Here is a 72,089-nt window from a genome sequence, read left to right on the forward strand (position 1 = left end):
CCTAATTTTAGGACGCATGCAATGAATGCGATAGTGTCTATAGAGTTTCTAAGTCTCTACTTCTTGCCTATGTGATGATGCAAGATGCACACAAGGACAAGGTGACCGCATACAATTATAACCTATCTCTAGGATGCATGCGATGCGTTAATAGCAAACAGAGCTTATTTCTAAGCTTCTATCTCTTGATTATGTGTTTCTAATCTAACTCTCCCGAGCCTAAATTCAAACCTGACTTTTCCAAGCCTAGATTCTATCCTTAGACTACCCTCCCGAGTATCTTTAATGGACGAATGATGCATACATAATACAAGATAATCTCATAAAATGAAGATTCCAGGTTATGCTAGCTAAGTGCTTCTCAACCCATTCGACAGATTTAGCTACTCATACGTATTGTACAGAGAGTGAACATATATAAAGATGCAATTTCCATTTATATAAATAAGTTTAGAGTACAAAATGACAATGGAGATAAAGGTAGAGAGCCTAATAGCAATTCCTTGCATCCCAAGGCTTTTACACTATTATCTCTATTCTACTCAAAAGATGTTCTTGCTTCCGCAAGGGTTGGCTCTCTCTCTGGTTTCGATGCTTCTGACACTTTTCCAAGTTCACGGGAATGATCTCTCGATATAATCTCCCTTCGCTTGCTTCTGCCTTCTAACTAAAAGAAAACTAAGAACAAGGCTACTTCTATCTATATGGGAAATTATCTAACTGAACGAACTCCTTCACTGAAGGTGGCCTTTGGTATTTATAGAGCTTCGAGGTGAAAGGCTTATTCTCTCTTATGATTGCACTGATAGGATGGCATTAATTCTCTATCTGATGCGCCAAATATTTGTCACCGAAAAGTTGAGTGTACTTGCTACAGTAGATCATTAACAACTTGTCAACTTAATTCGGAATCGACCGTCATCAGCTTTCTGTTCCATCGTGATTTATTATGCTTTTCACCCAGATGTGTCGGCTTTATGCGGCAATCTTCCTGAGCAGATATTCGCGAGCGCAAATGATCGCATAGCCTTACGCCAACGCAATCTCTTAATGTGCTCAGATGTTAATTTCTTTGGATCGCATTTCCACCTTGCGTCAATGCATTTTTTGCACAAAAATACATATGTTAGTTGTTTTAATGCGATGGACGCATGCAATCACAATATTGTGAACTTAATGCTTTTGGACACAATATTTTATATTTTTATCATCGTAATCCTACATTGTTTTATAACTTTACGCTATAATAACGTGCATTTCTGCCCATTGCTCCGCATATGGAAAACCATACCTGTTGTTATTTCCTGCCATAAAAGAACAAATAGACACAAAAAAGGAAATATATATATATATATATATATATAATGGTAAAGGACTCGTTTAGTTCTCAGATAAAGTGCTTATTCGATGTAAATTAAGTCATTGTTATATGCCAATTAACTAATATTTGGATTATGCATGCATAGTTACTTAATTTGATAAGAACTAATCAATCTCTACAAAGGTCGAAAATCAATTAATCCAAACCAAATCGAGCTTCTTAATCCATAGTTGAGGCTAGAAAGACCATGCCCTAACTAGCCTACATGCTCCTAGATGCAATTGGGTACTTAGCAGCTATAAAGAATGAGAAACACATGCATGAAAATCAAGGATTCACCTATATTGATTAAGTGTCAGTAAAGTCATGTTCAAATAATCAAAGTATTTCTTTAATTCTAGATTAAATGTACGATGCAAAGATTCAAGGTTAGTCTATACTCTCAAGGTTAGCCTATACTCCTAAGCTTGCTCATCTAATATGTGCTACAAGGGTAAATTCAAAGCATGGACAATTACAAGGATACCTGCGAGCCTAAAATTAACTAGCAAAGACATGCAATCGTGATAGGGTCGTCAATCCAACACACAAAAGCAAGTCTAATTCATGTGAGATTAAAGAAAAACACAATTCTTAATTGAAGCACAAAATTGAACATATAACTCATTAAATTACAAAGAACACTTAGTCCAATAACTAATCGAAAATTACCTCATTGATTCATAGACAAAGCAATGGGATACAAATCGTACACAACCATAATCCGGAAAAATAAATCTAACCTATGATATTGAATGCATGGAGGAAAAAGAAGAAATCAAGGCCTCTCCTCGGCCTCCATGAAGATTTCAGCGTTTTTAGGGCCTTTTTCTATACAATCCAACATATTTTTTACTTAGAAAATTGAGATATTTGTAGAAAAATTCAAGGCAACTTGCAACGCTATAACCGAGCATTGCAACGCTCACTCGTGCGCACACTTCTTATCCTTCCGTCAAATGTCGTAGTGTCGCGATGCTTCAACGCTACGCTATTGTCTTACAATGTGTGGCTGGAGTGTTGCACGACATTGTGACGCTAATGCTGGGGGTATTTTGGTCATTTAATGTCCCTTGAAGCTTGGATACTTCAAATCTACTCCAAATCGCTTCAAATTAGTCCCAATCAGCTTCAAATCCCTAATTCTACCTCTTGGTTGCTCGTTACCTACAAAATAGAGAAATAAACACATAAAATCCATTAATGAGATCGAATTAAGCTAGGAATAATAGCTCTTTTTTAGAGTTATCACATAGCGTTGTTGATCCGTTTACAAAGGCCCTCATGGCTACAGTGTTTGAAGGCACCTATAGAGTATGGGTCTATGGGACAGACCACGGTTGGACTAGGGCAAGTGGGAGATCTTGTACTGGGCATTTGTGCCTTAGTTTATTATTTTGTGTACTTGTAATATGATTATCTTGTACACCCTACTAACTTTAGGATAAGTGGGAGATTGTTGGGGTTGATCCCCTAAATCTCATAGGGTCCTGTAGTTTGTAAATACTTGTATGAACAAACATTTTTTGATTTATAATATATGATATATCACTTTAGTCTATGAAATTTTTTATATTTTAGTTGCATTAACCACAAACCAATAAACTAAGATCCATGGTTATCGTTGTAACTTAAACATGTATATGGAGACATATAAGTGGATCGTGTTTTAAGTGATAACCTAAATGGTTTGTAGTATATGGATAAGGAGGGATACCTTCTCCTTGTGACACTACGAGTATGGCCCGCTTTATAGGTGTTACAAATGTTGTAAAGTGCTACAAATGATCTGATCGTTATCATTCGTGTATTAGACATGCGAGCGGGGATATTCTATACAAAGGAGTTTGTATAAGACCGAACTATGAAATGTTTAGTCTTGTTATATAACGCCATTCATATTGATACTTTCATTTCACTAGGATGACTATAGGTAGCATGACCTTAATCCTGAGTGAGTTGTGAACACCTACCTATGAGGGCGGTCATTTGATTTGTATGGGTGAGAGTGGCCAGAGCGCCAATGCAACAAGCCTACCATTTTGGGGATTCGTCTGATTGAGGAGCTGGGAACTCAATTACACAAGATGAAATTCACTCCTTCCCCGAAGCAAGGGTAAGTAGATAAATTTCTCCCTTAAGGGCTGATTTCGAGGCTTGAACAATGTGGCGTCACACCCTTTCTTGGCCCGATAAGGGTTTAGTCATAGTGGGACTATGATCTATTGTTCATTAGAGGAATCAGTGGTACTTGAGGAGTTAGATATAACTACAGGGGAAAAACGATAATTTGGCCCAACTGTACTTACGAGTGATTTTTGAAGGATCATCGTACTGTTGATTGGTTATATCCAATGGACACATAAATACATATGTAGTGCAAAAAGTGTAGTTGTCGGTCTTTAGTGAAGTGTCTGAGAGTTTACGGATGGTGGATAATGTAATTAAAGAGTTTAGTCAGTTATTCACGCACCGTTGAAGTTTCAAGCTGTAGGTTCATAAGGTCCCTTTGGTAGCTCAATGGATTCAAGTTGAGAATAAGTTTTTGGGTTAGTTTTAAATGTTCAAATTAACAAGAGGAATTTGATTATATATGATATAATTCAATTAATTCAATTGTATATGCTATAATTGATATAATGTATTTGATATATTATTATTTGATTGGAGGAACTAATATTTGAATATGATTCAAAAAAATTTCTATGAATTAGATTCATAGTTATTAAATTCAATATAAATATGATTTATATTAAATGCCATAAAATAGAAAAAGAACTATGGTTTATATATTTTATGTAATGCAATATTAAAACTATAGGTTATAAATATAATATGATAAGTTGGTTATTGTATTTATTTATAATTTATTAATTATTTGATAATTAAATTTATTTTTCTCCATATTCGTTCTTAATGGGTAGTTATACGATTTAATGGCTAAGTAGGATAAAATGAAAATAGTTTTATAATGTTTCTACGAGTTATCAGATTAAATATCGAGTTACTACACGATAGCTTTAGAGAGACTATACGATAGCCTTGATATCTAAACGATCGAGTATCTAGTCTATGTGATAAGACTTTATCTTCTATACAATAGTACTGCCCATTACTCGATTGTCTCCTCCTCCATTCTAAATCTTCCCTCGATCTAAAATAAGCCAAAGCCCACAACTTTTGGATTCTCATATCGAGAATACCAAGGTAATCTTGTGGTAGTGTCCGATTGTTCGAGGATCGAGTTGTTGCTCATTGCTGTTTGAGGGAGATCGAGTTTTTGCTCATTGCGTTCGTGTGTGATCGAGGGATATACTTGAAGAAGTGTTCTTCAAAGGTATTGTCTCTTTATCCTTTGTATTTAATTCAAAGCATGCTGTAATTTATGATTTAATGCATAATCTGTTTAGTATGACTGTAAATGTATAAGTTTTTTCATAATGGAGTTTGGACGATCCGCTTCCGCTCAAAGGTCCTCTGTATTTAGAGTTCCTTCATTTATTTCCTTATTTTGTAGGTATCGAGCAATCAAAAGGTAGAATTAATCATTTGATGAACAATGGGGTTAATTTGAAGCAATATAAAGTTAATTTGAACATCTGGTCTTCGAAAGAGTTGAAAAGACCAAATTTCCATCGAGTTTCACCAAGTATGAAGCACCATCGAGTACCATCAAGTAGAAGGTTGTAGAGTAATCAAGAAAATGCTACCGAGTGACCAAGGATCTAGTATCGAGTTATCGAGCATTGAGTAGCGAGTATTTGGCAGAAGCAACAACATTGCAATGCTCTCCAACAACATTGTGACGGTACGACATTTGACGGACGAGCTTAAGGCGCATGCGCGTTGAGGCCAACATTGGACTTCTTACTTGATGCATCCCTTCTGCCGTAACAATGTTGCAGTGCTATTCCAAGCATTGCGATGCTACCTTATTTATTTATTTATTTTTTTGTATAAATTCACCTTTTCGTTTAGGGTAAAAAAGGCTGAATTTTGGGGGTATAGGCTGATTCTTGGAGCTGAATGCATGGAGGCTAAAGTCAGGCTTCCTTCTTCATCTATTCCCTTCAATTTTTAGTGTCTTAAGGTTAGATTTATTTTATTTTCGGATTATGAATTTGTATTGGATTGTATCCTGTCGGTTTGTTTATGAATCAATGAGGTGATCTTTCGTTTAGTTCTTGAATCAACGCTCTTTGTATTTTGATGAGTTTCCAGTTCAATTTTTATGCCTTAATCCATAATTATGTTTTCTTTAAATCTTGTTTACAAAGGCTTTCTTTTATGTGTTGGATTGACACCCCTATCATGATTGCATGCCTTAGTTAAATTCAAGCTCACACGCATCCTCGTAATCGTCCATGCTTTGAATTTACCCTTGTAGCACCGATTAGATGAGCATGCTTAGGTTTATAAGCTAGTCTTAATTATTTGCATCACATGTTTAATCTAGATTTAGGGAACAATTTGGTTATTTGAACATGACTTTCCTGACACTTTATTAACATAGTTGAATCCTGAATCTTAATGCATGTGTTTCTAGTTCTTTATGGTTGCTGAGGATCCAATTGCATCTAGGAGCATGTAGGTTAGCTAGGGCACAACTTTCCAGCCTTAATTACGAATTAGGATGCTCGATTGGTTCAGATCAATTGAATTTCGGGCTTATAGAGAATTCGCATCGATTGAGTAGTTATGCATGCATAATTCGAATATATGATATTCTAGCTGAAAACAATGATTTAATTTATATTGAATGGCTACTTGATCCGAGAACCACACGAATCCATTACCGTTTCATATATCCATTGCACTTTACTTTTTCTTGCATGTTTTCAATTTAAAACCAAAAACCAAATCCCCGTTTTTACTGTTTTTCCACGGTCAAATCTAACTCAAAAAGAAATTAATTCTTCACTTCTCTATGGTTCAACCCCACACTTACCACTGTTGCTACGTTTTAGTAATAATAGGAGTAGTTTGGGTATTTTATAAACTTTCTTTTAATTAGACTCGAAGCTTATTAATGACGTGAGTTTTGGCCCTGAATAAAGATAATCGTTTGAGAACATATCGACCATTGATAGCATGGATGAGCCTTTCTCAAAGATATCTGCTAGAGGCGTGTCGAACTCGACAATACTTCGAGAGGAAGCAAGAGAAAGAAGAATACATTCCAATCTCAATTTCTTTGGTCCAAACAATGATGGACATCCAAGAAACTCAAATGGAAAAGCTTGTATCATGGAAAAAAGAGAAATATGACCTAGAGGTTGGATACGAAAAGACGTCGTTGAGCAAATCTACCAGGTTAAGGGTCTGGAGGAAGATGATCGAGCTTGTATTTGCTTTTTGAGCAATAAGTACAATGACCATCAATAGGGGCATCCTATTATATATGCATTTTGATGATATTTCACGTAATATATATGCTTATTCTTTTTCTTTATCAATGGTTCTAAATAGGTGTCTAAACTTCACAAATCAACCAATAGAAATCAAATTTGTAAAATAATTGCTTTTGTTTAAAAGAAAGTTTTGGAAAAAAAGATCTAAAACTAAAACGTAGATCATAATCCTAGATTATAAAAAATATGCCTACTTAATAAAAATTCAATCAATATTTTATTCAAACAAACCATGGATAGAATTATTTAAGTAAAAAGTTTCAAAACAAAAATGTAAATCATTTGAACAGATTATTTTAGAGTTAGAAAAGCTGCACTAGATACCCGACATCCTATATCAACTCTACACTCTCAAACACAAATATATGAACTCTATAGACATATAAACTCTCTAGACATATGAGCTCTTCAGATGTATGAACTCCAGACATCTTATGTCAACTCATCACCCCTAAACAACCTATAAAATGATTATCGAAAGTCATCAATTTAAAATTATGTAAATTAAACTTTTAACTTTCGAATTTGTCATTTAACTCTTTGATAATATGCCATCGATTTCACGAGGGTTTATATATTTATAAATGTTATTTATTTATATATTTACAAAACAATGCTCAAGTTGTGTTGCTTTGCAATTGCATTACTTCTATGTTTTGTTTGAAAAAAGGAGGAAAAGAAAAAAAAAGAAAAAGACGAGTGAGAGAAATGAAAGGAAACGGTCTGTTGCGTAAATGGCGAGGGAGATTCTCTTCCCCCACCTCTACACAAACCTAAGTTTAAACCTATTTGCAAATTTGAGAGATCTTCAGCTCCTCCTTATTCAATCCCAGCTTTCCAGACAATTCTTCGCTCTCTCCATCATGTGATTCATTTTGCTGTGCTCTCAATGATACCAATCATCCATTGATTGCTTATTCCTTTCCCTTTCTTCATGCCATGCCGCATTTGTTTTCTTCATCTTTTCTTCTATCAAGAAGTGTTTCTTCTACTTCTTTTTGCTTGCACCGGATTTCTTCAGGGAAAAAGGCTACAGCCCAGGTTACCATTTTTGTCATGATTATTGATTATCTGTTCGTAGAGTTGGTTATTTCTTTAACTTGTTCCTTGCTGCAGTATTGGCGTCTATTCATCTGACTTTTCCCGGGAAATGGTAGCAGAGGTCGTTGAATCAAGGAAGAAGGGTGGTCTTGGGGTTTTTGGATTGTGATGTCTTCTGGTGGAGAAGCTGATAAGCAATGGACTTGTGCAAAAGCCGGCGTTGCCAGTTTGCAGAAAGTGGGTTTGATTGTGCGAGACATTGGCGAGCCATGCCTTTCACAATCGCCCATAAAGGTTGTTATAACTGTAAGACTCTCATCAACTATGCGTATGCATGTGATCGAACGCTTCTGTATGTTGTCCTGTTTCTTTCCTCATCTCTTCGGTTTATTTTTGTTTCATTAATAAAACGGAATTACATAAAAAAAAGCCAAACGGAATTACAAGCTCTAGTCCACTTATCATCCAAGTGGTAATCAGTGCAATGAACTTAATATGTATAGAGAATTCCGGGCCTGAGTAGTATCCTATAATTTGTATTCTATCTTTTCAGATAGAAATACTGAATACGTAATAGGATTAGGGGCTCCCTCGTCCTTGCCAATTCATATCTCACGATAGTTGAATTATCACATTCTTTGATTGGTATTCGGTGCTCTTTTCATGTTCATGGGCCACTCTATTAAGCATGAAAAGAAGCTTCTTTGGTTTAAAATTAACAAAGCCCATCTCTGGACACTGCAGAAGGAGAGGAGCAACAAGGTTTTTAAAGATATGGAGCAGCCTTTTGGCCCTATCTATGATAATCTACCTTTCTTGGCACTTTCTTGGTGTAAGCGTGATTCCCACTTCCATAATTATAGCTAATGTTATCATCTAAACAATTGGAGAAGCTTTTCTCACCTCCTGGTTGGGGTTTTGTTTTACCTCCCTTTTTCTCTTTGATAGGCAACCTGCATTTGGTTATCTTTTATAATATTTTGTGCCATCAGTGAAGTATATGATTCCTACATGGAAAATTATTATCTCACTGTATTTCACCTTGAAATTGGACATTTATAGGCCGAAAACTTCTGATGAGGTAAGTTTATATTCCAAAATACTTATATTGGGTTCTTTAATGGGAAAAGTGATAGACTTTGTTCGCTCGAGAAATCTATACAAGATTTAATTTTGGTTTATAGATGGTTAGATGAGGAACTATGCACAAGATTACCCATTCTGGAGAGAAACATGGAGAAAACATATCTTTACGGATAATATTCCTAGCATAGTAGACCACTTGGCAACATTATCGTTGTTTTCAAAATACAAGCATAGTGAAAACATAACCGAAGGACTACACACTATTATAACACTACTAGCCCAACAAATCATACTAACAAACTTCCCTCGCCCCACTAATGGGTTGTCCTGAATAAGTATTCACTGTTATAACACTACTGGCCCAACAAATCATACTAACAAACTTCCCACGTCCCACTAACGGGTTGTCCCTAGCCAATTCCCTTATTACTCTTTGAATAAGTACGCTATTGGGGACCTAACAACGTCATCGACAAAATCGAACACTCTGTCCTTAAGGTGGAACTTGGGGAAATTGCTTCTTCATTTTGTTGAAGGATTCCCATGCCACTTCAAACTTCGACTAGTTCTTCTAATGGATAAAGCCCTCCCAATTAGCATCCACCTCATTCCATCAAGTTGCCAAAACATCTTTGGGTTCAACAACCCATTCAAACTCATTAATTTGTGGTGGCGTGGTTTGCACATACATGTTCACCCTCATGGCTGGTTTCAACTACAAGACATGGAAAAATAGGGTGTATCAACGTTTTTGAAGGCAATTCTAGGTGGCGATTTGGCCCATCTTTTCCAAGACCTTGTAAGGTCCAAAAAATTTTGGGGAGAGTTTCTCACCGTGCTTCTTCACCAAAGAAAGTTGCCTATAAGGCCACAATTTTTGGTACACCAAATTTCCCATTCAAAATTGACATCTTGCCTTTTTAAAATCCACAAACTTCATACGGTTCTAAGTTAACGTCCTTTGCCATTTCAAGACCAAAATGGCTAAGTCACAAACGTTCCTTTAGTAGTAGGAGTTTCCCCATAGGCTATTAGACGCTGTGACACCCTCCGTAGACCATCATGAATGAAATCAAATTGATAGAAGCATGGAAATTAGTGTTATACCAATATTCAACCCATGACAACCAATTACTCAAACAAAAAATGGCCAACAAAAACCTTATCGGTGTTTGACACAATTGATATGGAAAACCTTTGTTGCCTGACTCCTTCTTAAATAAACACAACGATGATAAACTTAGTAGAAAAAAGGATGAGAGGATAGCTCACATGTGAAACACTTATAGGTTTAACCTGAATGACACCATCACTGAGTCGTGGTATGTATGGGCGTTCGTAGGCGAAAGTATCGAATCCACAGTTGGAACTATTCGCTTCTTGTAAAATAGATTGCCCTGTCATATCGTATGTTTTACATTGGCAACATCCTACCGGAGTTTCGTCATGATTTTTGCTAGTTTTAGGTTCTCATTCACTTGTTCACCGTTCCAACATCTATGATGGAAGGAATGGTTAAGCCAACGAATTGTGCTAATGGAGGCATCCTTGACAAAGCATTATCCGCTTTGTTTTCCAACCCAGGTATACATTGCATATCAAAATCATACCCCACTTATGATGCTCTGACTGCATTCCCTTTGTTCCGAAAGGAAGTGTTTATGGTGAAATGATGTCAGAGCAAGTAATGGAGCCGTTTCTGTATTGCCAAGATTATTGCCATCAACTCCCTTTCATAGACTATTAGTACGAGCTCTTTTCAATATAATTTGGCTGACATGTGCAATGGGACGTTGGTTATGCATCAACACAACTCTTACCCTTGTTTTAGATGCATTTATTTCAAGCACGAAGGGCGTCTAAAAATCTTATGAGGCTAATACAGGAAGTTTGACGGACTATTGCCTTCTTTAATTTCTTGAAATCCTCAGAGGTTTCGCCCTTCTAGATAAAAGATTCATTCTTGGTCAACATTGTCAAATGAGATGATATGGACCCAAAAGTAGCCACAAACTATGATAATACCCTATTACCCCCAGAATCCTCGCAATTCTTTGACCGTAGTTGGGATTGGCCATTGGAGCATCGCTTGAATTTTCTCTTTATCAACTTTAACTCCCTGAGTTGAAATCCAATGTCCCAAATACTGGATTCTCTCCCAGACAAATTGGCATTTCTTAAAATTAACGAATTAACAATTCTCTCTCAATAGGTTCATAACTACACAGAGATGATGGATTTGGATAGATAGGTTAGGACTATTAAAAAGGTTGTCATCAAAGAAAACTAAGAGGAAACCGTTAAGGTATGGGTGAAACACCTGATTCATCAACGCTTGAGACATTTCTAGTGCGTTTGTGAGTTAGAAGGGCATTACGAGAAATTAATAATGCGCTTTATGAGTACGGAATGCCATCTTAAGGATCCTTTCCTCAAAGACTCGAATCGATGATATCCTGACTTCAAATTGAGTTTGGAGAAAGAATACACTCTTGCCTCATGGAATTCATCCAACCGTAAGGGAATTAAGAACTTGCTGGTATGATGGCTTTGTTCAATGTTTGATAGTCTACGCAAAAACGCCAACTTCCAACTTTCTTTTAACCAAAATCATAGGGCTAGAGAACGGGCTCGACATTTTATCGACCAAACATTTTATCTCCGTCTTTTGCACATAAGGGTTTCAATATGACCTTGCGTTAATTGGGTCATTCTCTTCTTTCAACTGTATATGACAATTTATCTTTCAAGATGGTAGAAGTCCTTCAGGCATGTTAAAAACATCTTCGTAGTCAATAATTAATCGGTCTAACTTTGGTATGCTTGTTTCTGTCACCATGGACTCATCATCATTATGTATTTCCATTGCACTGAACTTGATTAAGAACCCTTGGTCTCTAGGTTGCTATGTTTTGATCAACATTTTAAAGGATACTTCCATCTTGGCCAATGATACTTCCCCCGTGCGATAATATTCAATGATCCCACAACAAACATCATGCACAATTTTTCCAATCCACGGGGGTATGCATTCACGAAATCACATCAAGTTTTCCAACTCAAGGGAAGGAAATCCTGCACAATGGTCATCTCTTGCATGCTCACGACCGTGGCCTAATTCTCTTTCCTCGCATGGCCTCTCACGTTCCCAGGTAAAGGAAACTTCGGACTTTCTACTAACCTTTATGAGATGAAATTGTGGGTTGTTTTGCGGTCTACCAGAAGAACCACGTCCTGCTGTTTAATGAATACTTTCAACTTCATGGTTTATGGCATGGATAACCCTACAATGGAGTTCAACAATAGCTCAACAAGTGGACTCACTTCCATCATTTGAGTGATCACAGGCTTTTCTTCCCAGCTTCTTCCATTTCTATTTCCTCTGTCTTGTCCACTTTTATGTTATTGTATAAAAAACATAGAAAAAACAAGAAAAAACCCAAAGATAACTATATTGCAATATCAAGAGAAATTAAAATATCAAGTTTGCTCACATTAAAAAATGCTCTCCCCTCTCTCCTCCCTTTCCAACCCCTCCGGCCTCCCCCCCCTTCCGATCAACAGATTCTAGCTTCCATTCTTCTTCTCCATCCATTTCCCCTTTCCCCCCTCTACTCCTCATCTACCCCTCCTATCCTCTTACTCTTATTTGTCTCGCCCCTCCGCCATTTTAGCTTGCTTTCTATGCCCTCTATTGCAATGGAGATAAAAAGTTGCTGCATCCTCGATCATTACTTCTGTATGTGGCAAGGAGAGAATGGTTTTTGGGTGGATGACATGAAAAGGGGCCAAAAGACTTTCCTTTCAACTGCTTCAGCACGCTTCACAACAACTTTCGTAGACTTTTGAGTGCTCTAACCTTTGAATTCTTCCTACTCAAGGAAAGAGTTGATCAGAGTTTTATTCGGTTAGCCAAGTTTCGCAACAAAGAATTTTGGTTCGTGGAATGTGCAGTTTGGTCTTCATCAGGAGGAAGGAAGAACATTCATATACCTTATGGAGCTGGTTGGCAAGATTTCAATGAAATGGTTAGTTCTTGCATCAATAGCCCTTTAGTTCGACAGGAAAGTCCAAGGTCGATGAAGGCTTCATTGAATTTGGCTCTCCACAGCACAGCCAGACCTGTGTTTATTCCCCAAAGGACTCAAGTTAGAAGCTTTTCGAAAGTGGTGAAAGGAAAAAAACCTTTTAGTCTATCAGATCCAGAGTCTTCAAATTGGTTCCTCACTAATCAGCCACATCCCTCTGTCCCAGTCAAGGCAAAACAGAGCATGAATCTCTTTTGGGTGTAGAAGGACACCAACGTATACCATGAAGATTTTCACAACCTTTGGATCATTTCTAGATTGTCCCAGTCAAGGCAAAACAGAGCATGAATCTCTTTTGGGTGTAGAAGGACACCAACGTATACCATGAAGATTTTCACAACCTTTGGATCATTTCTAGATTATTTGCTTTTAATGATTGGAAGGAAATAGCTGAAGAGTTAAGAGTGGCCTTCAAGTCTAGTGTCCAAATTAATCCCCTGTTCGCAAATAAAAGCATTAGTCAAGGTTGGGCAAGGCAAGTTGGAAGATCTGATTAAAGTTCATGGTAAGTGGCAATTATTTGGTTCTTTTCATTTATTATTTGAAAGATGGACCTTGAAAAGGCACGACAGGCCCTCGGTCATGAAAGGCTCTAGGGTTGGCTATCAATTAAGAATCTTCCCCTAGACTTTTGGAGTAAAAATACTTTTGAAGCAATCAGAGCATACTTTGGTGGCCTCGAATCCATAGCTGCAAAAACTCTCAACCTCACAAACTGCTAGGAAGCCAAAATCAAAGTCAAGAAAAACCTCTGTGGTTTTGTGCCTGTAACCATTGAAGTTAAGAACCAAAACCTTGGTAATTTATTTCTGAATTTTGGAGATATTAAGAGTTTAGATGCGCCTGCCATCACATATGGAGAATTATCCACTAAGTGCTTTTCAAATCCTATAGATGTAATTCGTTTAAATCAAGTTTTGGAGGATGAAGGTGCTGAAAAATTGGAATTGGAATCCGAATGGTCTTTTCTTACAGCCTCCCAGTCCTTCCCAGATTTCTTGCGGGATCCAAAAGCCTTGTTAGGCGAGAATTTACAACAAACAACACAGATAGCGAAGCGCCTCTTATTAAGCAATCCTCATTCATTAAATGCGGGCGAGAGTTTTTCAGAAGAAAGCGATAAGGCTTTTTTAAAAAGAAAAGATTTAGCCACAGTCGTTTTTGAAATTACTAATGGGAGAAAGGAATATGAAGAGTCACCCTTTATTCAAAAAGGGAATTACTTTACTGACCCCAGGCAGCTTCTTAACTCGGCAGTCCACTTGCCACTTCAGGAGTTCCCCATTAAAGCAGGAGTACCCGAAGAGGTATAGGATTTTTGGCAGGACAACTCACAAAAGGGCGACCTTCAAATTCTCTATGTTATATTTTAACCAAGGAAAATATTAATCCAAGCCTTTCTCCAATCAAGCCCTCTATCTTCTCAACTTCTCGTCAGAACCAAGTCAATAATCGGAAACCTTTTCCTAAATATTTTGTCAGAAAAAGAATCTTTTTCATCAATAGATGGACAAAAACTAGTGATGATGTTTCAGGGGAAAAAAGAACTCTCAACTCAGATGATCAACCAATTAAGATCTCGGGAAGTATATTTCTAACTATAGCAGAAAATAACTCGGACTTGCTAGAGGTTTGTTGCACAAAAATTCAAATCCCTTCTCCCTCCTTAAACATTCCCTCTTCCTCTTCCAAGCAGTTTAATCACTCAAACTTCACCATCCCTGATTCAAGTAACACCTTCGTAAAAGGTTCACCTTGTTCCCCTTTTAGTACAAAGAGAAAAGAAAACTTGGAGTTAGAATCTCCTTTCAGTGTTAGTAGTGCAGAATTGGAAGACCTGGAACTATTTACAGCCCAAGAAGTTAATGCTCACGAAGCTGTTACCGACTTGGATCTACAGACTCTATTCTCCAACGAAGACAAGGTAAAAACCTTGGAGCATTGCTCCTCATGCTTCTCCCCATTACCCTCATCAGAGATTCTAGATCACTTAACATCCATCGTTAAGGATTGTGGTTTTAATAAGTTCATTGATGCAGCCAACCTTTTGGAAATTCCCTTATCAAATAGGAAGTTTACTTGGTCCAGGAGAGGAGGTTCTTCTTCTAAATCTCTACTAGACAGATTCCTCATCAATAAGGAATGGGATGAACTCTTCACCAACTTAAGAGTAATCCGCCAGGTACGTCTATGCTCAGACCATTTTCCATTGTTATTAATTGCAGGCACATTTAGTTGGGGCCCCTCTCCCTTCAGATTTTGTAACAGCTGGTTATCAAACAAAGAATGTGTCATTTTCATTGAAAATTCTTGGAAAAACAGCAACATAACTGGTGGCCAGGTTTGTTATCAATGCAAACCTCAGATTGGTTAAAGCTGCACTGAAAAATTGGTTAGCAAATCACCAGAAATCCCTAACCAGAAAGGAAGAGGCCTTATTGAGAGAAATAGCTAAGAAAGAAGCTTTGATCGAATCTTTGGGCTGGGATCCTGAGGTGGCCGGTTACATCTCCACATTAAAAGTCGACTTAATGATCATTTATAGGCTGGCAGAAAGAGATCTTATTCAGAAATGCAAGTTAAATTGAATGAAGTTGGGAGATGAAAACTCTAGTTTTTTCCATCGATTCTTGGCAGCAAGGAAAAGGAAAAATCTAATCAATGAGCTTCTAAATGAACAAGGGGTGCCTACTAAATCATCGCATGAAGTGGAACGACTTATTCTAAGTTTCTATGACACCTTATACACAAGATCCCCCGACAACAGATACCTTTCGGCCTTCTTAAATTGGCCTTGAGTAACACAACCACAAAATTCTTCACTTATTGCAAACTTTACTCAAGCTGAAATTGTTATGGCTATTAAATTCCTGGGGAAAAATAAAGCGCACCTGGACCAGATGGCTTTACTATGGAGTTCCTCTCAAGATTTTGGCCTTTGAAGACAACTTTATCAAGCTATTCGAAGACTTTCACAAAGGGGGAAGATTGAATGCATGTGTGAGAGAAAACTTCATTTGCCTCATTAAAAAAAAAGAAGATGTAGTATCCGTTAAGGATTTTATGCCAATCAGCCTTACTACTTTAACTTACAAGGTTGTTGCAAAAGTTCTTGCTGAAAGATTAAAGAAAGTCATGCACTACATCATCGGCCCATCTCAAAATGCTTTTATTGAAGGGAGACAAATACTAGATGCTGTCTTAATAGCTAATGAAGTGGTGGAGGATTACCGAGTGAAAAAGAAAAAGGATTGGATCCTTAAACTCGATATGGAAAAAGCATTCGACCGGGTGGATTGGATCTTCTTAGAAAAGGTTCTGATTGCAAAAAAATTTGACTCTCGTTGGATCTCTTGGATTTTGGGATGCATTCAAAGCCCTAAATTCTCTATTATTATAAAGAGAAGACCTCGAGGCCGCATTCTTGCTTCTAGGGGGGTTAGGCAAGGTGATCCGCTGTCCCCTTTTCTTTTCCTTTTAGTAAGTGAAGTGTTGGGTGCCATCATTGACAAGCTGTACAGAAATGGCCTGTTTGAAGGTTTTGTGGTTGGTAAGGAGAAAATTCACGTTCCACTACTCCAATCTGCAATCGACACCCTCATTTTTTGTAACTATGATAGCAAAATGTTATTAAAACTAAAAGAAGCAATTAGTCTCTTCGAATGGTGCTCAGGTCAGAAGGTGAATTGGGAAAAATCAGCTCTTAGTGGAGTCAACATAGAAGGTGGGGAATTGCTACAAATAGCTGGCCTACTTAATTGTAAGGCTGAACCACTACCTCTCATTTACCTCCTTTTGGCAGCTGGTGATAGAAAAGGTGCATAGAAAATTGGACAAATGGAAAAGGTTTAATCTTTTAAGAGGAGGAAGGGCAACCCTTTGCACCTCAATTCTCTCCAATCTCCCCTCGTACTATATGTCACTCTTTGCAATGCCAGAAATTGTGGCCTCATCTTTAGAAAGATTAATTCGAAACTTCTTTTGGGAAGGCCATAAAGGAAGCAAAATCAACCACTTGGTAAAATGGAATATTGTGTCTCGGTCCTCAAGAAATCGAGGTCTCGGTTTTGGGGGGCTTAAAATTAAAAACTCAGCCTTGCTTGCTAAATGGGGCTGGCGTTATATGATGGAGGAAAACTCCCTTTGGAGACAAGTGATCACTAGCATCTATGGGAAAGGTACCTTCAAGGAAATGTGAGAATAGTCTGAGAAGCCCTTGGATTAATATCTCAAGATGCTGGTCAAAAGTGGAGTCTTTGGCCTCTTTCATCTTTGGCGATGGCTCTCGAATAGGTTTTTGGTCTGATCCTTGGTTAGACTCAACCTCTTTGTCCACACTCTATCCAAGTTTGTTTAGAATTACCCTACTGCCAAGGGGCTCAATAGCTTCTCATTGGGACCATTCTTTGAATTCTTGGTCCATCATTTTTCGCCGTTTGCTTAAAGAGGAGGAAGTAATTCATTTTCAGGACTTGCTACTTGCCCTCTCAGAAAGATCAGTCTCAGCAAGCCCAGATCTAAGGTCTTGGTCTTTGGAAGCTTCAGGCATCTTCACAGTTAAATCTCTCTTTGCACATCTCTCCCCTCCATCCCCGATGGATATAAGCCTTTTCAAGGTTTTATGGAAGACTAAAAGCCCAAGGAGAATCAACATCCAGATCTGGATAATGCTCTTTGGTCTCCTAAATTGCTCCTCGGTCATGCAAAGAAAGCTCCACTCGGCCTATTTATCGCCTTCCATTTGCCCTTTATGCAAAAAGGAAGGGGAGGACTTGTAGCACCTCTTCTTCAATTGCACATACTCAGAAAGTTGTTGGTGGAATTTCTTCCACATCTTTAACTTCGTTGGGGTGTTTGGAAATAATTTTAGATCCAACATAATCCAACTTCTATTGGGCCCTTTTCTGAAAAAGAGGCCAAGATTGTTATGGACCAATATGGTTAAGGCCATCCTAGCAGATCTTTGGTTTGAAAGAAACCAAAGAATTTTTCATGACAAAGAAACTTGTTGGAGGGCTAGGTTTGACTCTGCTCAAAGAAATGCTTAAGCCTGGTGCTCCTTAAACGACGACTTCAAAGACTTCTATTCAAGATATAAATTTGAATTGGCAGGCTTTCATCTCCCCGACTCCTTAGGCTTGTTGTCTAGTTTTATTTCCGGTTTATCGCTTTATCAATTTCCTTGTAATTCCTTAGATTTTGTACTGATGTATGGATATGATGATGGCGCTAAGGGGGTGTCAACCTAGTTGAGATGCCTGGGTGCGCTTCCTGATCCTTTCGTTTAGTTTTGCCGTGTTTATCTCATTCTGTTTTTTCTCTCTTTATTCATGCTCCTAGTATAACTCTCTTGTACCTCGAGCATTAGTCTCTTTTTTTCTAATAAAGAGGCTCGTTTCCTTTTTTTTTTTAAAAAAAGAGATTAAAATATCAATAGCCTTTTGAGGACTGACTTACCAAAATATGACCCCCTCCTACAAACCCCAACTAAAAATTTATAATCAAACTACCTCTAACTAATTATCATTATACACTTACTCTACTACTATCATCTCCCCAATACTGCTATGAGTACTCTCACATGTTATGAGTAGAGTTCCTTGTTCTTACTACAATACTCAACCATACATTTTTCTTCACAATGGTAGCATATACCCTTTTCTCGTCTTGCTTGAAACTCTATGTATGCCAACTTCTTGTAGGGTTAATCCCTATGATTGATGGGCATTTTCTTCGCCATTGTGATGGTATGTGTAGAAAGGGCATTAGATGGCTTAATGGTCGTTTTAGCTAACATTTTGGGCTCATTGGTAGCTCTTGGATCTTGACCCAACTTCACTGCCTTCAATGCAGTCCTCCATTAATTTGGCTGCTCTCATAGTGTCTTCCAACGACCAGGTTGAAAACAAAAAATCTCTTTGTGACTGGGTCTAGTTCATTAGTCAAGGTGTTCTCTAGCACCTTGTCGGTTAGATGTGGCAACAGTAACAACTCTTCAAACATCTAACAATACTCTGCCATTGTGGCCTGTTGCTTGATTGCTAAGAAACACGCACGTAACACCCTTTCCTTTGTAGGCTAATAATGATAAAACATCCTTACTGTCATTGTGAGCTTCTTTGTTGAAACAGTCGCTGTAATTGAATGTGTTGCTCAACTCTAAATAACCATTCATCAGGATTTGTTCCATTGAAGACCAACATCTTATTTACTTGAACTTAATTCAATCATGTTCCTCTTTCTTACGAGACGATTCTCCCCCATCATCTCATTGGGAGGTTCTAGGTTCTTCATCTTCTTTCAGCCATTTCCTCTTTCTTAATGAGACTTCCGTTATTGCTGAAGTAGCTGCGTCTCTTTTTTTCCCTTTGGCTAATTCATTAACTAACGTATTTAAAGCCGTTGAGTCTCTCGTATCTCATAGGTCATCTTCTCCCTGATGCACCTCAGGATGGATAAGTCTTATTCCCCTTATCTCCGAATATGTCACCCCAACCTTTCCTCGATTGGTAAGAATACTTCCTTACATAACGATAATATTGCCAAACAACAATTACAATATGAAATAACATATCGTTCTGCAGCAATTTAATTTTGAGAGTTCTAGGAATACCTTAGAACAATTGTTTTATTCAAAATACAAGCACAAGGAAAACATGTTTTATTCAAAATACAAGCACAAGGAAAACATTACTAACAAAACTTACTTATACCTCTAACGGGCTGTCTCCCCTGGCCAATTCCCTTATTACCTCTTCTAGAATAAATATTCACTATTGGGGGGCCTAACACTGTAGTCATACTTGTACTCTGCACAGTGATACTCTGTCCTTGAAATAAAATACGTAAGAGTTTAAAATATTCTGAATATTATTTTCGTTTGAAATTGTTTCATTTCTTTTGGTCATTTTTTGTAGCATATAGAAAACATGAATTTGTTTAGATATTTAGTTACCATGACGATATTTTTTTCTGCATGATTTCTGAATGCAGTTTGAATGACAATGACATTTTATTTATTAGTGTTCATGCAAAATTTGGAGCGCTGTTCCCATGGTGCAGGTAAACAGAATGCTCAAGCCAGAGAAGTGGCTGGCGGCATTTGATAGTGATGGAAAGGCTCTTGGCTTTCAGAAGACACTCAAATCAATAGTTTTGGGGGTATGTTGTCTTACCATAAAAAAATGCCGAGATTCTATCTTAAAAAGTTATTTCTTAGGTTCTCCCCCTTTTTCTATACTTACGATAATGTAACTCAAATCTTTTAGAATTCTTGAATCAAAATCTTTGTTGTCTAATACTTCAATTACATCCTAGGGACCCCTAATTAAAGGCTACAGAACAGCCTTGGTGTCAGTGGCAGCAGTAACTAAGCCAATGACAGCAGTAAAACTAAAAGACTAAAAAATTACAGCACTGGTAAAAGAACCAACAGTAACTAACCGATAACTTGGGCATTGGCGGCAGCAAAAGACTAACTTTCAATCCAACAATAAAAGAAGACTAAAGCCACGGTTAAGCCCTCAGTAAATAGGTAAACAACTAAGAGAGGTAGAAACAGTACGCTACATCAATTCACTCCTAATGATAACTCATCCTTGAGTTAACTAAACAGGCAAGTAAAAACCATCTGCGGCATGGTAAGTTATGAGGTCCAAAACATTGAAGGCAGGAGTGATTTTGAAGTGTGGGGGAAGATCAACCTTGTAGGCATTAAACGTTCTTTAATTGGGAAATGGCCAATCTTTTTTGGATGAAGCTTGGATGAACACTCGAAGGCAGCCTAGATTTCCTTAAATGAACCATCACGAGATCCCCAACTTTAAAGGATTGAGGGTGACAGTATTTGGTCACATGTGTTCGCTATCGGTTTGAGGATGCTTGACTAACCTCCATTTTCCTCACCAACTCACCATAGTTACAGACTACAACTTCTGTAAGATAACATAAGGGCTGTAAATTTACCTTTTTCTTGATATCTTCTCTTAAACCATCGACAAGACTGGTGATTTGATGTTGCTCGAACTTGGCAAAATTTTAAGACGCACGTAGGCTATGGCCAAAGTGAGCTAATGATAATTGGCATGACCTTCCTCCCTAGAGATTGAAAGTTTGATCTCCTATCTCCATAGTTGTTATACTCAAATGTGCACTTAGCCTATGGAATTTCTAGGAGCAATCAGCCATCAAACAAGTTCCTCGAGTTCAATGTTGGTATTGATTATAGAGCAATTGCTCATTGTTCATAGGGAGAAACCAACGTTTCATTAGTTTCAACCTCTTTGGCCAAGAATTGTTTTTGTTTTTGTTTTGTTTTCTTTAAACAAGGAACAAGAAATTTCTCTCTCAATAACAAGAAGAAAGTTGCAATTCCGTTTCCAAGGTACAAAGTTTCACTAAATAATGATGAGTGCCTTCTCGTACCCCCTTCTATTGATTTGCAATTGATCTCACCATGTGGAGGCTCTCCTTTCAACTTATAATTAACCTGTTTCACCTTCTTATCTTTGGATGTGCTAGTGTAGCCAAAGAACAATTCTACTTCTTTGGGCCAATCCAAGAAGGCCTGGAGATCGAACTTGCCACTAAAAGTAGGGAGGTTCACCTTCATTTTGTAGTCATTGTTTTTGTGTTAAAATTTGGTGTTTCCCTCCATCTTTGCTCTTGATGATCGAAATTTCTTGCAGTAAATGGTTCATCTCCATCTCTTGAAATGTCAAGCACCAAGAACCTTGGATCTTCATACCTCGAACACTTGGACACTTCTTAGAATCATAGGAACGCATCAAACACTTGTTAGTGCAATAGGTGTGTTAGACATTAATTATACAAATTCAAAGTAGGTTTGGCATTTATTAGACATGCATTGAACACTTGTTAAATATACTAAATAGACACATGTATGATAAAAATAATAAAATTTGAGAGCAAAATATATCAAACTAATTTTTAAACATATAAATGCTCAACTCTTTGACTTTGAATTTTTTTCTTGTATAAAAATGATATATATATTACATTAGTGAATGTGTCCTTGTTGTATCCGTATCCTAGATTTTTTTATTTTTAAAATGATGTGTTGCCATGTTTATGTTGTGTCGTAGCCGTATTCGTGCTTCCTAGGTGGGAGGTTTTGTGCTTGTTCTTGGTGCCTTCTTGTATCAATTAGTTGCTATCTTCCAGGATATAAAGGTTTTGTGGGGTTGTTACCTTGCTGCAAGTTGTAAATTGCTGTATGGACATTGTATCCATCTTTTCGGTTAAAGCCCTCACCATTTGGTGAACTTCTTTTGATTATTCCTCAATTCTTCCATGCCAAGGAATTATTGAGATATTGAACTTGGGATGAGACTTTCAACCCTTTTGCTAGTTTGAGCTGCGTCATTACTGGAGGTGGTGGGAATTTTCTCTTAGCCATGTCAGTTTCATAGCTTTGATACCAAACTAATATAACTCAAATCTTGGAGAATTTTTTAATCAAATCTTTATTGAATGATACCTAAATTACAGCCTGGGGACCCTAATTTAAAGGCTACACACTAGCCTTGGTGTCATTGGCGACAATAACTAAACCAACGACAATAGTAAAACTAAAAAACTAAAAAATCACAACATTTGGAAAAGAACGAACAGTGTCTAGCCAATAACTTGGCCATTAATGACAAATATTATTGTCCAATGGGGGAACAATGGATGTTATTGCTCTTCTTTCCATGTTTGGAGAGTTCTGGTGAAATCCAAGGAGGAAATGTTTGTTGTTAGAGCCTAGCTCGACTGATGGTTTTTCGTGTAAGTTCTTTTTTCTTTGCTCAGTCAATCCTTCTCCTTGTGGAGTCTTGACCTATGCCTCACTTTGGAAGTTAGAAATCCCCAAGAAGGGTAAGTTTTTACTTGGCAGGTAATCCAGAGTTAACCCGTTGGATCGGGTGTTGAGGAAGGTGCCGACTTGTTTGGTCTGTGGTGTCGTGTTGCATTATTCGTAGGAGAGGTGGTGGATCTTGATCATTTTTTTCGGAGATGTGATTCTGCTTATACAGTATGGAGTAGGTTTTTTGAGGAGTTTGGCCTCGTCTTGGCTAGGCACAGGGTTTGTAGAGAGATGATCGTTGAGTTCCTCCTCCACCACCTTTTCATGTAAAAAGCTATTTTTAGTGGAAAGCTAGAGTGTGCGCTAGTTTGTGGAACCCTTTGCATCAGAAGAATGATAGAGATGCTAGAAGTAGTGCGTGTTCTACATGTATTTATCATTATTTTTTTTTAACAAGAAACAAAACTCTTCATTGAATGAATGAAAAGAGAGTCATGCTCAAAGAACAAACCCTACAAGAGAGACTTTTTGTTTATTACAAGTGATATTTGGTCCCTTGTTATGAAATGTTTTTCTTTGTTTTAATTTTTTTTTTTCCCTAAATTATCCTTTAGGTCTTATTGTGTTTGATTGGAGACCATTTTTTCAGTTGGCCTCCTCCTTTTGTGGGCACTGTTTGTTGTTTGCTTTTGTATTTTTTCATTTTTTTCGATGAAAGCTTGGCCATTAACAGAAGTAAAAGACTAACATTAAATCCAGCAATAAAAGCAGATTGAAGCCACGATGAAGCCCTCAGTTAATCAGTAAACAACTAAGAGAGATAGAGACAGTAGACTACATCACACACAAGAAATCTCTCTTAAGGTTCTATAATTGGCTGAATTTCTTTTGCTATTTCAGGCAGCATCGTCCTTTTTTCCCCTTGATTTTGTGATTAACAATTTGGATTGCTTGTGAATGTTTAAACTCAATGAGAAGGAGGATGACAAATTGGCATTAATTAGATATGATGTTGAAAAATAAATCAAGTGAAAAAATTCAACAGGAGTTGACGATATGAGTCATGTTTCTTTCTCCATGCTAGTTGTGTCCAAATTTCATTGACATGAAGTTAAAAGGATCACTAAAAGAGAAAAAGGTCAAAGTGCTCTACTCACGTTTGATTCTTATGAGAGATCACTTTTAGAGGCAAGTTTTAATCCCTTCTATTCTGATCAATACTTAGTTATGGAATGTTCATACTCTTCGTTTCTTAAGATTGACTACATATATGCTATAGACAGAGCTGAATAGTCTTATAATTACATGACTTATATATAAAGTCGGTCATCTTGGAAGATGAAAAAACGCTTTCTCCTCTCTCCTCCTTTTTTCCTTTCTTCTGACCAAAATATTTCCATTCGACTAACCGCCTGCCTACATTCGTCCACCTCCATTCTCCTTTCCGGCCATCCTCCTCCGTCATACTCGTTCGTTCCGTCCTCCATCGGTCATTCTACCACTCCCGCCCCTCCTGTCCCCTGTTTCTTTCTCTCTCCCCGAAAATGACCTAGCCATAACCTGCTTGTCTCCTACATAACCTGTTCATCTCCAACGAAGTCTGTCCGTCTCTGGTGAAGCATTCCTAAAGTTCAATAATTATGAAAGTGGAAAGTTGTAAGATTAACGATTCCTTCTACTGCATTTGGAATGATTCCGGTATGTTTTATGTGGAGGATATGGAAGCCAATAAAATTCTCAGAGTATCACTCTCTTAGCTGACTTGGTTTTTTGACTCCATCTCTGAACTACTTCAAGGCCCCAATCATTTCTTCCTTAAAATGGGCGTGACGATTATGGAGTTACGAGATTATCAAAGTTCGAATCAAATTCAGGTTGGATCCTAAGGTGTGTCATTTGGCTTGCTTCTGGTGGTCATAACTATATTCATGTTCACTCGGGAGTATCACAGAAAGGATGGAAATCCTTTTCCGAAATGCTAAGAGGATTTTTGATGAAACAGAAATCTGAAGCAGTGCATATATCCAAGCAAATTAAGTCGAATTATTCTTCATTGATCAAGGGTAGTTTATAGAGTCTTCTTATTCAAATGCTCAAGGTTTAAGTTACGTGGAGATTATAATGATTACCAGGTTGCACAAGGCAATAGGTCGTCTCTTGATATTCCCCCAAAAATAATTCAAAAGGTTATTTTATCGGGCCCCATTTCAGCAAAAGGCATTTCAGATTCCAAGAACATTAAATCTTATATGGTTAAGGATGGGCCTTCTACATTCCCTCGCATTAATTTCATTTCTTCTAATTTTGATTTGGACTTAATAGCGCCCCCCCCCCCCCCCCCATCAGTACCCATTTGCAGTGTTCTCTGCTTTGAAAACAAGGGTGATAATCAGTTTTTTGGCATTCAAAATCCATCCTCAAGTATTAACTCGTTAATTGCTCCAGTGCATCAAACTCTCTCAACAGGGCTCGAGTGCAAAGAAAATCGACTGATTGAAAAGGGCCATCTAAGCAATGAAGCTTTGGTGGTAAAGAGGAAGTGCAAGCTGATCATTACAACCTCATCACTTTATAGAAGATGTCCCCACTTGCATAAACCATTCCCAAACACTTCAACAGAAAGAAAACTTCTTTTATCAACTCTTGGTCAACAATGGTAAACTTTGATTTATTAGAGGAATGCCGTGTAGGAGTGCAAGCACCTAGTCTCTCCACTAAAAGATCAGCTCAGCCACAATTGTTATTCAATAATTTTCATTCTGAAAACTCAAAATCTCAGGTTCAAATGCTATACTCACGCAAGGTATTCCAAGCAAAAGCCCAAGAGACACTCACTCCAGACAGCTAGACTCTGATGCTGATTCAATAGTAAGTGCTAGTAGTGAAGATCTAGATTGCTCAGACTCTAAGGAAGTTCAAGAAGTAGCTGAGACTGAGACCGAATTTGGGGACGATTTTCATAAGTTGTTTCAGCCAAAGGAACAGTAGGACTTTGTTCAAGAAGCACCGTCGCAAATAGTTAATTTGGGAGGTGATTTGAATGCTCTATCTCACGAGAAAGAGAATTTGAATTTAAAAGTGGCTGGTACTTCATGTATTTCTCCTTTGATTCATTCTAAAATTCCACCACATTTGAAGTCCCTAGTTGAAGAATGTGGATTAATTTTGGGATGACCGTAGTCGTTGACAATCACTTTTGAATTTGTTTGTTTGAAGACAGAGAATTTTTTGGATTGAAGGCGACCAAGATTTCGCAATGCATATTGATACTTTGGGGATACTAAAAAGCTGGAACAAAGTTATTCAAATCCTTCACAAATGCTAATTGCTGATGGTACTCTTTTTGGAAGCCGTCACTGATGTTGTTTTCAATCGCAAGGGAAGCATTGATATCCTATCTTGTTTTGGTCATTTAGACGTTAAAGCAAGTCTGGAATGCAACTTAACACTGATCTATACTCATTATATGGGTGAAATTGGCCTTGTGGAAAGTATATTTCTCATACTAATTCTCAATTGATGATTTGTTGTGGGGGTTGTGCTGTCTCGGGCTCTGATTTTGACTCATCACTCATCTTGGCCAGATTGCTAGCGGCTACTTCTCGAAATGTTCCTCTTAGTGCACACAAAGTAAGGTTTTTGAAGACTTCTTTCTAACCATGTTCAATTCGGCGGGCTTTCATTTTCCCAGATTGCTAGTGGACTATTTTTCGGATAAGATCTCCTCCGTTTATTTTAATTTTGAGCCTCTTTTGTATTTGTTTATTCTGTTTTATCTAGTTTTGGCTTATGTTAAAACTGTGTAATCTTGGAACTCTTTTGTATGGGTTGAATTTTAGTCTTGGTCTTATTGCTCTTGAGGATAGTTTGTACGGATATGATGTGGGCGCAAGGGGGGTGTCAACCTAGTTGAGAATTGAGATGTCCTGGTACGCCTCGGTCTTGTAGCTCTTTGTATAAATTCTCTTGTACTTTGAGCATTAGTCTCATTTCATTAATATTAATGAAGAGGCTTGTTTCATTTTTTTTTAAAAAAAGATCACTAAAAGATTTACTAGATGACTAAAACATAATTGGCAAGCATAAAAGTTAAAAGAAGTATTGCAATGTAGATTTAATTTGTGGGAAGATTTTTGGTCTAATGCCCATTTCATTACCCCCTTTGGATCTTAAGGTGTATAATACATGCGTAATTTTCAAATAAGCTTTTATGAATTTCATAAAGCATAGACTTTGATGCAAAATGCCTCCAAATACTAGGAGAAATTTGAGCACCCCCAGAAGTTCAGCAGCTGAGGCCTGAGGAGCGTTGGAGGTTTTAATTAGCTTAAAGCTTAGTTATTAGGAAACTATGTACAACTTACACTGAAGTTTAGTTTTTGTTTGGTAGTTCTTGGGGTTTTGGGTCCAATTTGGAAGAACAGAGGGAGCTCTCTTCGTTCTATATTTGATGGTAGGCAGTGGAGTCAACTTCCTATAAAATGCAATTAATTTTTTTTTAAAACAATAATAATAACGATAATTATTATTATTTTAAAGAAGTTGAAAAGGGTGAATAGTTAATCATTTGTGGTTGTTTGTTTTGAGGGAACTTATAGATGCTCGACATTCAAATGTCAGGGAATCAAATGCTCGTTCTCCTTGGATGATTGCGTTTGTTTGGAGTTTTTTTAAGAGGATGCTTGAGAATATTTTAACAACTGTATTTTTTTTGCCAGATTTGTTTTTCAGAATGCATTAATAATTATATGTGAATACCCTGAATTTAATTAATCTTTATTTATAAATTAAGTCATTACTATTTATTATTAATTAGATATTTAATTGTATTAAGTTTAGCCTAAAGTAAATCATATATTCGTATAGTTTAAATTTAATTCATATATAAGTTAACTTCATTGGTTTTTATTTTATTTTATTTTTTTAAAATCTTTCTATTTATTTATTTTTTAATTATTATAATAATAATAATAATAATAATAATAATAATAATAATAATAATAATAATAATAATAATAATAATAATAATAAAATCTAAGTAAATTTAATTTTTTTTAGTATAATTTACTTTAAAATTTGGGTTTTGGTTTGAAAATTTTTTCATTATTAATTTAGCATTTTTAGTATGAAGATTTTTATGTAATTGACAACAACCATCTTATCATCGATGGTTAAATATCTTCAAAGTGAACTGATCAACTTGATGGATCGACTGCGAGATGCCTTCATTAGTTGGATTGTTGTGCCCTATTCTCTATTAGAAGAGGGAGGAAGATGTGGATCATTTTCTTTAAAAATGCGAGTTTGTAAGATCCTTTCAGGATCACTTCTTTCAGACATTTTGTTTTCTACTAGCTTGGCACAAGGATACTAGTGGTATGATAAGAGATTTCCTCTGCCATCCACCCCTTAGAGAGATGGGTGGTTTTCCTATGGCTTGTCGGGGTTGTGCTTTATTTTATGGAACCTTTGGAGTGAGTGGCATAATAGAGTGTTTAGAGGGTTGGGGTGGGATCCTTGTGACATTTGGTCCCTTAGATTTTATGTTTCCCTCTAGGCGTTAAGGACATTTTTTAATTATTCTAGAGACACTATCATGTATTGTTGGAGTCCCTTCCTTTAGATAGCCCCCTTCTTTTGTGGGCATGGTTTTTATTTTTTTATGTCTTTTTATTCTTTCATTTTTTTCAATGAAAGTTGTTTACATTTAAAAAGAAGTATATTGATAAAAGCCAAAAGAAGGTTTGATGGTTTTTCTGAAGGAGTTCCTTAGACAGCATTGAAAACTAGGGAAGAAGAAATTTTTTATGGTTTTATTAATTACTTGCATGTTGACAATTAAAAGCTACAGAGGAGGAATTTGCTATGTTTTAGTGAAGCAGGGTTTCAAGCGGTTTCCCAATGAAAATGATTTCCTGGAGCATTAGAGGGCTTGGAGGATGGGACAAGTAGAGGTTAGTCAAGGATGTTCTTAATAAGGAAAAACCCATATATTATAATTTTCCACTAAGTGGAATGGCTTTTGTTGGGAGTTAGTGGAGTAAGTGGAATTGCTTTTGTCGGGAGTTGTTGACATTGATTTGACAGTGCCAAAAACTATAGAGGAGGAATTTGTTATTATTTATTGAAGCAGGGTTTCCAGCGGTTTCCCAATGAAAGTGATTTCCTAGAGCATTAGTTGGCTTGGAGGAATGGAGAAACAAAGGTTAGTCAAGGATGATCTTAATAAGGAAAACCAATATATTATATTCCTGGTGGGAACTAAGTGGAATGGTTTTTGTTGGGAGTTGGTGAAAGTTCTTTGAGGTAGAAGGAAGATTGGGTGGGCATGTTGATTTTGATGAGTGTCAGTGGGGGCTTTTAGCGTATCCTAGTTTTTTGGGATGGGTGTTTGCTTCGTTCTTTGGATGCTGTGAAGGGTGCCTCCTCTACTTTGCCCTTATTGGGGATGAAGCTTGTTGGATTTTCGATGTGTTATGTCCTCCTAGATCTATGTTGGTCTTCTAGGATGAGTTGGGCAGGCTTTTTGGTTGCTGTGGTCTGTGTTGGTGCTTGGGTTGTGGATTCCAGTGTGGTTAGGAGTCCTGGAGAAGGCTCCAGTGGAAGGAAGACTAGATTTATGAGACAGTTTAATTGGTTCATTGAGAATTGTGAGCTCTTTGTTTCCCCCTCAATGAATGGAGATTTACCCGAGTCTAATTACAGAGCCCAAAGTAAGATAGACAGGTCCTTGTTGCCTGTAGAGTGATTGGAATTTTACTTAAATTTGGATCTGTCTCTAGGTTAGGAATTTCGTGACGTTTGATCATTGGCCTTTATTTCTGGATTATGGTTGTCCTAGCTGGGCTATATCCTTTTAGGTTTTAAAATATGTGGTCGGGTCATCCTTCATTTATGTCCTCCCCACTTTTTGGTGGCAGGTGAGATTGCCCAGTAGATGGAGAATATTGTTTCATGAGGAAGTTTGTGAGGGCTCTTAAAGAAGCTTATTGTATCTCCCCTGGATTGAAAAATTATAAACAGCCTTGGTTATGCCTCTTGAGTTCAGTGGGTTTTTTTTTTTTTTTTTTTTTTTGTATACGTCTCTCTTTCTTAGATTGCTCACTTAATTTCAGCTAGAATTCAAGCCTCTTCTTGATTGATTTTATTTCCCCTGCTTAGTCCTTTTCTTTTCTTTGTATTCATTTTGGTATTTTAGTTTAGTTTCCTTGTACTTTGAGCATTAGTCTCTTTTCATTTTAACGATGGAAAGCTTTGTTTCCTTGAAAAAGAAAACAGCCTTGGATATTCCATAGAACATGGGCACTTGATATGAGAGCAACTACTCCTTCCACAGAAGAGTTTTATCACCTTTACCGGCTTCCAACCTTGCTGCGGGAGATTTTTTCTCCAATGAGAATCCAGAAAGTTTTTGGGCAAGATAAGAAAGGAACTCGCCCTTTGTTCGGAAGGGATAAGTGCAGATTGCTGGTGATGACTATCTACAGCCAATAGGCCAATAGAGACCTAAGGCCTTTCAAAATGACCCCCACCCCCCCCTCCCCCCGGCTCTTTTAGAGAAGGGGAGCCATTTGGGTTTTTACTGGCCAATTATTCTTCTCCATAGTGGACCTTTTCATTCAAGAGGCGCCAATCCTAGTTAGCAAGGAAGGCCTTGTCCAAACTCTGTGGTTTCCAGCTCCTAAACCCATTTTGAAATGGGTAGGGGGGAAATTTCCCAATCCACCAAAGTTAGTCTTACATTCATTTCTAGTGTTCCTGTAGGAGGGGGAAAAAACCTCTATCAAGCATCTCCCAACTTCTTCACGACTTCCTTGTACATTTGAAAGCTGATAATGGCCATCTTAATATGATTGATTTTCTTAAGTGGTCCTCCACACGTGTCTTATGCTTTGGAGTCTAGAGATAATGAAAGTAAAAACCATATCTTTTTTCCATTGCCCGTGTGCATTGGTGTGTTGGTTTTCTTTTTTTCACGTTTTCAATCTCCATCGAGTTTTATTGAATAATTTGAGGAGCAACTTACTTATCATCGTAATCTCATCTCTTGGCAGTTGGTGCCTTACCCTTTTTTTCCTTTTTTTTTCTTCTTTTTAATGAGAAACAGTTAGAGAAATTTCATTAATATCATGAAATTACAGAAGGGCAAAATTGTCACGTGAGATACATAATAGTATTCCACTGTGTAGTAAGGGATGTAAGACTGTAATCCCAAAAAGATAGGGTGAGTTTACACCAAGTAAGAGTTGTATATAAAAGATTATAAAAAAAAAAGTGAAATTCGTCTCGTTCGTTCATTCCAAATGATGTGCTTTGATAATGAAGGTCCACTAAGATCTTCCTCTCAGCTTTGAATGGGTGGCCGATCAGAAGCACATTCAACAAAGTGAGAGGGTCATTTGGGAACACCATATGGAAGTTGAAGTACCGTATAATTCTCTCCTAAAATATTGAGCAAAGTCACAAAAGATCAATAAATGCATACACTATTTTGATGGCAAAGAACACATCAATTAGGAGCCAATGAAATCAATGGGGCTTTTTGATGAGAACATCTGTAGTACTTATGCTACCATGACTGACTTTCCAAAGGAAGAACCGGACCTTTTTTGGGATTGAGACCTTTCCAATATATTCTTGTAGAGAGAAGCATTTTGATTTTGTCCTCTAGAGGTCATATGCAGAGTGATTGACTTGATGAAAAACAATCGGATTTATCAAGAATCCATCTCCAAGTATCATTCGCAGTAAGATTGATGTTGGGGGCAAGAGCATAGAGGACATGGTAGTCCATTCCACAATCTCAGTTTTCGTAAGGTTACGTCTCATTCCAAGATTCTATGCTTGATGGTCATCCAACATTGAGCAATGGAGGCCTCCTTGTGGTCAGATAGAGCATAAAGCCTCAGGAAAGCATCTTTAAGGGCGATGGTTCCCACCCATCGGTTTTTTCATAATAAAGTATTATGACCATTGCCAATCACATGAACAACCATTGCCAATCACCAAGCAGTTGGTGCCTTACAAGCTTATTTAATTGAATCCTTGTCAAGAATGATTGGAAGCCAATGGACTCTTTAAAACGTCGAGGAGGAGACTATCCATGTCACCTGAACCAAAGTGAGAGGGTCATATTGATAAAAGGCTAATTTCACCATATGGAGATCTTTGATAATGAAGGTCCACTAAGACAGCTTTGAATGGGTGGCCGATCAGAAGCACATTCAACAAAGTGAGAGGGTCTGGGAACACCATATGGAATTTGAAGTACCGTATAATTCTCTCCTAAAATTGAGCAAAGTCACAAAAGATCAATAAATGCATACACTATTTTGATGGCAAAGAACACATCAATTAGGAGCCAATGAAATCAATGGGGCCTTTTTGATGAGAACATCTGTAGTACTTATGCTACCATGACTGACTTTCCAAAGGAAGAACCGGACCTTTTTTGGGATTGAGACCTTTCCAAATATTCTTGTAGAGAGAAGCATTTTGATTTTGTCCTCTAGAGGTCATATGCAGAGTGATTGACTTTGATGAAAAACAATCGGATTTATCAAGAATCCATCTCCAAGTATCATTCGCAGTAAGATTGATGATTGGGGGCAAGAGCATAGAGGACATGGTAGTCCATTCCACAATCTCAGTTTTCGTAAGGTTACGTCTCATTCCAAGATTCTATGCTTGATGGTCATGGTTCCAACATTGAGCAATGGAGGCCTCCTTGTGGTCAGATAGAGCATAAAGCCTCAGGAAAGCATCTTTAAGGGCGATGGTTCCCACCCATCGGTTTTTTCATAATAAAGTATTATGACCATTGCCAATCACATGAACAACCATTGCCAATCACCAAGCAGTTGGTGCCTTACAAGCTTATTTAATTGAATCCTTGTCAAGAATGATTGGAAGCCAATGGACTCTTTAAAACGTCCCGAGGCCTCCAAAAAGGACGTGACTATCCATTGTCACCTGACACCTAATAGCTTTTACATGAGTACGTGTTTGGTTGTTTCCTCTTCAATTTGATAACTAGTTACTTGCCCTTTGTATGTATTTTGTTATTGATAAAAGGCTAATTTCATTAAGAAAAAAGATGTACAAATAACTGATAATGAAGGTCCACTAAGATCTTTGATAATGAAGGTCCACTAAGATCTTCCTCTCAGCTTTGAATGGGTGGCCGATCAGAAGCACATTCAACAAAGTGAGAGGGTCATTTGGGAACACCATATGGAATTTGAAGTACCGTATAATTCTCTCCTAAAATTTTGAGCAAAGTCACAAAAGATCAATAAATGCATACACTATTTTGATGGCAAAGAACACATCAATTAGGAGCCAATGAAATCAATGGGGCCTTTTTGATGAGAACATCTGTAGTACTTATGCTACCATGACTGACTTTCCAAAGGAAGAACCGGACCTTTTTTGGGATTGAGACCTTTCCAAATATTCTTGTAGAGAGAAGCATTTTGATTTTGTCCTCTAGAGGTCATATGCAGAGTGATTGACTTTGATGAAAAACAATCGGATTTATCAAGAATCCATCTCCAAGTATCATTCGCAGTAAGATTGATGATTGGGGGCAAGAGCATAGAGGACATGGTAGTCCATTCCACAATCTCAGTTTTCGTAAGGTTACGTCTCATTCCAAGATTCTATGCTTGATGGTCATGGTTCCAACATTGAGCAATGGAGGCCTCTTTGTGGTCAGATAGAGCATAAAGCCTCAGGAAAGCATCTTTAAGGGCGATGGTTCCCACCCATCGGTTTTTTCATAATAAAGTATTATGACCATTGCCAATCACATGAACAACCATTGCCAATCACCAAGCAGTTGGTGCCTTACAAGCTTATTTAATTGAATCCTTGTCAAGAATGATTGGAAGCCAATGGACTCTTTAAAACGTCCCGAGGCCTCCAAAAAGGACGTGACTATCCATTGTCACCTGACACCTAATAGCTTTTACATGAGTACGTGTTTGGTTGTTTCCTCTTCAATTTGATAACTAGTTACTTGCCCTTTGTATGTATTTTGTTATTGATAAAAGGCTAATTTCATTAAGAAAAAAGATGTACAAATAACTGAAGTTACAAAAATGAATAAATGGTCACCAGCTAGTAATCTAGTGAACAAAATTGTGAGATAATAATTACAAAAAATAGAACTTTGATTTTAAATTCCAAAGACACAGAAAAGACAATAACTGCCTTTTTCTTTGTATTTGATCACAAAAACAGGTAGTTTTATCGACGCTTCTTTGTCTTACCGTGTATAAAACAGTGAAGTTTAATTGTGGTTTGGCAGGGTGTGGATCCATCTATTAGGGCAGAAGTATGGGAATTTTTGCTTGGTTGTTATGCTGTAGGTAGCACTGCTGAGCACCGAGGCCAACTAAGAACTGCCAGAAGGTCTTTTTATCTCCCTTGAACAAAAGTTCTCCATTGTTACGTCAGATTATTTGTTTTTAGATGTAGTCATGCATGCATTTTACTTTTGAGCCCTTTATACATCCTTGTAGATATATATGTCAATGTCTATATGTCAACATGGAAAAAATTCTCTACATTACCATCCCTTTTATTATTCATTTATTATTATTATTATTTGCTAAAAAAACATTATTTTTTCGCTTATTAATCTTTGGAGGAAAGAGTTTCTTAAATAGAAGAAATACCCAATTACAAATAAGGAAAGAATAAAATAATTACAAATAAGGAAAGAATAAAATACAGTAAATACAATACAATAAATACAATATAAAATTTCACAATAAAGGAAATAATCAACACTCCCCTCAAGCTAGTTTGAAGATATCATTCATAGCTAGCTTGTCAATCAACTTGTTCAATTGCCACTTTGGAAGACCTTTGGTTAACACATCTGCAATTTGCGTTTCTATCGGGAGAAAGGGAATGCATATTATTCCTGCATCAATCTTTTCTTTTATGAAGTGTTTATCAACTTTGGTCCTATCATGAAGGACTGGATTGTGGGCAATGGAAATTGCTGACTTGTTATCACAATAGATGCGTATGGGCATTGTCTGAGAGAAATTCAATTCTTTCAATAGTTTTCTTATCCATATGCCCTCACAAATACCATGGGCTACTGTCCTAAATTCTGCTTCAGCACTACTTCTTGCAACCACACTTTGTTTCTTACTTCGCCAAGTAACCAGATTTCCTCCAACAAAAGAGCAATACCTCGAAGTAGATATTCTATCAGTCGTGCTTCTTGCCCAATCAGCATTAGTGTAAACTTCAATGTTTAGGTGGTCATGCTTCGTGAATAATATACCTTTTCCTGGAGTACCTTTCAAATATCTCAAAATTCTATAAACTGCTTCAAAGTGAACTGACTCGGGAGCATGCATGAACTGACTTACTACACTAACTGCGAAAGCAATGTTAGGACGTGTGTGAGAGAGGTATATGAGTCTCCCTACAAGCCTCTGGTACTTTTTCTTTTCTTTTACTTCTTTTTCAGTTGCAACAACCAATTTTAAATTTTGCTCAATAGGAGTTTCTGCTATCTTGCAACCAAGTAAACCTGTTTCATTCAGTAGGTCAAGAATATACTTCCTCCGGTTGACACGAATGCCATTTTTAGATCTGGAAAACTCCATTACTAGGAAATACTTTAAGGTTTCCAGGTCCTTGATTTGAAAATCATTAGCAAGGTTTTTCTTCAAGATATTCAGTCCTGTCTCATCATTACCTGTAAGAATGATATCATCAACATACACTATCAAAACGACCAACTTACCACTTCCAGTATGTTTATAGAACATAGTATGATCACCTTGACTTTGACTGAATCCATAGCTTGCGACTGCCTTTCCAAACCGTTCAAACCATGCTTTGGGAGATTGTTTAAGCCCATATAATGATTTCTTTAACTTGCACACTTTGTTTATCTCGAGATCCACCTCAAAACCAGGTGGCAAGTCCATAAAAACCTCTTCTTCAAGATCCCCATTGAGAAAGGCATTCTTCACATCAAGTTGATAAAGGGGCCAATCAAAATTAACTACCACAGACAACAAGATTCTAATAGAATTAATTTTAGCTACTGGAGCAAATGTTTCTTGATAATCAATGCCATAGGTCTGAGTGAACCCCTTGGCAACCAATCTGGCCTTGTACCTTCCAATACTACCATCAACTTTACATTTTACAGTGAACACCCATTTGCATCCCACCGTCTTCTTATCTTTTGGTAGTTCGACTATGTTCCATGTGCAATTTTGTTTCAGTGCATTGAACTCTTCCATCACTGCTAATTTCCAATTCAAATCATTTAGAGCTTCCTGTATATTCCTTGGAACAAATAGGTTGGTTATTTTGGATGTGAAGGCTTTATGACAGTCAGACAATCTACGATAAGAAAGATAGTTTTCAATAGGAAATTTGGTGCATTTACGAGTACCTTTCCTATGGGCAATTGGAATATCAAGATCAGAGACATCAGGTAAAGGATTAGAAGGAGATGAAGAACTAGGAGAAATAGGAGTAGGGTGTCTAATACCTGGATCTTCAGGATCATTTATCGGAGTATTTGATTGGTTCTGTGATAAGTCAATTGTCTGATCTCTGACTCTTTGAGTCAAGTTTCTTCTAGTGTAAACTTGAAGTTCAGGATTTCGACTTGTAGAGTAATTTTGTAATGTTTCTCCCCCTGAAGAACTCTCCATACTTGGTATCGAAGGACTAGAGCTCATAATTGCAGGACCATTGATGTTTGGGAGAGATAAAGTATCCCAAAAATTATCTTCAAGGTTAGATATCTCCCCCTACGAAAATTTGGGCAAGAAAAAGTTTGGTTTTCCAAAAAAGACATATCCATACTTTCAAAATACTTGTGGGCCAAAGGATCAAAACATTTGTAAGCTTTCTTATGAGAAACATAGCCTACAAAAATGCATTTAGTGGTTCGAGGATCAAGCTTAGTTCGAGAAAGAGAAGTATGAACATAAGTAGTACACCCAAACAATTTAATTGATAAATTAGAAGACAGCCGATTATTCGAAAAAAACTCATTGAAGTGATTAAGAGGGGTTTTAAAATTCAAAACCTTAGACGGCATTCGATTGATCAGATATGCAGCTGTAAGAATGGCATCACCCCACATATATTTTTGAACATTCATAGAGAACATAAGGGCACGAGCAACTTCAAGTAAGTGCCTATTCTTTCGCTTAGCAATGCCTTTAGACGGACCCCAAACATCAGTATGAATTAAGGAAAAAGGTGATGCAGCCTTGTACGGTTTGGGCAAATAGGTGGATTGATGATGTTTGGCAAAAATGCAACTTTCACATTGAAAAACTGAACAATCAAATCCTTAAATTGGGAAACAGATACTTTAAATAAAAGAAATTTGGATGCCCTAATCTATGATGCCAAAGCATGGTAGTTTCTTTAACAGAAGGAGAATAAACACTACTCAAGCCCTGAACTTTTTTATGACTAGCAGAAACTTCATCAAAGTAATAGAGACCATCAATCATCCTAGCACGTCCAATTGTCCTCCCCAATTCCTGATCCTGAAAGATACAATGAGTTTCACAAAAGATAACACGACAGTTAGCATCCTTAGAGAGTTTACTAACAGACAACAAGTTACAAGCTAATTTTGGAACATGAAGGACAGAACGTAATATAAGTTTTGTAGTCAAAGGAATAGTTCCTTTTCTTGCAATAGAGGTGAAGCTGTCATCGACAATGCGAATTTTTTCATTGCAATACACAGGAGAATATGATTCAAATAAACAAGAGGAACTGGTCATATATGATTAGAAGCTCCAGAGTCTATAATCCATGGAGATGAATTAAGGTAAGAGAGAGCTTGAAGACAAGTACTTGATTGTGCCAAGGAAACACTAGGATTACCAAATGATGAATTGGTCTGTAGCAGTTTCAAAATTTGATCAATTTGCTCTTTATTAAACGGGCTGGAGTCAACAATATTAGCATTAAAGGCATGTTGCTTAGAACTTTTCCAATTCGCAGGTTTTCCATGAAGTTTCCAACAAGTTTCACGTGTATGTCGAGGTTTATTGCAATGGTCACACCAGACACGAGGCTTTTCATGTGGCTTATTGGATTTGGTTAGAAGCTTTCATTGCAGTATTTTCAGTCACCAACGCAAAGCATTCAACTGAGTCAATAGGTTTTTTGCAAATTATAACATTCCTGCGGCTTTCTTCCCTGTGAACTACAAAAAAAATCATTAAGAGTTGGAAGAGTAGTTTTTCCAAGTGTTCTGCCTCTAACTTCGTCGAACTCAACATTGAGGCCGACAAGGAATTTGTAAATACGACCATCTTCAATAGTTTTCCTATAGTGCTTTTGGTCCTCTGTAGGCTTCCACTCATACGTATCAAAGAGGTCAAGGTCTTGGCAAATCATTTTTAATGAGTGAAAGTATTGTGTAACGGAGCTAGTTCCTTGTCGTATATCACCCAATTTTAAGTTCAACTCAAATACTTGTGACTGGTTGCCCAAATCAGAATACATCTGAGTTACATTATCCCATAATTCCTTGGCAGTAGAGTAACACAGGTAGTTACAACCAATGTCTTCGACCATGAAATTGACAAGCCAAGTCATAACCATGGAGTTTTCAGTGTCCCATTCGGCGAATGAAGGGTCATCTGGACTAGGAATGGTTTTTTCTCCTGTGATGTAACCAATCTTCCCTTGTCCACGAATATACATCTGAACACTTTGGGACCAACAAAGAAAATTATCCTATTGAGTCGAATGGTAGTTATTTGGACAATGGGACCGGTTGAATGGCCACGATTATCGCAAACTCGAGTGATGGGTATCTTAATGTCCGACATATCGTTGAAAAAAAGGAAACCCAAAATACAAAATCAGTAGATCTGAAAAAAAAAAACAGCACAGAGGCTTAAACGAACCAGCAACTAGGAAAATTATAGCTGAAGGACAGCGGCAACCGGTCGATAGCGGAAACGGCAGTCGGGTATGCAGACACGGTCGGACAGCAGTCTGCGAAATCGCGACGACAGAAGACTGGGTTCTTTTTTCTAGGGTTTCAAAAAGGAAAAAAATAGGGTTTTTTTTTTTTTTTTTTTTTTTTTTAGGTTTCAAAAATTTTGTTGCTCTGATATCATGCTGAAAAACATTATTTTTTCTCTTATTAATCTTAGGAGGAAGGGGTTTCTTAAATAGAAGAAATATCCAATTACAAATAAGGAAAAAATAAAATAATTACAAATAAGGAAATAATAAAATACAGCAAATATAATACAATAAGTACAATATAAAATTTCATAATAAAGGAAATAATGAACATTATTATAATTGGTTTCTTAAACTTTTCATTCCATTCAGATTTTTCCCCCACCTGTTTTTATATTTTAAATTAAATAAAGGTTGAATTGTGTTTCATACCTAAACTTTAGAATTTTATTCTGATGCGTAATCATGTATTGATGAAGTTATGGCTTAATTCCCAGCAGAAAAACTTGATTGCTATTTGTCCTTCCAAATTTTGTCATATCATATATGGATGTTGGAGCTGTGTAGTGGCTGCAAGTAAGATCCTTGTATAACGATCTCATTAAGAAGTTGGAATCCTAGCCATACCCATTAATCTTCCATGGAGAATGGGGTTGTAGGGGAGAACCATCCACTTTGTCAGGTCTGTGAAAATATAATCCCAATAGTTTGTCATTGTGGGTCAAGATTGATGAATCCGAGCTCATTCTTTTTCAAGGATCATGAGTAGAGACTGGGAAATCCAGCAAATTTGATAAGCACCTATCATGCCAGAAGCTGTTATTGTATGTTGTTCCCAATTTTACAGATGATGTTAATCCTTCTGAAGGGGAGAGATCAAATGATTTTTTTAAAAAAATATTATCCATTTTATTTTCTAAAATTTTTTTAGTCATAATCAAATTTGATTAATGAATAAATTGATTTTGGCGATCCCTTTGGACTGGATGGTATTCATAGCATGTGGGTTGATATTTTGGTGATCCCCTTGGATTTCTTAAAGGTGGCACACTTTTTCAATAAAATGATTCTAACAAGTATTGTGGAAGCTTTTGGATTTTTAAAGATCATTTGTTGGGAGTCTACTATGTTTGAAGCTACTGAGATTTCTTTGGCTGGAAATTATCCTTTTGTCTTGAGCCTCGGTGTTTTGGGAGGACTTTAACTTTTCTTGATGGGCCCAAGTTCACTACAACCTTGAGAGTTCAACACTAGGTTTGTTTAACTTAATATTATCACTCAAGCTGCAGGCCTTTTGGATATTACTATATTGTTGCAAGCCTTGTAGAATTCTTCTTTGGACAGTTGGTTTGGTAAACTTATGCTTCATTCCCCTGCTTCTAAGCATTAGTATTTGGATTTCTCCTTCTGTTTGGCCCCTTGAGTTTGGCCCACAGTGCATTCAAGAAGATTTTTCAAGGCATTCCATTTTGATGGATATCTTCTGGGTTCTACTCGTCTTTTAGACTCTTCTTGGCGTTCTTCATTGAAGCCTTATGCGAATTATTCTATTCAAGACATTTGCTTGCATTTGAATGTGTTTATTTTCTTTGTTTAAGTTTTGTATTGTCTCTATTATCTCATTACTCTCCTATATTTTCTGGTGTGGTATACTTTTTAGCATTAGTCTCTTGTCATTTTATCAATGAGAAGTCCTTTTTTTATTAAAAAAATTAATGAATGAATCGAAAGTAAACTCAAACTCTAAAAGAGCTTCTAGCTTTGATGCACTAGTTGAAGTTAATATAGGTGGGGTTTCTCGTTTATATCCTTTGTCTTCCATGAGAATTGTTTTCTGACTGATTTCTTGGGCTTTTGTAGAGATCTCCTTCTCTTTCACCTGGTATCCGTCACTCTTTATCTGATAGGGAAATGGAAGATGTCACATCCTTCTTATATTAGATTTGAGGGGTTTAACTTTGGGTCTGAGGTAGTGGGATATTCACTTTTGGAGTCTTGACCCCACTAGGCATTTGGAGTGAGAGGGGAATTATAGAATTCTTATAGTGGTTGAGAGATTAGGTAAGGATGTTCTGGGAGGCGGCTAGATATAACACCACTTCACCGGTGTTGGTTTCTAAACCTTTTGGATGTTTGATCCCTTGTTAGGTTCCATGTCTCTTTGGGTGTCGAAGACAAAATATTTTTGTAATTAAATGGTAGCGCTCGGTCTTGTTCTTTTGGATTGGGGTCCGTTACTATAGTTAGTGTTGGACCTCTTGCTTTTTCTTTTTCTTTTGTTTTATTGAGTTTGGTTTTTTTTTATGCCATTGTATATTCATTTATCTCAATAAAAGCGTAGTTTCTTACCCAAAAATAATTATATGGATGAAAATTTTCTTATTTAAAATGGTGAATCATAGCTAAGAAAGATTTAGATAGAATGCACCGAGAGGAACTGAGAAAGTGAATGATGTTCTAAACAGAGTTCTAACTGAAAAGATGACCTACACAATAAGTTCTTATTAGAGGATCCTTCTTTTTCTCTTTTGTTCTTCCCTCTCTCTTGTTATCTTCTTGTTTCTTGTTTGCCAGCGGCTATAGACCTTTCTTATTTCTGAACTGAATATTATCCCTTTTTTGTTTGAATTTTCTTCATAGTACTTGAAGATGTGGAATTGTACTGGTTCATGGTTCGCTAACAAATGAAATGACAAACTTTTCATGCAGGGAACGTTACAAGGACCTGATAGAGGAGTGTCGGATGATACATTCTAGCATAGGAACTGGTTCTCTTGCCTACCCTGTGGGTTCTAAAGTTATGGATATGAGGACGTCATCTAAAGATGGACCAAGGGAAGCTGAGAGTGAAAGTAGAGAAGTTTCCGTTCATAATACTAATACAGTAGAAGATTCTTTTTGTAGGAATAATAATTGTATAGATAAATCATACACATGCCGAAGGGAAAGCTCGAGTGATTCAGCAGAACTTGCAAGCATTAGGGAAAGTACAGATAGTGTGGCAGATGGATCTACCTGTTGTGTCCCTATTTCTGGTCCTTGCAATTGTTATTCCCTAAAACCTGGGAGTGAAGCAGATGGATCAGCAATTGTTACAGAAAATGATTATGATTTTCCTCCTCTACCAGTCATTGACTTGTTTAAGGACAACAAAGATAAGAACAAATATTTCCTTCATAATGCCAAACTTTCAACTCAACGTGAACTGAGATTTGAAGATGGCAGCATGCACAGTTTTCAGATAAATAACAATGAAGATTTAGTTATTGAATCAACTGCCTCGTCCTCTAACAATGTTTCTCATCCCATTAGCTCTGAAACTGAAATAATACATCTTGATTCAAGTGATCCAGAATTTCAGCAGAATAGCTTGTGCAATAACAAGAAGCCAACTGTACCAGAAACGAAATACTTAAATGCAACAGTCTACCGTAATAATGCTGTCAGTGAAGACAGAGTATCTGAATGGCTTTGGACCCTGCACCGAATAGGTAAATATCAGTAAAGAGCAGATCTGGGTCTATGTTTTGATGTACAGATCTAATTTTTCTTGATAGTCTTGACTTCTTGGACTTGTATTTTTTGTCCAGTGGTAGATGTGGTTCGAACAGATAGTCATCTTGAGTTCTACGAGGATACAAGAAACTTAGCTAGGATGTCAGATATCCTTGCAGTTTATGCATGGGTTGATCCTGCAACTGGTTATTGTCAAGGTTGTGAATTGTTTTATTTTTGTATCAGTTTCCTCATCCATGTTTTCTACTAATATAATTTGCTGCAATATATGGTATTATCAATTATGATTTCAGGAATGAGTGACTTGCTGTCTCCTTTTGTTGTTCTATTTGAGGATAATGCTGATGCATTTTGGTGCTTCGAGATGCTCTTAAGGAGAATGGTACTTGAGTAATGTTGGAAATATCTTGGGCTGGATTTTCTTATTATCTCCCCCTCTGACATTCATGCTGTTGCGATCTTCCAGCGTGAGAATTTTCAAATGGAAGGCCCAACTCGGGTGATGAAACAGTTGGAAGCATTGTGGAAAATTTTGGAACTTACTGACAAGGAAATCTTCACTCACCTGTCACATGTAGGTGCTGAGAGCCTACATTTTGCATTTCCGATGCTTTTGGTACTTTTTCGTCGGGAGTTATCATTTAATGAGGCACTTTGTATGTGGGAGGTTAGTGCTCTTTTTCACTCCACGTTCAGCAAATAGGAATCATTACGTTGTTTTCTAGCATATGGGCAGCTTATGGAGGGATATGTTCTGATTTTATAGCATAAATAATAAACTCTTCTAGTTCATATTTCCTTTGTTATGTAATGAATAAGTTTTGCGTGCTGTATGCTCAACTCTGCTTTGCTTTCTGATGATACAAGCTGCATTTGTAGCACAGATATATTTGGGAGACTATCTGCTATACCAAGTACTTGTACTAATACTTAATTACGATAGACAAGCTCATCTACATCTTCTCACGCTTATGCAGCTTCTCGTCCAAAACAAAATGGAAACTGTCTTTGTTATCTCTAGCCTTTCTCTTGTTTGGGTGCGATATATGGTATAACAAGTTAGTGGTTATGATCATTTGTGCCCGTTTATTTTATGACCCAAAACAAGGAAAATAGGAGAACATGGGTTAGTTTTTTTGAATTCATTGTTATCTTTGCTCCAACTTGAATTTTGAGAGGAAATAAAATTATTTTATTTCTTCAATATTTTGAATCAAATACAAGGCATTCTTGCATTCAAGGAAGACCATCCATACCAATAAGGAAAAAATTATCTGCCAATAAGGCTAAAATATCTACTAATAAGGAAAATATTACAAATAAGACAACTAATATTAAGAGAAATATAAAGAAAATCCAACAGTTTACATTCTTCATTATTGACCATTAGATCAAAGCAACCCATGGTGGTTATTTTGGATATCGTTACTGATGTTATAAAAATCATTTAAGGCGTAAGCCTTGAGGTGAGGTGGCTCTAAGGTGCCTTGCTTACACCTGTGCCACAGTAAAAGAGGCGTAAGCCTCTGAAGATGGAGGTATAAGCCTATCTACTAATGCTTTAGGCTTGAAAAACGTAAACCTCAAGCTTCATTCCCCTGCAAATTCCAACTGGTGCCACAAATTTCAACTGGTGGCTTTTGGCGGTAATGGGAAATTCAATGAGTTCAGTCTTCTTTTCCTTTGTTTATTATTTACTGCTCTATTTGTATAGGAATTAACGCTAACATCTATTTTTCAGTGTGTTCATACTTCCTAAAGTATATGCATACATAAATATTTAGTGAACGATACACAATAGAACATTGACTTTCTTTGGACTTCTAGATTTCCTTAATGGTTAAAATATTGATATCTATATTGATATATCGACATATTGATGGATATTTCAATCTTTTCTTGTGGATAATAACTTCTCTTTGATATTTGATGAATGGTAAATAATACATTCTCTCAAACTCTCACTTTTAAGTTAAAATACACCATAGTGATTGAATTTGTAATTGGGTTCTTTTTTATATATCTAAAATTGATGTAACATTGGGCAATTGCTTGTTATTCATGGCTGACCTGAAATGAAAATATAATATTGTTAGATGATATATAATTAAATTTGCCTTCTCCCACTAACTTAAGTTTTTGGGTCAATTGGTGATTTAAGATGGTATCAGAGCAGGTGGTCCAACGGAGCTTTGTGTTCAAGTCCCTGCAATGTTGTTTCCTCCCCAATTAATTTGATTTCTACTTGTTGGGTCTTCTTTATATTTCAAGTCCACAAGTGAGGGGAGTGCTAGATGATATATAATTAAGTTTGCCTTCACCTACTAACTTAAGCTTTTGGGTCAATTAGTAATTTAAGAAATACTGTTTCAATCCTAACAGCTTATTGTCCTTCATTCAGATGATGTGGGCTGCTGATTTTGATGAATCAAGAGTTTACAGTTTAGAGGGTAGTTGTCTAGAAGCATTGACATTACAACTTCCAAGAGGCTCGGAAGTGGAAACAAATGAAGGAGACATGGAGAATAGTCACATTAACATGAAAGACACCTTACAATCAACTAATGGAAATTTGGAACGTTCTTCATGTGACAATGCTGGAATGAAGTCAACATCTGCTCATGCTTTTTGTGGCTTGACAAGGAATCTTTGTTCAAGGAATGATCCTATGAAGAAGTGCACTGTAATATCATCAACTAAGCAGGGTGATGACGAGCTTCCTGTTTATTGTGTTGCAGCAATCCTTATAATGAATCGCCAAAAGATAATTAGAGAAACACGTTCTATTGATGATCTGATAAAGGTATATGCTTTTGAATATATTTTATGCTAATTGATTCTGGTAAATATTACCAATTCTTTCTTCCATATCATCAATGAAATATCAGTTTAAGCTCTATTCCCTAATACAGTTCTATCAGACATTGTTCAGAACATATAGGACACTTTTCTGATTTGGCTCTTGACTGTTTTGTGTTCTCTGCATTTATTTTTCTTTAATTAGACGTTGGATGCCCTTAATATGTGTATAGGTGGGCACGCACCCATGCAGGACATGCCATCATGCTGGGGAGCATGTGCCCACAGGCAGGCAGGCATCATGTATGGAACAGACGTATGTAGGCTGTCAGTGTGTGGATGTGCGTAGAAAGGGCACACATTCTTTCTCCGTGGCATTTTGATGCTGTAATGTGGATAGGGGGCTGCACAAGACTCCAAAGAACACACTTGTGAAGAGAAAAAGAAAGGACTTGCTCCACAAGCCACTCCCCTTTAAAGTGAGGACACATATTTGTTAACCGAGGTCAAAATTGGTTAGGCAACTCCAACAAGTTGGGTTAAAAACGTGGACCTAAAATTGTGTGAGTAAGAATAGGAACAAGTGGTCTTCCTTGGTCTTATCGGGATTTAGGTTCCTTATTGACTAAACATGGCCATTTTTGTTATGGAAATTCCAGTCAACCCTCCTCCCTCTAAGACCCAAAAATTGCAAACTATTGCAGGCAAAAAACCAATGCTTCACCGAGAATTACAAGGTTATACACATCTATCCACTATGACAAATCAGCCACCTTGGCTATTCGGGAGGGTTCACCAATGAAGTTCCTAACTTGGAATGTAAGGGCCTTAATTCTTGGAGGAAATGTACCTTGGTTTATCATATTCTGGTATGGTTCTCCTACGAGAAACACAACTGTCAACAGTGGATTCCTTTTTAATCAATTCCATTTGGAGCTATTCTTGCATTGCTCTTATGCTACCAGCTTCTGGGATATTGTTTTGCGGGCTTTTGTTGGTCTTTTACATGTCAAAATACCATCTATGACATCTTGGCATCAGTGTTGGTGGGTCACCCTTTTGGTGATACAAATAAGATGATTTGGCTCTGATTCGTGCTTTCTTTTGGAGTTTATGGGATGTAAGGAATAGAAGGATTTTTCATGACTTTTTCTCTTTTTGTTTGTTTTATCGAGTTCGTTTTTGTCTACTGCTTTTTCATGGTGTAAAACAAAGCATCCTCTCTCATTTTAGCTTATCCTTTTTAGTCAATAATTGAGACTCTCTTTTGTAATCACCTTTAGGTGTTTGGGGTTCTCCCTTAATTTCATTCATCAATGAAATGTTTCTTTTACCAAAAAAAAAAAAGGTTGGAGAAGGGGATGTAGCTACATGAAGGAGGTGTAGTGAATGTGCAAATGCTATTAGAGAATAGTGTTGCGTTGGAGCAATGATCTCTAACAAACCACAATGAGATGGGAATGAGTGTGGGAAGACCTTATCCCATGAAAGACTGGATGAACCTTGGAGAACCTTTTGTTCAGGCAAACCTTCAACACAAAGAGGAGCAAACCCTGAGATCAAGATCATTGAGATTAGTGACTATGAGGTTGAGGAAGACAGCAAGGAACCAAAAAAGAAGGCAAGGTTCATGCCCAACCCACAATGTCGGATGTTGGCTGTGCAACGTTTTCTCACAGTAGAGAAATCCCCTTGGAGGAAAGAAGTGGTTACAAGGGACAAAGGCAATTTATTATATTCCTAGGAGAAATAAGCCTCAAATGGGGCGAGTAAGAGGAGAACGTGATCAAGAGTATGGTCATGTGGACGGGAGTTTCTTAGATAATGTGTTGGGGAAGAAGGGGTTTGGTTTTGAGTGGAGATTTTGTATTTGGAATTGTATTAGGATGGACTAATTTCTCAACCGTTATTCAATTGGAAGCCATGAGGTAAGATCTTTGCTTCAAGGGATTTTTTGCAAGGGGTTCCCCTTCCTTTCATCCTAGTGGTGGACGTTTTGAGTAGGATGGTGTCACTTGGCGTTAAAGAAAGGAGTGGTTGAAGGTTTCAAGGTGGGGAAGCAGTACGGCAGCTTGCATCGCCTTTAGTTTGCCTTTAGTTTGTTATGATACCTTTTTTTCTTTTCTTTTTTTTTGCAGAGAGGAAAATTCCTTTCAAGTCTCAACAAATTTTTTTTTGATATTTTTTTAAAGCGATCTTTGGTCCTAAAATTAACAAGAGGAAGGGGGTGTTCTATTTTTGTTCTTAACTACTATTCTTCTAAGTTGAGTCCATGGCCCCCTTTGGTTGGTTGTGACGTGGGTCAATTCCCTTCCTTGTATCTTGGGCTCCTTCTGGATTAAAAACATTTGGCTACTTGGAAAAAGGCTTTCTTCTCTAAATGGGGAAGGTTCACCGATATCCAATTGGTGTTGATGTAAGAAGAATAGGGGTTAATTGAATAATTAGGCAATATTCTAGGTTAATTTCCTTTTAACTCCAACTTGTTTAACTCTATAAATAGGAACATTCCCCTTTGGTATGAAACACATTATTCATTCCAATAAAAGATTTACCATCTTGATTCTTGGAGGATTAATCCTTGAGGCTACTTAGGCTACATCAATTTGGTATCAGAGTCCGTCTGAGCCAATGTTGACTGTCGTTGGTGGAAGTCCGGGAAACTCTTGGTGATGCCGATCACAAGAAGGAGCTTTGTGTGTTGTGCTCGTTGTCGAACAATCCACATCTAATTAGGGGAAACCCTTGAAATTCCAAGAAAGAGAAGAAATCAAAGATTTTTCAAGATTTTGTAAGAATGGATTATTGTCGATCAAAGAAGATGTCCAAAAAAAAGACCAGTAGTTGTTATATGCAAGAAAATCAATTTTACTTCAAAAAACAATGCTGGGATTCTAACTCAAGTGATTCAGAAGAAGAATTTCAATATACTAATTTTGTCCATGCTCGATTTTCTCAAAGAACCTATCATTATCCACGTTGGAAATTTTATTCTAGTGATCTAATGACTTTGAAGACGTTTTAAGTCAGTTTGGGAGGGAATAAGAAGGTGACAATATCGAAAAAGAGCTCAACGATCCAATGAAACCCATTTTTCAAGAAATCAACGTAAAGATCGGAAGTTAGATGAATTAAAGAATCATCAAGAATCGATTTTACAAGAAGAATGTTCAAGACTTGAAATCATTCTTTTGGTTATGAAACACGATCAAGAAAGGTTGATTCAAGAAAATCAATGGATAAGTTCTATACCCACTATGAGATTGAAACATATCCAAGAATCCAGCACAATGACTATTTTGATCCCATAGCATTGGACAAAATATAGAAAACAGCAAAAGAAATCCAATGTTCATTGGGAAAAATGACTCAACATATTGATCATTTATCAATTTATTTGCAAGAGTTTAAGAATATATTAATTTCATATAAGGAAGAAAAAAACAAAAGAATCACAATTGGAAAATTTTCAAATAGAAAACCTTGAAGATAAAATTGGGAAAAATCTTGTTGAGGCCCATGTAGTCAACGGAGGTGATTGGGACAAAAATCATACGAACGAAGTTGAAGAAGAAGAAAAGGAAGAATTTGAAGATGTTAATTTGGAAATTGTCTCAAGTGAAGAAGAAAAATCCAACGAAGAAGATGGAAAAGAGGTACCGAACACTGAGCAAGAATCGAGCAAGAACGACACGTTGATTGCGTTGGAAATAGATCACCAAACTGTTGAAGAACTTGAAGCAAATGATAAAGAAGACGTGATTCTTGAACGATTCCCTTTGGAAGGTGGTTTTTTAGTGATTGGTCATTTGAATATGGTTTTGAATGAACTTGAAGGAAACATCTTTTTGAGTTTGTGATTGATGGAGAAGTTCATCTTTTGGTGGCAATATTGGATTTTTTGTCTCAAATTTATCCCTTTGATCATAATATTTTTGTTCAAAATGTAGGAGGTTGGTTTGGTCATATTCCATTGGATAAGTTTATATCATTCCTTGTTTGCTTCATCATTTTTTTTCCTTTTTAAATTTGCGGACGAGTTTTCTTTTTGGAGGGGTAGAATGATGTAAGAAGAATAAGGCTTAATTGGGTATTCTAGATTAATGCCCTTTTTTTCCCCATTTGTAATAAAACTCTATAAATAGGAACATTCTCTTCTTGTATGGAACACATTATTCATTCTAATAAAAGCTTTATCATCTTGATTCTTGGAGGATTAATCCTTGAGGCTACTTAGGTTTCATCAGGTGTGAAGTTGGATTTCCAGTTATTTCTTCTATTTATTTAGAGTTCTGGTTACAATGAGCAAGAGTATTAAGAGCATGATAATCTTGGGGTAGTTTCATATTAATCTTGTTTATCGTTGGTTAAAATGAATTATCCCAATTTACCTATAATTGGGATTCTTATTTGTGTTTTTGTGCATTGTGTATGTTTACATGTGTTTGATCAAATATCGTAAAATACAAGTACCCTATGAATTTAGATTCTTATTTCTCATGTGTATTTGTGTGTATTTGTGTTTGTTTATGTGTTTGATCATGAAAAGTTTACTTGTCCGTGGAACAACAATCTTTTAATTATTCTAAGTTGCTAGTTGTTACACTACTTTTGTCAAGTTCTGTTCTATCTTCCTTTCTCACTCTTTTTTGGGGGTGGGTTGGGCTGTGGAAGAGCACAATATAGGCGTGTGCTATTTTATGTCTACAGCAGGCAATGACAATTATCTTTTGACAGATTTTTAATGATAAGATGCTGAAGATTAGTGTCAAAAGATGTATACGTACAGCAATCAAATTGCGGAAGAAATATTTTTCCAAGGTGAGATGCAGGGTTAAGGTTTTTTTTTTTTTTTTTTTTTTTTTTTAATAATCTTAATCTTGCCGTATTTTTTTTAACGCACCAATTGCTGTCAACCCTTTTTTTATCTTGAAGGGAAAAATGCCATTTCTCCATTCATAAACTGAATCAATTATCTCGATTGGTTGCTTATATTAAATTTAGATGCAACATGCTACATGAACGTCCATTGACCCAATTATCTTTAATTACTTAGTGGTAGGTCCAGAAAGAATTTTTATTACGGACAAGTTTAGCACAACAGTCATGTTCTTTTTTTTTTTTTATTAATATTTTAAAACTATATAATATTTCTGAATGTTATAATATTCTTCTTTTTTCTCATTGCCAGTTGGGGATTTTTTTGGTGATCAGTGATCACAATGAATTGAATGACTAGGAGGATATTTTATATTGCTCGTGTGGCATTATTGTTAATGTTTTTATGAGTTAAAGTTATTATCGAAGTACTTTGAAACTTGCCCCTTTTTGTGTCAGGTAATCAAGAAAAGGAGCCTCCGATCTCGTTATGAGGACTAGAGCTGCACCATTTATACGAAGCAACAAAATTATAATAGCTGTTATGAAACAGTTGAAAAATGCATCGGCAGTTCAAAGATTCAAACTGAAGTTTATGCGACTGCCTCTGCTTCAGATTCTTTATTGGTAACGTTACAATTGACTCTCAATGTCTGCATTTATAACACCCTTTTTACAATAAAATACAGATCACATGTTAATTCTTTATATTTATGGACAATATTATTATAGAACATGATGTAATCGAATAAGTTCTAATTATTCATTTCCTCTCATATGTTTGAGAGGGTAAAAAATAGAAAGCCAGATTTCAATCCACTCAAATCATTGGCCTCTTTGAAGAGGACTTGTTGGGCTTCGATACAATGTACTTCTCTCTCTCGCTCTCTCTCTCGGCATCCCATACCTCTCTTTGTACTTTCAGTGATGAATAGGGGGTCGCTTGCCCCTGTTTTGGGTTGGGTGGTGTGGTTTTGGGTTTCTCAAAACCATGTTTAGCCAATGTTAAGCTGATAGGTGAAGGTAGATTTAATTATATATCATTTAACAATCCTCCTCAGTTGTGGCTTGAGATGGAGAATGCCCAACAAGTAAAAATCAATATTAATAGGGGAAGAAATACCATTGCAGGGGCTTGAACACAAAACTTTCTTGGACCACTTGTTTTGATACTATCTTAAATCACTGATTGACCCAAAAGCTTAAGCTGATGGGTGAAGGTAGCTTTGATTATATATCATTTAATAGTTATCAATATCTTGGAGTTGCAAAAAAAAGAAAAACAAAGCTATGGGGTTGTATGGGCAGTTGCTTGCCACTCACCACCATAAGTAAAATACCAAGTTTCTATTTTTTAAATACATGATAGTTGAAACCCTAAATTAGGAAAAGCCATACGAAATGAAAAGAATTGTTTTGATATTACAAAATTGTTTTTTACTTCAGAAAAATTATGGGGTTGCAAACACAACCCCATGGCCAGTTGCTTGCCACTCGCCATCATAAAGCCAAGTTTCTATTTTTATAATACATGGTAGTTGAAACCCTAAATTAGGAAAAGCCTTACAAACCCAATGAAAAGAATTGTTTGATATTACAAAATTGTTTTTTTACTTTAGGAAATATATACTTCAGTAAACTTGTTAACTTGTTATAGTTAGTACTTACAAAATTATATTTCCTCTTGATAGATGTGTTTGCTTGATTATCACAATATTTCCAAGTACAAACTCAATTTTTTTTTTCCTATAAATAACAAAACTTCAAGATTAGACATCTATTTGAATAGAATGCTATCTCTGTCTTATTTGATAAATATATGTTTCTATGAATGACCTTTAAAGTGAATTTATTTTCTATATTAGGATTTAGCCTCCTATTTCTGCACTCTGCTTCACTGAATTTTGCTCGACCTTTTTGGTGACAAGTTTATGTGGACATTGATTGCCATGTTATATTATGTCATGTTATTTATTATTATTATTATTATCATTATTATTATTTTAATGTTTGTTCATATTTTTGTATCTTACTTCTAGACTTTTAATCATGTTCAAGCTCATGACCGCAAGCATTGCCATGTTACGTTTTCCTTTTTATTATGGTAGGCATTGCCGTGATATGTTATCCTTTTTATTTATGGTAGGCAATGTTTTGATTGTTGGAAATTTTCTTATTCTTAGACTATAACATAAATTAAATACTTCATTCAAAAGTCCCAAGAAAAATTGATCGATGCTCTACACTTCACAGAACACCCACTAAGAAACTAAGAGAACAAAATAGTTCAAGGAAAAAATGGGAAAAAAATTGTGCAAACGCAGGGTTCGGAACACTGAACCCTAAACACAGTAATTTAATTCCCAAGCTTTAGAACACTGTTGCCTGTACACAATAATCTAATTTCCATGCTTCAGAACACTAATCTCCAAACACAGTAATCTCATTCCCAGGTTTTGAGAACTCCAAAACAAACCCCCAAGAATTTGATTTCCAGGGTTCTGATTCTGAAACAAGGGGCCGAGTGTTACATTATCTCTTATATGGGTTTCCTTGTTACTCTCCGAATGGTATGGCAAGAAATTTAGATGTCAGATATCCTCATATGTTCTAGAATTTAGACGATGGACATCCTTGAATAATTTGTGTATGTTTTGCTAAAAAATCACGTGGGATATGCACAGGACGAGGGTGCTTGACCCTTGCTCATTTGGTTTTGTATTTTCTTTCCTTGTTATATCTTTACTGTCATGAGAGCTCCCATCAAAGTGATATAAATTCTTTACTACCTTTATAACAACCTTGGTTTGTAGGTTTTGGTGTAATCTCTGTTTTGTTTTGGTCTCTTTTCTGGTTTAAACTTCAGTTTCTGTTTTCAACTTTTTACCTAGGTAAAGGACTTAGTTGCTCATTAGACTGGCTACTGGTTAGTTAAGAAACAAAGGCTGGCTTGTAGCTTTTAAATAGGGGTCCCTAGGTTATAAGAAGTTCTTTTAGATCAATACAAGATTTTCTCCAATATTGTCTTCAGAAAATTAGTTTACACTACAGAACTGTCAGTTGCTTAGAAAAGATTACCAGACTTTGTTTGGGATGGAGGTACCTACAAAATGATCACTGGACAGTTGCTCTCAATAAATTTCACAATTGATTTGTAGTCGACTCACATTTTATAAGGTGGATGATCATTTCATGCTTATGCATCTGAAAATCTTCCATGGTCGTCCTTGCAATTCCAAGATCGCTCCCTTATATACCAACCCTTACTCCTTTACAGGTGGCTCTGACACCACATCACTTCGTTGTCCATGGTATGCAGATGCACAGCTTAGCCTCCATGCCAGCAGAGATGAAATTGCACGACCTGGCAATCAACATTTGAAATGACCATTTTCTCTAATCACTTATTGACCAAAAAACTTAAGTTGAAGGGTGAAGACAAATTTAATTATATCATCCAACTCTCCCTTTCACTTGTGGGCTTGAAATATGAAGTCCCAATAAATGAAAATCAATATTAAATGGGAGGAAATAACATTGCAGGAGCTTGAACATAGGACCTCCTTGGACCACCTGCTGTGATACCATCTTAAATCACTGATTGACCCAAAAGCTTAAGTTGATGGGTGAAGGCAAATTTAATTATATCATCGAACTCCCTCCATCTTAATTGATCCCATGATCAAATTATGAGATATCTGCCACTTTCCCTTCATCTGCTTCTTGAGGTTCTTCCCTAATTTTATCTCCCTCAGTAATTATCTAATCTTCATTATCAGACTTGCAATTCCTTTTTCTTCAATTATATGCCACGATTTATTTTCCTTCGCTGCAGAAACCAAGCTCTCAGTTATGCCTTCTTGGTTCTTTTACTCTAAAAACATAATCAAAGACTCTCTTCTTGATTGCTGCCTCCTTTCAACTCTAGATTCAGGTTTGGGCCGAGGTCATCATACTCGGCCTTGATTTCCACCCCTTGGCTAGCTGCTGTTACCTACATTTCTACAAAATTAATCTAGGAACTAGCTGTCTGGTCTAGCCTATGGGCATCTCAGATTTATGCTTAACAAACAAATCTCGAGCTTTTCATATTTGGTTTTGTGTATCATTGTTGTGTTCTTAACATATAATGATTGAATTATATTCATGTGAATATATCCCTGTTTATACACATCTGGTAAAACATACTTCTTTCACAATGATTCGGTAGTTTTTACTCAAATTACTCTTTTTAGATTCTAATTTCTAATAGACTCATTCTCTCTCTTTCTACCTCATTTTCGTGAGATCAGTGCAGAGATTATGAAATGGGAAGAAATGTCTTTGCTTTTATCGTCAACAACGGGCAATTGGAATTCATTGTACAGGCTTAAGGTTATTGATTTCATTCTCAAATCATTTTTCCTTCAGTTATCGTACTAATGAGAGCATCTTAGAAACTTTCTTACACATCCAAGGGGAAGAAATTAGTGTATTTGATTTTTGATAGCTTTTGTTAGAAAAGCGAAATAGGTGAAAATTCCATGGCATGGCCGAAGTGTGAAGTTACTTGTGCACCAAGAACAACCTTCAACTGTGAGTAGAAAAGTAGATTTCATCCTATAGAGATTTGTATTTCCAATTCTTTCTTTGCCATTGAGGGGCAACATTTCATCACCATATATGGAGGTCTTAGCCTCTACTTTTCATATTTTCTTGATTCAAAGTGGTCTTAATTTTGTATTGAACAATTCGCGTATATTACATTCTGGTAGATAATGGAGAGTTCATGTTTGCCTCTGCCATCAAATCTAGAGGACTGAGTTAACTTTTGAAGAAGTATATAAATTTGCATTATGTCATTTTGGTGGTATGGTATACCAATCCCTCACAACAGCAATTTGAAGAGAGAGATTTACCAAGATTCAAATGTTTGTCTCTTTAGTTGAATCTTACTTTGTATTGCCACTTAATTATAGGACATAGTTATCTCATTTTAGGGTGATTTTATTGTTATTATTTGAGAATGGAATGGAGTAATGTGTTTGGGTGTGATTTGAAACAGGTAAGATTAATTAATTATAGTATTTCCAAATATAGGAAAAGTTTAAAAAAAATTAAAAAAAAAAAAAGAAAATTTGATTATAATTAAATCAAAATCAAATGTGACCAAAAAAAAAAAAAAATGTCACAACACACCTACTGATATGTTTTGGACAGAATATTAGTAAGAGAAACCCAATGAAAGATTTTAGAGGAATTAAGAGGAGAAAATTTGTAGAGAAAAAGATGTCAAATAGAAGCAAAGTTGAGATTTTGAAATTTTGAATATATATTTACAAACTATTTCCTTTTACAATTTGCCTGTAATTTTATAGACGTGTTTGCTTATCAAACAAACCCGTTTTTAACCTAAAAAGTGAAAAAAAAAAAAGAAACACTAAAATTTAGGTTTGATGTTTGTAATCTACCTTGGCCTCCAAATTGTACTAGGTTCTGATAGTAGATACGGTTATGGGGGAAAAAACGTTAACTTGGGTCTATCTTTTTATTGTTCACCTAGTGGGAAATAAAAATTGATATAGCATGGATGTATCTAAATTTAAAATTATTTAATCTGACTTTAAAATAGGAAAATTTTTCAAAATAGAAAAATAAGAGAGAATATTTACACAAATCATAAAATTTAATTATAGTTGTGATAGATATTGTTATCACTGTGTATCATAGATAAATGCTAATAGGAGTCTATCATTGATAGAAATTGATACAAGTTTTGATAGACGTTGATAGAAATCTATCCGTGTCGATCAATGATGGAAATTGATAAAAGTCTATTATTAATAGAGGTTTATTGTCTACCAATGATATAAACTGAGAAAAGTCTATTATTGATACTATTGGTAGAAATTGATACAAGTCTATCACTCGTAGACATTGATGAAAGTTTATCAATTTCTATCAATTTTTTTTTTGTAAATAGTTTTTGTTTTTTCTATTGGTGAAAATTTCTCTTGAAAATATAAATACTTTCTAAATAAAAAAACAAAAGAACAATAATTAAATTTAAAAGAAAAGTTATCAGGTTTAAATTATTTTTATCTTTGTTATCTTTAGTTTTGGATCATTTTAGTTTCTATAACAATTTAGTTTATAAATTTTAGTTGGTAATAATTTAGTGTGTATTTGGAATATATTTTCAAGTGTTTAATTTAAAAAATAAGTCGAGTGTTCGACAACTAGTCAAAATAGCTTTTCAAGTGTATTTTAATAATTTTTATCAAGTGTTTAAATAAAAGAATTTTTTGAAAAGTATTTTTTTCTCAAGTTAATCCAAACAAATCCTTAGTTCTTCTACTTATAAATTTGCTACAATTACTTGAGCTTTTATAAACAATGATTTAATTCTTGTATTTTACAATGTATGACAATTTGGTCCTTATCGTGAAAAGTATTATTAAAATTTATTAAACTTCTTACATATGTAAATCGCTCGGTAGATTGGTACTCAAATTTATTTATAAATTATAAAACTAAACTTTTAAGTAATAAAAAGTTACACTTAATTTTGATGAGATTTTTTTATGATAGAGACTAAATTTTACAACTTCTAAAGTATAGGGAATAAATTGTTACCTATTAAAGTTCATGTACTAAATTGTTAAAAAATTGAAAATGTGGACTAAATTGCTGCATCTGGAAATAGGGATGAAGTGTTTTAAACCTAATTTCAGGTTTTGTTTGTTTGAGCTTTCAAAAAAAAAAAAAAAAAGTTCCATTTAGGGCATCAAATGAGCTTCATTCCCAAAATCCTCTGGGCCACGACGTTTTTTCAAGGTTTTGAAGCATTAGGCCCGTTACAGCAATCTACCCAGTAGGAAGTTCGCATACGAAAATTGGGCCCTAGGCACAGCAGACAGGCCCAAAAGCTGTTTGCTGCACCAAATGAGCCTTGTTCCCAAAATCCTCCGAGGCATAATGCTTTTTCAAGGTTTTGAGGCATTGGGTCTATTTTGGACTATCTACCAATGGAAAGTTCGCACATAAAAATTGGGTCCAAGGACAGCCCAGGCAGGCCCAGAAGCGTTTGGGGGCACCAAATGAGTTCTTTTCTCAAAATCCTTTAGGGCACCGCATTGTTTTTCAACATTTTGAAGCATTGGGTCTGTTTTAGGGCATCTGCCCAGAGAAAAGTTCGTGAATGAAAATTAGACCTAGTGGCAGTCGGAGTTGGCCCAGAAGCCGTTTGGGGCACCAAATGAGCTCCGTTCCCAAAATCCTTTGGGATAGGGTGTTTTTTCAAGGTTCTGAAGCATAGGGTCCATTTTGGACCAACTGCTTATAGAAATTTCGTGGATGAAAATTGGGCCCAAGGTAGTCCAGGCGGACCCAAAAGTCGTTTGGGGCAGTAAATGAGCTCCATTCCCAAAATCGTCCGAGGTACGACATTTTTTCAAGGTTCTCAAGCATTGGGTTCTTTTCGGGCCATTTGGCTAGCGAAAAGTTCGCTCACGAAAATTGGGTCCAGGAGCAACTCAGGTGGGCCCAAAAGTCGTTCAGGGCACCAAATGAGCTCCATTCCCAAAACCCTCAAAGGCACGGTGTTTATTCAAGGTTTTGAAGCACTGGGTCGTTTCAGGTCATCTGATTGGCGGAAAGTTCACACATGAAAATTGGGGTCATAGGCAGCCGATGCGGGCCTAGAAGCCATTTTGGGCACTTAATTAGCTCTATTCCCAAAATCCTCCGGGGCATGGTGTTTTTTCAAGGTTCAGAAGCACTAAGTCTATTTCATGCTATCTGCCCAACAACAAGTTCGTGCGTGAAAATTTGGCCCAAGGGTAGCCCAGGCTAGCTTAGAAGCTATTTGGGGCAGCTTCGTTCCCAAAATCCCCACGGGGCATGACGTTTTTTAAAGGTTCTAAAGCATTGGGTCCATTTCGGGCCATCTACCTGGCGGAAAGTCCACGTACAAAAATTGGGTGCTGGGCACCTCGGGCGGGTGCAGAAGTCGTTTGAGGCACCAAATGAGCTCCATTCCAAAAATCCTTTAGGGCACGACATTTTTTTAAGGTTCTAAAGCACTAGATCTTTTTCGATCCAACTTCTCTGTGGAAAGTTCGCGCATGAAAATTGGGCCCATGGCAGCCCGGATGGGCCAGAAGCTGTTTGGGGCACCAAATAAGCACCATTCTTAAAATCCTCTAGGGCACGACATTTTTTCAAGGTTCTGAAGCACTAGGTCCATTTCAGACCATCCACCTGGCAGAAAATTCACGCACAAAAATTGGGCGTTGGGCACCTCGGGCGGGCCCAGAAGCCGTTTGAGGCACCAAATGAGCTCCATTCAAAAAATCCCTCGGGGCACGACGTTTTTTTAAAGGTTTTGAAGTACTGGATCCATTTCGGGCCATCTGCCCGACAGAAAATTCAGGCACGAAAATTGGGCCTCGGGCCCAAAAGTTGTTTGAGGAACCAAATGAGCCCCGTTCCCAAAATCCTCAAAGGGATGACAATTTTTCAAGGTTCTGAAGCATTGGGTTCGTTTCAGGAAATCTACTCGACAGAAAGTTTGTGCATGAAAATTTGGTCAAGGTGCAGCTCAAGCAGGACCAAATGCCGTTTAGAGAACCAAATAAGCCTCGTTCCTAAAATCCTCCAGGGCATGGAGTTTTTTCAAGGTTTTGAAGCACTGAGCCCATTTTGAGCCATTTTTCTGATGGAAAGTTCACGCACGAAAATTGGTCCTGAGCATTGCAGGCGGGCCCAAAAGCCGTATGGTGCACCAAATGAGCTCCATTCCCAAAATTCTCCAAGCACGACGTTTTTTCAAGTTTTTGAAGCACTGGATCTGTTTCGGGCCATTTGGCTGGTAGAAAGTTCGTGCATGAAAATTGGGCCTAAGGGCATCCTGGATGGGTGACAGCCCCAAAACTCACGTCATTAATAAGCTTTGAGTCTGGTCAAAAGAAAATTTATAGTACCAAACTACTCCTATTACTACAAGTGGTAAGTCCGAGTCGATCCACAAAGAAGTACGATTGGTTTCGTTAAGTTAATTTTCTAACTAGAGCTATAAATTTTTTTTTTGGGGGAGGGGGGACATGTAAGAGATAAATGCGTGAAATTGAATTAAAATGCAATGAATATATGAAACGTTAATGGATTCATTTAGTTTTCGAATCAAGTAGGCATTCATTATAAATTAAATCATTGTTTTCAGCCAATGTATATTCGAATTATGCATGCATAGCTACCCAATTGATGCGAATTAACTAATCTCTATAAGCCCGAAAATCAATTAATCTGAACCAATCGAGCGTCCTAATTCATAGTTGGGGTTGGAAAGTCGTGCCCTAACTAACCTACATGCTCCTAGATGCATTTGGGTCCTCAGTGGCCATAAAGAACTAGATACACATGCATTAAGATTCAGGATTCAACTATGTTGATTAAGTGTCAGGAAAGTCGTGTTCAAATAATCAATTTGTTCCTTAAATCTAGATTAAACGTGCAATGCAAAGATTCATGGATAGCCTAAAAAAAACCTAAGCATGCTTATCTAATCTGTGCTACAAGGGTAAATTCAAAACATGGACGATACAAGGATGCGTGTGAGCTTGAATTTAACTTGCTAAGATATGCATTCATGATAGGGGCATCAATCCACACATTAAAACAAGTCTAAATTAAACAATATTTAAGAAAAACATAATTCTAGATTAAAGCATAAAAAATTGAACTGAAAACTTATCAAAGTACAAGAATGCTTAATCCAAGAACTAATCGAAAGATTACCTCATGATTCATAGACAAACCAATGGGATACAATCCAATACAAATTCATAATCCGAAAATAAAATAAATCTAACCTAAGGACACTAAAAATTAAAAGGAATAGAAGAAGAAGAAAACCTGACTTCAACCTCCATGCTTCAGCTCCAAGAATCGGCTTATACCCCCTAAATTTCAGAATTATTTGAACTAGGGCCGAGGAAAGGTATTTGGTCGGTTGTGCCTGCGATGCCTCGCCATCGACGTTTTGGGGTTGGCCAGAAGTGCCTTCACCCAAATCATGTGGGTCATCAACATGCGGCGGTGGAAGGGGAAGTTGCAGTGATGATGCTGAAGATAATGATGGGGCTACTGGATATGTGGTTGGGGAATCTGGGGGAAGGAGAAGATTAGTAAAGTGCTCAGGAAGGGAAGAAGAAGAAGGTTGTGCGGGAGGGTTTGGAGGGCGAATTATTAAGGGTAAAGGGTCTAAGGGTTCTGGTTCTTGCGTTGTTTCTTCTTGGATTTTCTCCTTTCCCTTGTCGTCTATGCGCTATTTCTTCGGCTTGGGCTCTTGCGGGGCATTCAAATCATTGTTGGGCCTCTTCGAAAGGAGCTCAGGGCAGTGTGGGGAATCTTTGAGGAACAACCTCAAAATCTTGACGTTTATTACGCCGTGAACTTCTTCCATTGGCTCTTCATCAATGCCCACACCCAGTGATAGGCATAAACTTGAAACCGTCCATGGGAAGAAGTACTGCCCTCTTATGTGCCCCACAAAACCTCGAATTTGCCTTGCGATTAACTAGCCCACATCGATTGAAATTTCGCATGCAATGTAATATGCGGCCATGACTCGATCCCTCGAAATTGTTTTGTCATGGGAAGTTGGGATCAGCCACCGTTTGACCAAATAGACCTAAAGCCGTGCCTCAGGAAGCAGAGTCTTGGATGTCAGGGTCTTGATGCCTTTTAATGAAACCGTCCACTTAGTGCCCGATTGCGTTAATACTCGCAGCGCATCTTCCATCTGCTCTTCAGTGGGATCATCAATGATTTTGTTGCCTAGTGCATCTGGGTTATCCTTTATCTGGTACAGTTCATTGATGTCCCTTGCACTGAAAGACACCATTTGCCCTTTTATGGTCACCACATCCTTAGTGCCATGTAGCCATTCGTGGTAGAAGTCCCTCACTACCTTTGGAATGAAAATGGCTGGGCACTGGCAAAATGTGTCCCATCCATGTTCCACGATCACGCTCGTGATCAGATTTAGTAGTGGCATTGGTGCAGAGAAAAAACCCATCTCCATCAACAATTCATCGTTCTCTTTTTTTCTTGATGGACGTACCTTTGCCAACGCGGGCTTGCTGCTCTCTGCGACTGCTTTGCCCTTTTCCTTGGTCAACGCAAGGCGGGGTTTCTGCCTTTGTTTTTTTTCTCGCTCCTTGCGTTGTTCCTCTTTTTCCCGTTCAATAAGTTTTTTTCCTTTCTTCTTCCTTAAGCGCTGCATTTTGCTTGGTGCTTATTCTCCTTCTTTTCTTTCTTTTTTTTTTCTCCTCTTCTGCCTCTTCCATCTCCTCTGTTTCAAACTCTTTCTTGAACTGCTTGGAGGCCAGCAATAGGTGCTGTTCCTCTTCGAGCTGCCTTATTTCTTCGATCCTCGAGATTTCATTATTGCGGCACATCTCCTCATCTTGTAATCTTCTTCTTCTATCACCTTCTGCAATGATGAGTTGGGCCCACGCCATTTTCTCTTGCTTCTCTTCCTCCTCCTTTCTCCTCCTCTTTTGCTCTTCTAATGCGTCAATCAAAATTGGAGGGTCAACGGTTGACCCTTGCGGCATATTCTCCTTGCGACGCGCATCAAGGGGGTAACATCTCCTTCTTCTTCTTCTTCAGTCGCAACCGTTTGCGTTGTTTCAGGTTGCGTTGTTTCTCTAAGTTGCGCTGATTCACCCTTGTCCTCCCTTATGGAGGTATATTCTCCGTCCTTCTCTGGGCTTGCAGCCCTCTTCTTCCTTTCTTCTTGTTTTTCAGGTGCCTTTCCTCACGCCTGCGCTCTTTCCTTTCTCCCTTCTCTTTCTTCTTCCTTAGCTTAGCCTCCTCATCTTCTTCATCCTCCTTCTCTTTGATTTTCTTCTCTGCTTTGCAATGATGGGATGGCCCACCTTCTCAAACCTTCTTTCCTTTGCTCTTCTTTTTCTTCTTTTTCTCCTCTTCCACCTCTGGTTGCTTCTCTGCCGCGACTTCCTCCAACACGACTCTGATGGATCCTTCATAGGATTCTACTTGCGTAGTTTCCTTAGGATTCATTATGGCCAGAGTGCTTCTCCTTGTCTCCTCTTCCACCACTTTCTTTGTCTCCTCCACCGTCACCTCCTCTGTAAGCAGTGGTTGGTTCACATCCCCAGCCTCGGGTAACCCTCCTCCTTTCTCTAGGTTACTCAGAATGCTCCTAAACACCTCCTTGTCATCTTGCCTCTTCTTCTCACTTTCAGTGGAGATTGCTGGTGTTGGGAGTGGGGTGCTCTCAGAACTTTGCCCCCTTTTGAATAGGACTGGCCTGGCTGCTAGAGGGTTTCGTCGGTCTTCCGGTGATTCGAGGAATGGTGTATGGTTGGGTAGCGAGACGGCAACTGGCAGCAAGAAATGCTGCCTCTCGCATGGAAAGTTGTGCTGATAAAGGTGTTGAAGGTGAAGCGGAAGGCTGGGAAGTTTGGTCTGCCATTGATTCTTGAGTGAAAAGAAACTGGAAAATCGTTAAGGTTCTGGGAAGGAAGAAAGGTCTGGTATGCAGATGCGATTTAGAGTTTCTTTTTGCAAAATGAAGCAAATAAACAACCTAAGACGAAGAGACCTACTTTTATAGGTTGGGCTTTGATGGGCCCAATGCGAATTCTGTGGCGGCAGGCCTCGAGCTACTCAAAAAGCCTGTCGTTAGCACTCCTCACATTTATGAAGTTGCAGAGTCGTACGTCCTTTCAACTGCAAATTTATCATGTCCTTGGAAGCTGAAGTGATTAGACTTTTCAGCTTGCAAAATGAATTTTCTTTGGAGTTTTATTCGAATGGGCGCAAGGTAATGAATTAACACAATGAATTCATCAACGCAAATGTATCTTTGCAGAGAACGGACAACAATGCATGTATCCCCGCAACACCCCTTAACTAAATGCATTTCTTGAGGACCGGGCGCACGGTATTTCTACCAACACAACACTACCTCAACATTGTGCATTTGCGCTAAGGACAGGCAAAGAACACATACGAGCGCAACACACCTTTCAACGCAATGCATTTGAGTTGGATGAACACAAAGTGTTTCTTGCGGTACAAGATGCACCCATTATTGCAATGCATACCGAGTGTTGATTGTTTTATTTATTTATTTATATTTATTTATTTTTTTTTTCTCCACCGCAAGTTGCTATGACTTGTGGTAATCATTTTCTTCTTATTTCTCAATCATTCACCAGGTTAAAGAATAACGCATTAAATACAGAAAAGTTAAAGGAAATAAATGCAAGAGATTTAATTGAAGAATAAATTCATAAAGTCATAAAAGTAGATTTAAAGAAGCAATAAATGACAAGGTTCAAAAACAATAAAGATAGGAATTTAGAAAGCGTTTAAACATAGTTTTGAGATATGGACCGGAAGATAGTGTTCTCTGATTAGCGCAATCCACATCTTTGCAGGCGGTCCAGCTTGCCTGCCCAATGTCTTCAGGGACATTGCTCCTTTCCATAAGATCCGGGGGCTTCAGAGTTGCTGGGCAATGTTCCAGGTGCTCTATTTCTAAGTTCAGAAGCCAGCTGCCCCACTTGAATCTCCAAATTTCTAATTGAAGACGCCTGCGCCTGCATCACCGCATCATTTTTATCCATGTAATGCTTGAGCAGGGCCTCTAATGAGCTTCCAGAGGTGTTTGAAGATGAGGGTTGTTGGTTGTATGATTGCCGTTGTTGACCGTGATTAGAATTGTGGTGAAAAAGATGAGGGTTTCCCCGATTCCCTGAATTGCCACCCTGATGGTTACTTGGCCCACCTTGGTTCTGATTCCCTCCCCAACCGAAGTTAGGGTGACTCCTCCAACCAGGATTATATGTGTTACTGAAGGGGTTGTTCTGGATGGCATATACTTGCTGGACATTCGATGGGCACATGTCTACCGCATGGGCCCCTCCACAATTAACGCAACTGATTGCGGCCACTTGAGCCGACGCAGTGGGTTGTGCTGTTTATTGGGAGATGGCTCCTTTATTGATTGTCATCGATTGGAGGATTGAGGTTACTGCGGCCATCTGAGCGGCCAGTGTGGTCATTGTCTCTATAGGGACAATGGCAGTTTCATTTCTTCTTCCTACAGAGCCTCTTCCTCCGTATCCATCATCGACCCAGTCATCCATGTTCTGCGAGATGCGGTCAAGGATGACCTTGGCCTTAGTATACGTCTTATCCATAAAACCTCCTGCCGCAAAGGCGTTAGTAACAACCTGTGTTGATCTGTTCAGGCCATTATAGAATGTCTCCATCAGGACGCAATCGAGTATCCCGATATGCGGGCAGTTTTTCACCAGTCTCCTAAATCGCACCCAGGCGGTGCTTAGGGTCTCATTGTCCATTTGTTCAAAGTTCAGCACATCCTTCCATCGCCTTGCGTTGACAGCCGGAGGGAAGAACTTCTTCATGAACTGCTTAACCAGCTGATCCCATGAAGTAATCTCATTTGGCTCCAGTGAGTAAGCCCAACTCTTGGCTTCATCCCTCAAGGTGTAAGGGAAGAGATATAATCTAATACCCTTAGGTTTAAGGGAAGAGATATAATCTAATACCCTTAGGGGTAACGCCAGGTATTGAGAAGTTGCCGCACATCTCGACAAAGCTGGTCAGGTGGGCATGTGGGTCTTCACCTTGCAGACCCCCAAATTGCCCTGCGTTCTGACCAGCTTTATGCTACACAAACTTGATGGGCATAAAGTGATGAGCTTTATGCTACACAATGCATGAAATTATACGATGATTCTAAATAAGCACATGGACAGTGATGAATGAGGGAAATGGAATGTGGATGATGTGTTATGCTTATTTAGACTTTTATGTGATACTATTTCCAGATGTATGCATTATTAATGAAATGCTTGTAGTATGCTATGCGTTATCATAAGTTTCCTTGCGTTGAAACCAAGTATAATTCCAACGCAAGTTTCTCGGAGTGATCTGAGGTCAAACACAGGGATTGCATAGTTAATGCGTTACGTTCGTGATATATGCGACCGAGGGTTTTTCAATTAATAAAAGATTGTGTTTATATAGGTATTTAAAGTTACGGTAAATTAAAATCATGCGGTAAAGTAAAGTTGCGTTAATAAAATAAAATGCGATAAAAGTAAACCTAAACTATTATGATACAAGATATAAGATACTGATACATGATACTGAGATTGAGACTGACTGTGAAGATTATACAACGGGTCGTGTTATGCGGTGACAAGTCTTTATGTATGAAACAGAAAAGAAAAGGTAATTAATATAAACAACGCAAGTTCATTAATTGCGTTAAAGACATAAATATGGTTTTGCTTTCCCTTGGTGTACACCTCTCGGTGATCGGCTGCGTTCCCACATCTCTGTGGTGAAACAGGGATGAACTAAATGAATGCAAAGTTGCTTCCATATCTGGAAGTACTTCTCACTTTAGTTAACACATTCTTCTAACCTTCTCTTAACAGGCAGAATGACATCTTCACTTCTGCTCTCATAGGTGAAGATGCCATCTAGCATGCTTTAGCTAAACATATTTCTTTCTTTAGCACAGATTAATTTACTTGTTTAATTCATTCTAATTACCAAGGGATTAAGAAAACATCATGGAGAAAGCGATTAATGGAGGAACGGAAATAGACAGAAAGATGGAGATGAAAATGATCATGACATTCAATATTAATATTTAGCGTCTGATACATGGTGTGAATGATAGAGAGTACGAAGATGAATACAATTGATGATGAAGAGACAGAAACAAAACAGAAGAGTGCCAACGTCTTGACACAGATCCGGACGATGGATTTGCTTGCCGGCGAATGGAATGAATGTAGAGAAGAGCTTTCTTCTCAGGCTTGCTCATCCGGTAGAAGTTACCTTGGTACAGAGCTTCAACAGCGAGGATAGAAAGGATTTGCCCTGAGACTCACCTCTCGGCCTTTTCTCTTAAATCTTCTTGGATCTTCTTCGATTAGGCTTTTCAGACCAGTCTCTCTCTTAATATACAAATATCAAAATTTGCTCGTATCAAGTATATTTTCCCATGGAATTTCAGAGGCTATTTATAGGCTCAGGTTTGACTCTCTGACTTGTGGTCCCCAATTTATTGTTATGGTAATTCCGAAAATGGTGGAATGAATATTCCTTTTGTTATGCAATCAATCCCGTCAGAAATGCATAATGGTCAATTGTACACGTGTTTGAATCCTCCGCAATTGCGTTGCTCTTTTGCATCTTCGATCGTTTGTCTGCGTGCAGTGTTGTTTTTGATTACTGCATGCGGTTGAAGTTGCATTGATCGCAAAGCTCTTGATCGATTGTCGCATGCGCCGTCATTGCGTTGATCATCTATTCATTCCTGAATGATGGGCGCAATGCGACGTAGATGCGTTGATATTTTTCTCTTGAGCCATGAACGCATATGGTGACTTGATTTCCTACAAAGCAGACTTGAAATATTCTTTTCTACCATTGCGATGGTGTCAGTGAGTATATTGACGACAAATTAAAATTCTTGCATTTCTTAGCCAATTTCCATACAATTGACGCAACTTTTCTTTCTTTTAACCTCAATATCTAAATAAAGCAATATAAATAACTTATATTTCTACAAGTTATCAATGGACGACTTTGATGTGGTGTTGGGGATGGAATTCCTACTCAAACACAAAGTTGTACCGATGCCCCTCGCTAAATGCTTAGTGATTGCGGGATCTACACCCACTATGGTTCAAGCAAGTATCAAGCAGCCGAACGGGCTGAGAATGATCTCAGCCCTCCAACTAAAAAGAGACCTTGCCCATGATGAACCCACGTTCATGGCCATTCCGATTGAGTCAGTCGAGGCTGCAGAAGAGGAAGTCTGCCGAGACATTCTATTTGTGTTAGAAAAGTATCTTGATGTCATGCTTGAGAGTTTTCCCAAGTCCTTGCTGAAGGTGTTCATATAACACATGCGGAAGCAATTTTAGGATCGGAGGCACTTAACTACATCAATTTTAGAAAATGAAAGCATGCTGTCCAAATACCGTAAACAGAGAGTAGAATTTGTACCAACCTTTTTGGAGACCGATTCAACAACTCCCTTTGATTCCTTTGCTCACGAACGGTGTGTGGACCACCTCTAGTGTCTTCCCTACTATTCTTCGGGCCAAGAACGACTTGTGGGAGTCTATAGAGATAGGGAATGGGAAGGGAATACTTGAAGGTTCAAGCTCTAGAGAGATATATGAAGGTAGGTGAGTTTGAGACCAAATTCCAGCAGCATAACAGTATGGAAATCATTGTCTTCAGCTCTCAATCTGATTCTACCTCTACTTATAGAGTGAATCCATGCATTAAGAAGCCTTAAGATGCAAGACACATGGTGGAGATGAAAGCAATAGTGGATTCTAGGTGTTCATGTAACATTACATGCAAGAGTGCATGGATGAGTTGTTTTTCCACTTTGAATCACCATGCATAAGTGGGTTTCCAACAAAATCCACTATCCTTGATCCAAAATCTGATTTTAGCTTGCATTTTAATTTTAATTTCAATTCTAAATTGAAATTAATTTTTGGTAATTAATTTGAAACTTTTTCAATTAATTTCATATGATTAATCCAATTAATCATTCTAACCTTGTGCAATCCATTATATATGAATCCTTATTCATGTATATAGTATTTAAAACACTTTTAAATACTTTATCTCTCATTTAATAATTTAATTCATAATTAAATTATTGTGTCAAACACAATTGACGATAATACCCTTTCTCGATTTTGAACGATTCAAAGTTTCCTATCTAATTGTTCTAGGCTTTATTCCAATATGAGCTAGTAGGGAGACCTAATAGACCTACAGATCATGAACTCCAACGAATTGAGGTTAACCGACTAATCTCATTAACCAAGCTAACCAACATTCGTTAACTACCGGGCCATTCCATTATAGCCCAGTAGCTGCACTCCCTTCACCGTAGATATATTTCCGTCCACTTGATATAACCATGTTCAGTAAGTCGATCCTTCACAGGTTGTTCGTAGCTATAACCTGGTCAAATGTCCGTTTTACCCCTATAGTACTTCTTGTTTCTTAAGTTCCACTAATCCTCTAATGAACAATCGGTTTGTGGTCCAACCATCAAACCTAAGTCCTTCTCGGGCCAAGGAGAGGGTGGGGCCCCTTGTTCAAGTCCTGGAGTTAGTACTTAAGGGAACAACCTCTCTACTATCCTAAAATGGGTAGGAGCGAATTCCGTTTTGCAAGACTATGTCCCCAGATATCTATCCGATCTTATCCCCAAAATGGCAGGCTTGTTGAGTCGGCGATGTCTGGCCACTCTCACCCATGTAGATCAAAGGATAATCTCATATAAGCAGGAGTTCATAGTTAGCTCAGGATTAAGATCGAGTTACCTAGGTCATCTTGTGAAATAGTCAGTTTCTTCAGTAAACGACATTATAAAGAGAAAGTGACTAATTTCACGGTCTTGTCTTATGCAAACTCATTGCATAGGACGCCCCCACTCACATGTCTCTACACGAACGATTTAGGATCTCATCGTTTGTACTTAATACAAAGTGGGCCTCGTCCATAGTGTCCCCAGGATAAGGTACCCAACCCTATCCTTATACTATAGATAGTTTTGGCTATATACTTGAACTTGATCCTATGATATGTCTCTACATATAGTTCGAGTATTCATGTTATAGCCAAGGATCTTAGTTTATTTGATTTAGGTTAGATATTCGCAACTTACATATTCAATAACATCTTTTATTGAATAACCTCAAATAACGTATTTATTGGAAATAGAATATGTTTAAACCCAACACTTGCCTCCATGAAGGGGGATCCATTATGAAATCGAGCTGCTACTAGGGGCGAAGCCGCCTGCCAAGAATGTGTTAGAGTTAAACAACATGCAGTGGAAGTTTCAAGGATCCATAAGCATTCTAATTCACTAATTTTGGCAAAAACTAAAGCATGTTGTTCATAAAAATGGGTTTTCAGAACATACCTTTGAAGAACTCTTCAAGAAAATCGTCTGTTCAACTGCTGTCTTCACTTGATATCAATGTGAACCACTTCAAAGCCTTCCTTAATATGCTCTTGGAGCTTTAGACAGAGTTGTGGGACTCAAGAATAGCTTGTAGATGTGGAGAAACAAGGGAAGCTCACAACGACAAGTTGAAGAAGATAACTTCTTCTTCACCTCGATTTTTCTCTCAAATTTTGTATTCCTCTACTTCTCCAACAACTCCAATCTTCTTTATATATCAAGATGAACATGCAAAGAGATGGAGTGCATGGCTTGCAGCTCATGCTTGGAGAATCAAGGTAGAGAAGATCATGGTTTGTGTGTGAGCATAAAGATGATGATAATGGAAAAAACTCTTTTACCATTATGTGCAACCCATGCAAATGAATTTCCATTTTATTTTTAAAATAAAAAATGACTTTAAATCATTTTAGTTTAAAATTTTATTTTCTTAAATTAATTTCATAATGTAATTAATTTAATATCAAATATTAAATTATTTTTTGCACAATAATCATCTTTATAGATTTAAATTGTGTTTAAATATTTATTCTCTTGTTCTGTTTAATTTGAACGTTTCAAATTAATTTCTCAAGCTACCCTAAAGCGTACCCATTTACGAGCTAGTAGGGGGACCTTGTGGACCTACAGATCATGGGCTCCAACGATCCGAGATTAATCGGCTAAACTCATTAGACCGATCTAACCCTTATGTGTTAACTAATGGGTGATTCCACTAAAGCCCATAGTTGAACTCCCTTCACTGTAGATATATTATGTCCACTCGATATAACCATGATTAGTAAGTTAACCCTTCACAGGTTACTCGTAATAACGGTTGGGTCGAATCTCTATTTTGCCCCCGAAATTACCTCTTGCTCTTTAAGTTCCACTAATCCCCTAATGAACAATTGATTTGTGATCCAATCAACAAATCGAATCCCTCTCTGGCCAATGAGAGGGTGAGGCCTCTTGTTCAAGACCCAGAATCAGCACTTGAAGGGAACAACCTCTCTACTAACCCTAATCAGGTAGGATTGAATTCCCTCTTGCACCCTATGTTCCTAGCTATTCATCCGGTCTTATCCCCAAAATGGTAAGCTTATTGAGCAGAGGCAATTGGTCTACCCTCATCATTTGCAGATCAAAGGATAATCCCGAACAAACAGGAGTTCATAGTTAGCTCAGAAAATTATTACCTACTCATGGATGATGGAATTCTTCAAGCAATCCATTGCTAGTTGCATATTTGATACAAAGATTGAATCTCTTAGAAAATTATAAGAATCGCTCTTGGAAATGGGAAGTCTCTCACTAAAATATGGGTTTTTCTCCTCTTTGAAGTTTCTCTCTCTAAAAATGGGTTTCTCCTTTTCTTTTTGCACTAAAAATGATATCTCTCTATATTTGTTTTGTTGAAGAACTAAACCAAAATTTATACTAGTAGTATTGCGTCATGAGGTGTGGGGATGAATCGCATCAAAATCTGGAAAAAAGAATGAACGCATTGAGTTTTTGTAGTTTAAAAAGCGAGCTTACTAACTTATACTCTATCCTCGATACACTATGATGCTTTACTCAATGCTCGACTTTGGATGACCTTTACTTGATAATTTTTACTCAATGGAATTTACTCAATGAAAAATGAATAAGAAGAAACTCAATAGTGCTCAATGACTCGATGATTGATTAATCGATGATATTTGAATATACACGATAGTATTATGCTAAATACTCGATGCTTGTTTACTTAAAAACCTTACTCGACGACATTCTGGGTATTTACTTGATTCTCTTCAATTTATTGATTTTTTTGGTCATTTTTTTATCTTTTTTGCCCGATTTTCTTGTAATGACTCTTAAATGCCTCGGAGACCGTTTTATCTACAAAATTAACATTTAAAGCAAGTAATAAATACACTTTTGGGAAAATTAACATAGAAAATATACATCCTTTAAAATGCTACCTAAAAATGCTATGTAGCAGACAACTCGAGCTGGAACTCACAATGCTACCTAAAGATCTGCCAAGGAAGGTAAGAACGAATTATGTTATTCTCAATAAAAGGTTGAGATAGGACATTAATTTGTAGACAGTTTGGTTCGACGACTAGCCAAGAGGCTAGGAGAAGTACCATTGGACAAATTAAGGAAGTTAATATCAGAATGGCGCAGTAGAAGCGTAGTGGTAAAAAAAGGGTTAGAAGGTTTTTGATGTGGAGCCTTCACCCAGAGTAGGTTAGGACAAAATTTTGATGACGAAATTTCATAAGGGGGAAGTAATTGTGAAACCTGAAACCTACTTTCCCTATTTAAATATATTTATTGTTGAGATTAGTAAAATGAGGGGTTCAATATTTGAGTTAATGTGGAATTGTAGAGAAATGGGTAAAGGATAAGGAAATGAAGAAGGGAAATTCTCAAGTATTAGAAATTTGGCTCTCAGGTTTTTATAAGTTAGCCTAGCAAGAAGAAACTTTGGCTAAGTTTTGGCCGTGAAATTGGTGGTCGAGAATCGAGTAAAAGCAATGCAAGATCGAGGAAAGGATTGTGCATCAAGTATGCGTGAATGAGGAAGGGATCAGGCATCAAGTTTGCCATCGAGTATCATCAAATAATTACCAAAATGTCATTGAGTAAATGCCATCATGCATCGAGTGTGCATCGTGTAAAATGCCATCGAGCATCGAGTATACCATCCACAATCAAGTTTTGCATGAGCGATTAGCTTTAAGAACCGTTCAAGAAGGCCAACTGTATCGATTTAGTGGAATCAGCCTACTAAGTGGGTGTTGTGGCAACCTATTAAGGATGAATGGCTGGCAGATTCAAGTACAAAAGGGGAAGCTGACTTCAAAAAGCCGTTTTGAGTATACAACTCGAGCATTTAAAGAGATTTCAAAGGCATCTGAAAGCTAAAGAAGTCTAGTTGATGATGGTGGGCTGTCAGAAGAAGAAACCATCAGGAACTTGCTGAAATTTTGAAGAAAGTACAAGAAGATCAAGCTCTCGGGTAATCCAGAGCAAGTGCTAGAATTTTGAAGATTTCGGCCAAACT

General features: G+C 37.3%; 1 protein-coding gene across 11 annotated transcripts; it reads left to right on the top strand.

The window, feature by feature from the left end:
• The first annotated feature begins 7,372 nt into the window (after window positions 1–7,372).
• LOC120075279 (Ypt/Rab-GAP domain of gyp1p superfamily protein) lies at window positions 7,373–54,824 on the top strand. 11 transcript variants are annotated; one of them, XM_039028537.2, is made up of 12 exons: window positions 7,373–7,812; window positions 7,888–8,106; window positions 20,049–20,147; window positions 34,106–34,209; window positions 41,500–42,281; window positions 42,381–42,503; window positions 42,600–42,688; window positions 42,773–42,973; window positions 44,708–45,109; window positions 49,843–49,926; window positions 50,443–50,610; window positions 54,276–54,824. In XM_039028537.2, exons 2-11 carry the CDS (start codon window positions 7,981–7,983, stop codon window positions 50,482–50,484), a joined length of 2,052 nt encoding a protein of 683 aa, XP_038884465.1. In that variant the 5' UTR covers window positions 7,373–7,812; window positions 7,888–7,980; the 3' UTR covers window positions 50,485–50,610; window positions 54,276–54,824. The 11 variants fall into 11 exon arrangements, with proteins under 11 accessions (XP_038884465.1, XP_038884457.1, XP_038884447.1 ...); XM_039028529.2 differs by having other exon boundaries at window positions 7,394–7,812; window positions 7,888–8,118; XM_039028519.2 differs by having other exon boundaries at window positions 7,396–7,812; window positions 20,010–20,147.
• Window positions 54,825–72,089: the final 17,265 nt, after the last annotated feature.

This window comes from Benincasa hispida, chromosome 1, assembly GCF_027475165.1.
Source record: "Benincasa hispida cultivar pf3 chromosome 1, pf3_genome.v1.1, whole genome shotgun sequence".
Taxonomy (NCBI): Eukaryota; Viridiplantae; Streptophyta; class Magnoliopsida; order Cucurbitales; family Cucurbitaceae; genus Benincasa; species Benincasa hispida.

Excerpts from the sequence above, each read along its gene's own strand:
- LOC120075279 (XM_039028503.2), top strand. The coding sequence starts at position 7,981 with ATGTCTTCTGGTGGAGAAGCTGATAAGCAATGGACTTGTGCAAAAGCC. Across the intron at positions 8,119-20,009 it reads CCATAAAGGTTGTTATAACT|TGTTCATGCAAAATTTGGAG; the intron begins GTAAGACTCTCA and ends TTTATTTATTAG. Across the intron at positions 42,504-42,599 it reads TGCAACTGGTTATTGTCAAG|GAATGAGTGACTTGCTGTCT; the intron begins GTTGTGAATTGT and ends TTATGATTTCAG.